Below are 71,536 nucleotides of genomic sequence, written 5' to 3'. Positions count from 1 at the left end.
AATGTAATAAAGAGGTGAAATAAAAAGAAGAAAATTCCAAAACCAATGAGTATGTGTTGCCTACTCAATTTGGGCAATTTGGAAATTATTGTCTATAAATGTACAATCCCCTACATAGAGTTTGGAGTATATCCGCATTATTTACAAAGAATCATTTCATGATTTGGACTTGGTCTGGTGGGTCGGTCCATTGATGATTGAAAGAAAACAAATCAAGAAAATAAAGCCAAAATGAGGATGATTTTAATTTAGAAGTTAAAATAAAGTAAAGATATATTAAATAGATGATGTGGTTGCTCCGGATTTTTAGAAGGTGTTATATTTATATTTATATTTTTTTAAATAAATCAGAATTTCATTCATACATAGGAATTCAATCCAATACATCTTTAACTCCTTTGTGTACAACATGGATTTATTATCGTAAATGACAACACGAAACTTACAAAAGTAATCACAACATGAAGGCAAAGGAGTATGATATTGTTGTCACAAAATAAAAAGATCCACAAATGAGCGGACCCTAAAGGTTGTGAACTTTATTATATTTAATTATATGTAATCAGGATGAACCAAGTAGAGACGAATTACGGTTTCATCAAGAACACCATATCTCAGAGAAGAATTTATGAATGTCACTAGAGACATTGACATTTGATTTCGAAGACGAAGGTTGACTGATTCCATAACTTTACTTGTTGGTCATGTATAATCTTCCTTCCTCTATCATCAACATACGGAAACCCAGATCGATGAGGAAGAGAAGGTGTTATATTGTCATTAAGAAATGGAGATTCCTGATTTATTGAACATAGGCATATTTAAGATAGAATGAGAATAAATAGGTTCTCAGTCCCCATATGATGGCTTCAATACATATAGTCCTTAGCAGGGGCGGTCCGAGCCCAAAACAGCCAAAGCGGCCACTTTGGGCCCCATTGTAACGGAGGGCCTCACATTTTGGTTTTTTTATATCAATTTTAAATAATAATCTATATAATAAAATAGGTGGATGGGTGCTGACTGGAACATACCCAGAGATAAATCGGACCGTCCCTTCCACATCAGCACTATCATCCACCTTTGGATTCAGCCACGTCAGAAGTTGAGAAATTTTAAAACCACGTCTAGAAAGACAAATCCCTTTCTCATGGAAATACGCATCTCTTTCTAGACAGACACATTTCTTTCCTCTATTAAAACCATGGCTTCTCTAAGTTGAGAAATTTTTTGCTTCTTTTGTCAGATTATTCAATGCACGCTGCTAAGGTGAGTATTTGTTTTCATTTGTGTTCTGTATAAGTCATCTTCACATCTGTTTTTTTGAAATCTTCCATGTGAAATGAAATCATGCTGGATTAAATGTTTGGTTTTACTGTTCTTGGTCAGTTTTGATTGTGTTTAAGGTTAATATTTTCTTCTTAAAATCAAAATCTTTCTTTCATCTTTGGTTGATCTTATTGTTGTTGGTCAGACTAGAGTTCAAATGCTGACGAAGTGTTTGTTAAAATGTCTCAGAGAGGAATATTGTATAAGTCGTCTTCACATCATATGGTATTATTCTTTTTAACACTATCTATAAGGAACTAATATCATGTGTCTTGAGCACCGTCTTGTAGTAGATCGAGTTTGGTTCATTATATCTTACACAGTTAATAAAATGATATTATTGGCTCACTATCATTGTGACACTCGTCTACACATCATGTGGTATTATTCTTTTTAACACTATCTATAATGAACCAATATCATGTGTTTTGAGCATTGTCTTGTATATATATATATAGGGCACGAGACATTGTATCAATCAAATTTGACGACTTTCCGTATTTATTATTGTTATATTGTTTATTTTCTTTTGTTTATTTTTTCCTTAAATTTATTATTTTATTGAAATAGAAAGATTTTAATTTCTTTTTTTAACTCTTGAAATTTATTTTGTTTTTTTTTTAAATTAGTTTATTTTATTTCTAAGAAGGATACTGTTATTATTTTTTAAATAGGTAACTTTATTTCTACGAAAGACTATATTTTAAATTTTAAGAAGTATCCTTTATTAAAAAAGGGTGTTTGTCCCAGTCAACGTTTTCCCTTCTGTTTTATAATATATATATATATATATATATATATATATATATATATATCAGTGTTATGTTCTTTAACTACTTTGTATATACATCTTAGAAAGTTATGTTTCAATCTATGCTTTGACATATACCTTATTTATATTTATATTTGTTTATTTCAACATATCATTTGAATTAATTGCTTTAAGAATTAGACAATAACTATGTATAGACATGACTCGAGCAAAAAAGATTGAAACTTTTGTAAGAAAAATAAAAATAGCTTACATGCCATCCCGCTTCTATAGTGTCCATGTTTGTTCCTCATTCACTTGTGAGCCATAGCTGGCTAAGTGAAAAGTGACTATAATTGTAATCATATGTTTATATTTAAAACTTTGTAGTTGTAGTTCAAAAGGTTTCGAAATTCGATTAACCAATAAGAGGGAAAGGACAAAAGTGATGAAAGGGAAGCATATAGCTATATCTATATTTATAAATGTATATATATATATATATATATATAAATATTTATATATATATATATATTTATAAATATATATATATATATATATATATATATATATTTATATAAGTGTTATGTTTTTTAACTACTTTGTATATGCATCATCGATAGTTATGTTTCAATCTATGCTTTGACAAATACCCTATTTTATTATAAACTGTTATATCTTAACTTGAATGATAACTCAATAGTTAAGGTGTTAGATTTTGTTGAAGAAGTCAAAAGTTCAATCAGCAAATAAGCCTTTTAAGAATTTCTTTTTAACCATGTGCTAAATAGGATCCAATTTTTAACGCCTTCAGGGGCCTCTCAAATGTTTGGGTCAACCCTGATCCTTAGGGCCCAAAATGTCTTTGAGATGATAATTATTAAGTTTATTCATGATGTAATAGGTTCATGATGTGTCCACGTCATGTAATGATGTAATGTCTCTTGAATCCATATAAAGAAATATCTTAAATCAAATGATTGTTACAGTGCTTATTCTATTTATAAATCTTGACCCGAGTTAGTATCATGTATTTATGCTTTGTAATGATTACTATTATAACTCTTGAAATTAATGTGAAGAAAAGCTAGTGCGGATGGATTATGTACTTTTAAATGATAAAGCTGTTTGGGATTTAGATCATATCCCTCCTCCCACTGTAAAGCTGGTGTTAAATGAAGTTAACGATCAAACTGTCTTTTCTCTTTTATACCCTCTGTATGCTCTCGGGCTGTGCGATTTTCTCTTGTGGTGGCGCCACCTCTCTTCTCCTCCCTCATTGACGGTTATCTAGCAGTTACTAGCGGTTCTATGCGGTTTCTTCTCTAGGGTTGCATCTGTTTACCCTCCTTTTCCCTTCTTCTTCTTTATATGCTCTTTTAGGGGTCTTAATCCTTTGAGATACAGTCTCTTTTCATCCTTCATTCTCTCTATTCTTTGTTCAATCTCTCCTTATCTTTATCATGTCTGATCACTAAGCCGAATTTCGTTGCCGATTTGCTGCCTTAACAGTGGAAGATACAAACATCCCTCCTGTTGCTATCACTAACTCCATGGTGTTCGATGAAATTCCTAAGAATGGCCTTTTGAAATTCTTCAGCACTAGGAAATTGGACATCAGTCAGGCTATGCTTCGTATATCCAGAGTTCTTCATGGACCCAACAAGTTTACTTTAACTGAAGTGTCCGATAATATCTTTCTTATTCATTTTATTACCTCCTCTGAATTAAGTTTAGCAATTGAAAGTTCTCCTTGGGTTATAGCGGAGGAGCTTGTTGTTATCTTACTATGTAACCCTTGTCTCTCGCCAAGCGATCATTCGTTCGACTTTGCTTGGTTTTGGATCCAATTCCATAGTATTCCTATAGGCCATCTGAATGCCACCACAATGAACAAATTAGCCAGATTATTAGGCAAGTATGAACCGGCTACTCAAGAAGAGATGCCCTAAAATGGAGTGTGTACGGTAGGTTTCGAGTCGAACTCAATTTGACTAAACCCCTCACTCAACGGGTTAACCTTAACATCTCGGACTACATACTCATATCAGTTGAACTGAGAATTGAAAAGTTACCAAGGTTCTGTTCTTCCTGTGGCCGGATAGGCCACTCTATCAAGTTTTGTCCGGCAATTCTCCATTTTGGAGATCTCCTAAAGATGAACATCACTCAGGAACAACAATTATTGGTTCAGAAAGCTATGGAACCACGATATAATGAAGCCTTCCGGGTTCCATTAAATGCGAGGGGATTAGCCAGAGAACACGACTCGTTCTCCCCATTTGACAACCCCCTTACTCGAGGAATTCTCGAATCGGGCCCATCTCATTCTAGTGTTGCTACTTCTCTTCCTTCTATATCTGAAAATTTTGGTGCTTTACTAACTTTGCTTACACATGCAAAACAATCTGGAACAGTGGATCCACCGAACCAGTCAGACAAGGAGAAGACAACTCTTTGGACCAGTCATCTACCCCACCATCTTCTACAGCAATAAGATAATAATGGATGACGGTCGACGTCGTACTTCCAAAAGGCCGGCGAGATACATATTTGAAGATAATACCACTGAAAGGGTCACGACAACCCCAATGTCGATGGAGCAGTGAATTGCCTAGGATGAAATTGTCGCGGACTCAGGAACGGCCCGACAATATCGACTCTAAAAGCGTTCCTTCACTCCACTCATCCGGCTTTAGTGTTTCTTTCTTAAACTCACCTTTCCTTTCTTAATTGTATTCCTTCTTTAGTTAATTTTGGTTTACCTAATTACCTTAGAGTTCCCTCTATTGGTCGTAGTGGTGGCCTTTTACTGTACTGGTATAATAATATTAACATCAATTCTCATTATACTTCTAGCAACTTAATTCATATTACTATTACTACTGATTCTTATCCTGATCCATGGGATCTTTTATGTATATATGGTCCCCCAGGCTTACTGACAGAAATCAATTCTGGACTGATCTGTCGGACCGTATTCAGACCATTAGCAATCCTATTTGTTGTTTCGGTGATTTCAACACCATTAGTTCTCCTTCCGAGAAATGGGGAGGGAACAATCGTATGCCTTTTATGTCCAGATTTAACAATTTCATGAATAATACTGGCTTACTGGACCTAGGTTTTTATGGTCCTGGTTTTACTTGGACCAACAACAGATCTATTCATCATCTCACTAGAGAGCGTTTGGATAGAGCTATTTGCAATGCTGACTGGCTCTTAAATTTTCCTAATGCGGGCCTCTTCCACTTACCTCGTTATAACAGCGACTATGCCCCCGTCTTGCTTAGACTTCATTCTCAGACCAACATTATATGGTCTATTGCCAAATATGAAATCTATTGGTCTTCCCACCCGAGTTTTCATGATACCTTTAAACGGAACTGGGAATCTTCTACTGGATCCTTCCACTCCAAGGCCACTCAGATTAAATCGGCCCTTCATGGGTGGAGCAAACATACGTTTGGTATTACCCAAAATAGACTCAAAATCCTTAAAAATAGACTGTTACATATTCAGACTTTCTTCCTAATACTAATACTATTGAAGTGGAATCCGACTTTCAGGAACAAATATTATATCTCGAGAAAACCCAACACACAAAGGTGGAGCAACATTCCAAACCGAGGTGGGCCAAAAATGGAGATCACAACACCAAAGCATTCCATCTCTCTATGACTCAACGTCGTCATAAAAATCGAATCTTGAAATTAATTAATCAATTTGGGGAACAAATATCAACAGAAGAGCATATCTCTAAAGAAATTGAGGCTCATTTTCAGAACTTATATCAGGCTGAATCACTCGGTCCTTTTTCTGCTGATTTGTTAAATGCACACCGAGCAGTTTCACCGGAAGATCTAGTTTCCATCTCAAGACAACCGTCAGAAGAGGAAATCAAACAGGTAGCTATGAGTATGGGACCATCTAAAAGCCCAGGACCAGATAGCATACCATGCCACTTCTAACAACACAATTGGGACGTGGTGGGAGCAGAATTGGTAAGATTTATCCAAACGGTCTTTGCTACCGGTACTTTTGATCCCTCTCTCAACCACAATATACTGGCCTTAATCCCCAAGATTCGGTCGCCGAGTAGAGCCACAGATTTCCGGCCTATTGCCCTGTACTGTGTATAAGTTCATCACTAAAATCCTAACCAATCGTATTAGACCCCACTTACAAAATTGCATAAGCTGGACCCAAAATGCATTCGTTCCAGACCGCTAAATTTTAGATAACAACATTATTGCTCAAGAACTCTTGCACTCTATGCACATTTCTAGAGCCAAGAAAGGGGGGTTTGCTCTTAAAATGGATATGGCTAAGGCTTTTGACCGGGTCGATTGGTCATTCCTTGAGACTATACTCTTGGCGACTGGTATCCAAGGCCCGATTTTAGGCCTTATCATGCACTGTGTCACTTCTGTCAATTTTAATATCCACATCAATGGCGGGCTCCATGGTAATATTTCGCCTACCAGAGGACTAAGGCAAGGGTGCCCCCTATCACCCTACGTTTTATCCTCATGGCTCAATCACTGTCTCTACTAATATCTTTACATGAGTCTCAAGGTTCTTTTACAGGTTACAAAGTCAATAATAATTGCCCTCGCATCTCTCATCTCCTTTTCGCTGATGATCTCATTCCTTTTGGTAATGCTACTACTGAAAACCTCCAAGGCATCATTTCCATCATCAACTGCTACTCCAGCTTCTCGGGTCAGGCTATTAACCTGGATAAATCCTCCTTGTACTTTGGACCTGGAGTCCCTAATGCCATGATGGATGCTTACACTCGTGAATTGACTGCGCCACTCATGATGGACCACACCAAATATTTGGGAGCTTTGATCCTTAAACCTGGTAATAGAATTCAAAGCTATGATTGGTTAATCGAAAAATTCAACAAAATGCTAGCTGGTTGGAAGAATAAACTGGTCTCACAAGCAGGGAGAACCACCCTAATTAAATCAGTCCTTAATTCCTATTGTACCTACCCCTTTAGCCTAAAAAAAAAATCCCAAAAACAGTGATTCATAAACTGGAACAGTTTGAAAGATCATTTTGGTGGGGACATAATGTTAATGAAAGGAAGATTCACTTTATCAACTGGGACCTCATTACCAGTTCTAAACAAGATGGAGGTCTAGGAGTACGGTCACTTGAACTAGTCAATGACTCTTTAGTTGCTCATTACCCCTAATTCAATGTGGGTCAAAATTCTAAAGGGCAAATACTTTCAATTGGATGACTTCTGGCCTAGCAACTCAACCAGACCAAAAACTCCATGGCAATCAATTGTCAAGATCAGAGAATCAATGCATAGCAACTTAATTTGGCTTGTTGGTGATGGATCGAGTATAAAGATTCAACAGGACCCATGGGTCCCCAATCGTCCAAATATTATGCCAACTTTCCACAACCCACTTCCAGCAAACATTTATTGGGTCTCTGACCTAATAGATCAACAATCAAACCAGTGGATAGTATCTATACTTCATCAATACTTTGACAATGATACGGCCAATGCTATTAAAAGTATACAATTACCAAACAACAGATGCATGGATAGATTAATATGGATGCCATCCCCTCAGGTAAGTTTACCTCTAAATCCTATTATGCTTCTTTCAGATATATACCTCTTTTACATGATTCAATCACAGACTTTCCTTGGACTAAATTGTTGTCTAAATCTGATATGGTTCCTAAAATCCAAATGTTTATATGGAGACTACTCCATAATGGACTTGCCGTGTTAGGTAACCTAGGCATCAGACTTAACACTTTAAATCAGACATGTTTTCTTTGTCATAATGAAATAGAAACCATAAATCATCTTTTTGGTTCCTGTCCAAAATTTATTATGCTTATCGACCTATTGGATCTCAACCTCAGAAACATCATAACCAGTGATCCTATAGACACCCTTAAAAACATTCTTAGACAAGGAGATAGAAAGCAAAAAGAATGGATCCATTATACTTATCTGTTATGGTTTTGGTGGAAAGCTAGAAACAATCTCTACTTCAATGATATTCAACCAAACTTGTATCAAATCCACCAATCAACTCTTCGTGAACTCAGGTATGCTTTTCTCCCTGCCTTTCCGCAACTTCGACTTCTATTTCAGATCGACATACAGAAATATGGATCCCTCCTAGTCCAGGAACCATCAAGATCAATGTAGATGGAGGATTTACAAATGATAGAGGATCGGCGACAGCTGTAGCTAGATCATCAACAGGGGAAGTACTCTCTTCTTCAAGGAAAGATTTCGCTCCTATCTCAGCTCTCCACAGTGAAATTCAGGCAGCTATTTTAGGGCTAGATTTAGGGGATCAACTCGGCGTAAGGAATTATATATTGGAGAGTGATTCCTCATTGACCGTTGGATATCTAAACAACGATCTGGATAACATCCCGTGGCGCCTTCTCAGACAGATAGAGGAAACACGTGGAAGAATAAGGGACAAGGAGGTGATGGTTACCTACATCTCCAGAGACGCCAACCAACTAGCTCATACTCTGGCTTCGTCACCTTGATTCTTTTTTTGTTTTAGTCCCTCAGTGGTTAACAATTTTCTTTCCAGTCCTTTATTGTATTCTTGTATTGTTTGGTTATCTTTATTATTGGGTTTCCCTAAAAAAAAATGAAGTTAAGTTTCTTTGTCAAAAAGAAAAAGAAAGTTCAAACTATGTTTCTACAGTAGCGTATACTCGTTTATCAACAACGTAAAATGTGAATCCTATCTCTATTCTTGACATATATGTTACTAACTGAATTAAAAAAATTCACGAAGGTCGTGGCAGTTGGTCGTCGATAGGTCGGTTGTTGGCGACCACTTTTCAGATGTCGAAGAAGATAAAATATATAAGTGAGAATACATGGTTGGAAGAAGGAAAATTACAGAAACAAAAATGTTAACCGTTTAATGTAACTGATGGTTCTGAAAAAAAACAATTTTGAATTTTCAAAAAGCAAGAGACTAAAAATAATGCTCGTTAAAAAAATTAACCCAAATAGAAAGTAACCTATGTTTTTTTTAGTTGAAAGAGTAACCTATCCCACTTTTCTACCATAGCGCGCAGTGGCAGATCTGGACGAAGAAGCAAAACCCTGGCTAGAGTCTGGATTGGCTCTAATTTCTCTGGACCTAAACGCTATGACTAAAGGTGGATAGCCCGGATGGTAAAGGCTGCTCCAGCAACACGTGAGGGTAAGGGTCGATTCCCTCGTAAAGTATTGTTTTTTCAGAATTTTTCAACTGGCCTTTCGAAAGGATAATTTCTTTTTTGCCCTTAATTTGTAAATAACTCATGATTTTAGTCTTAATTCGTAACCAACTGACGTTTTGGCACTCAATTTTGTTCAGACTTTTTTTTGCCCCCATTTACTTTTTGCGCTCATTTAGTTGTATTTAATTGTTTTGTTATCCTTACATATATTTTTTGTCTTTCACTTCATCTTTCTCCCTCATATACTTTATCTTTTTCTTCTTCTTCGTCTTTCCCCACTTCCCTCTTTTCCGGTTTCTCTCCCCCTCGTAGTTTTTTCCCACTTCTTTCATTTTCTCAGTCGTTGCGGCGAAAGAGAGTGTCCCGTTTATTTGAACATTTCCTCTTTGTATATAGATAGCTTAAAATGTTTATCATATATTGTTTCAAATATGGTTAGACAAAAGAGTTTGTCTTATTTTTTTTTCACCTGAAATGTAATTCAAACTTTTTTTTTTTACTTCTCAAATCCTAGACATGTCTTTTAGTAGAAACAAAAAATTATCATAAAACGATTATATAAACGTACGAAGCAATTGTAATTGAATAAAAAAATGTATTTATCTTTTGCAGCCTTGCAGGCACTCATACCTTCTACATACAAATTAATATGTCAATTTTATTTAAGTCAGTCATGCCTAGAATAAAATCCTAACTCCGCCCTTGCTAGCATGTACTCAATTATTAACAATGTAAAATGTGAACCTAGTCTCTATTCTTGACACATATGTTACTAAGGGACTAAAATATGTTCTAGTATGATATATATTATTGCGGACAATTAATATGTAATTCTCTACCACTATCACATTAGTATGAATGAATAATATGATGATCATAACATTATAAAAGGAAGGGTACAATTATTTGTGACAAAAACATGGATCCAATTGTCATTTGGATAGTTACTTTTTTCCCATCATAAATTACATATAATGGGAATGGGAGGTAAAAGCCTCTGTCATTGTAGCCGACAAAACATAATTAAATAGATATTCGTTTTTTTCTCCCACAGAAAGTCCAAACATTTGACATCAACTTCAACCTATATTGGCAATGTAAGCAAATATTCGGATTCTTATTCATCAAATTTGTTCTCTCATATCCATTATAAATTGGTTGAAATTTTTGTTACCTAAAATGCCTTTCTCTATGAGCAATATAATTTTCTCTCTCTGTTTTTTAGTTACTTTATTCTTTTCATTTTTCTACTCCACAAAAGAAAAAAGGATGGGAAGAAATAATTATGCTCCAAAAAATTGGTTGAAAGACAAAGTAGAGAATGGAATGTTACTCAATTCCAATTTCAAGTATCAAGTTATTAATAGTATACTAAATGGTATAATGAATTTGGAGAAATGTATTTGTTCGCTCCTAATAAGAGAAAGTACAGGGGAAGCTCACTTATATTGTGGAAGAAAGCAACAGATGATAACTAGGGACGGCTTTGGCCTGTGAGATTTCGGAGGCCCAAAGTGAAGTTTAAGAATATGAGGCACATATGTTCGTAATAAAAAAAAAAGGCCAGCGCTTTGGGGAAAGCTAAATAGTTTCCGGGGTTTGAAATTTTAAAGGGAATATGCAAAATTTTGAAAAATTTCCGGGAAAACATAATGGGGAATATGGTTTAAAATAAAAAACTCTCCCCCTCACCTCCCTCCACCTCATCTTCTCTCTCTCTTCTCCGATTAGGTCGCCGGCCGGAAAATTTTCCGGCCGGCAACCATGAAAAAAAAAAAAAAAAATTCGCTCACTCTCTCTCTCTAGAAACTCCGGCGAAGGGGTTTCCCTTCGCCGGAGTTCCAAGTCTGTTCTTCAACAGATCCGATCTGTTCTTCAACAGACCAATTCTGGTTTGTTCTTCAACAGGCCAGATCTGGTCTGTTGAAGAACAGACCAGTTCCGATCTGTTCTTCAACAGACCGGAACTCCGGCGAAGGGAAACCCCTTCGCCGGAGTTTCTAGAGAGAGAGAGAGTGAGTGAAATTTTTATTTTTTTTCCATGGTCGCCGGCCGGAAAATTTTCCAGCCGGCGACCTAATCGGAGAAGAGAGAGAGAAGATGAGGTGGAGAGAGAGCGAGTTGAGGTGGAGAAGCTATTTTGCTTTCCCCCTAAATAAAATTGTCAAACAAAATTGACAAATTTTTTACCAAGTCTTCACACCCCGGAAACTATTTAGCTTTTCCCAAAGCGCTGGCCAAAAAAAATTGTCGTGTATTCGAATTGTTACGTTTCCCTTACACTTGATGTCGAATTTAAACATGAAACTTTTATTAATAACTATGCATTTTGACTCATACGATTTGACTGAGTTACTCAAAAATGACTCGGGTTCGAGAAGCCTAGGCGGTCTTCAGTCGATCATCCGATTAGGTGGGTCAATGAGATACTCAATCAAAGAACTAAGAAGCCATGATTCTCCCCAAAAGAAGTAATAGAGCAAAAAAATTCAACTTTCTTCTTTATTTTTGATCGTGTGAAGGTCTTAGCTTTAGTTGAGGTCTGACAACGGTCGTGGTGTTGTAGTAATGGTGGTGGTGATGATTGTTGTCGCCGAGGTGTAGTAACGTTGTTGTGGTTGTAATAGCGGAGGTATAGTGTTAGTGTAGGTGGAATTTTACTGATCGTGGTGGTGGAGGTTTAGTAATCGTGATCGGGGTGCCAGTAGAAGTGTGGTGGTAGTGAAGGTTCGATGGTGGTTTAGCAGAGACTAGACAAAGATAAAAAATGTTTTAGTTTTATACCAACTGCATAAAATTTTGCACCAACTGTATAAAATTTCCTCAGAGTTTTTCTCCACCATTTTTATGATTGTAGGTTTTACAATCGGACATCTGAAACATTCGTTGTCTTCTATCGAGTACTCTAATTTAGTTTTATAAAACAGATAAAAAAAAATTACATTCATGATTATTTTACTAATTAACTAACTTACAATAAAAATATTTATCCTCAGTTTACTTTTCCGTCCCTGTAGATCATTCTATTTATCTTTTAAAAGAAAAAATATTAATTATTTATCTACCTAGATTGTTTATCTATTTAGTATGGACTACGAGATGAGTTTTGGTAAACCAAAATTTTAAATGGCGGCAATAAAATATGTTATTTTTTCTAATCACCGTAAACATTAACTATATCCTAACTGACACTGATGATGCATAAAATGTTCTGGTGTTGACTAACATCTGAAGAGTCAAGATCATACCTAAAGTCAACAAAGTCAGACTGACTTAAGGCAGCAGGACCGCTGAGCTCCTGATGGTCCACTGAATATTCCCCTAACTGGGAGGTCGGGCAGAAGAAACCAACCCTGGGAGACGCTCTTGGCATAGACAGATCAGTCCTGGAGTGTTCAAAAGAGTGAGGGGGGTCCACACAGGTTCGGCCAGTGTCTTACGCCCAGAACTGGGAAGGCAGTAGCGCCAAGCTCTATCAACAAGATCTCAGTCGGCCACATATCTCGAAGTGTTTAAGCCAGTTTGGGCTCCACGTATCTGAAGGAGGAAACTTCTCCTTTAGAGTCTATCACACCGGCAAGATATCTACGAAAAATCCTTAAACTTAGGAACTTCCACTTATCAAAGATCCGGGATAGACTCTGAGAGAACCCCTAGATACTCAAGGAAGGAAACTTTTTCTTCGGATTAACGACAACCGCCTCACCACCGCCACTAATCACAGTCGGCCTAACATCGCCTATAAAAGGCCCCCCACATCGTCCTTCACAGGACACGATCTCCTTACCCAAAAAGATCACAAGAAACTCAGAGTTCTCATAACTCGCCCCCCAAAAGGATCAATCAATATTCATTCTTTTACTGCAAAGAGCAGGTTTTCCCCCCTCGGGAATAGACAAACAGGAGCAAAGAGCTGGAGCAAGGAGCAGTAGCAAGTAGCAGAAGCAAGAAGCGAGGAACAGGAGCCAGAAGCTGAAACAAAGAGAAGCAGAGCAGGAAGCAGAGCTGAAAGAAGGAACACAGAGCTAATCAATCCCCACCATAACGGAGGATTCATACATAATGGAGGTTGTCATGCATCAACTCCCTATTTCATGCTGATCTAACGAAAAGCTATTTTTTGACATCAGCATTTGGCGCTAGAAGGAGGGCATCTCTCTAGCAAAATCATCAATTCGGTAACCCGAACCTTATTTAACAATCTTTTCAGACTAACTACTTCCCTGAGTCCCTCAGACAGGCATGTCAGCAGAAGACTACCCGTCCGGCGAAATTCGGGAAACGTCCCTCAATCGCATGATATTCACAGCGGCCCTCAAGCGGCTCGAGGCTGAGAGAAGGCAGCAAGAAGAGATAATCACACAGCTACACAGGAACCTTAGCGCAGCGGAAACCGCGTTAAGAAAGCCGGTGCCCGAAACACTCGAATCTCTGCTCTCGGAAAACCTTGCGGAGACCAACGACCCAGTCGTCCCCCTAACCGTAGGCCTGTGATCGTACTCTGGGTCGGGAGACCCGCGGAAATTCCTTGAAAATTATGCCGCGATAATGAGTTTTTGCACGACCAATGTGGACGATTGGTGCTCGACCTTCGCCACCTTGCTGCGAGGACCCGCCCGGGATTGGTACCGATCGTTAACACCGGAGTCTACGAGGTCCTTCGCAGAACTCGCTCACAGATTCCTCAAAACTTTTGGTAAAGAACTGATCGACAGACGAGCCGCTCACTCCAACCGAGATAACCAGACCAACAATCAGGCACTTCGAGAGATGACTTTCACCATAAACATGATTAGGCGCCTAGCAGAGCTGGCAGAAGAATTCAAAGCATATCAGAAACTTTAATAAAGGAGCTCACGTGGAAAGAAACGGAGCGGGAGTTCGAAAGCAGGGAAGACATCAATGTCATAGCTGGTGGACCAACCCACGAAAGACACAGGGATAACAAGAGGCGCCGGAAAAAATAGCGAAATCATGTCCATACACAACGAAACGACGCCCTCCGTGGTTTTCACCGATGAGGATCTGAGAGGGGTAATCACACCCCACACGGACCCCCTAATGATAACGACGTTAGTGGCTAACTGGAGTATAGGGCGCATCTTAATCGACACTGGCAGCTCCACCGAAGTGATAAGCAGAACATGTCTCCAAAAACTTCAGGATCAAGTGAAGGCTGACGGCTGACGGGATGATCACCTTACCCATATTCATCGAAGAAGGGACGGCTAGCAGAGCCATGATGCTAAGTTTCGTAATCATCGACAAGCTACATGCATACAACATGATCTTGGGAAAAAAAATTCTTGAGAGAATCAGGAGCTATAATATCGATGAACCATCTGATGATAAGATTCTCAATCCCGGGAACAAGTCGCGTGGGCACGGTGAAAGGAGACCAGGCAACGGCCAGAGAGTGTTACGCAGTCTCGACTCGACACTGCAGAAGAAGGGCAACAGTTTCAGCCCCCACGGGTGAAAGAGAGGTCGCCAATCGCGAACGCGCGACAGACATGCAAGAGTAAAGCTGCGCAGGTCACCATCTCATCTCTCCCTTGGTTTTTTATCCTAAATAGATTTCTGCGAATAAAGACGTTAGGCAGGAGAAGTAGCGCTACCAGCTACATATTTTATTAATAAACAAAATATTTTAGCAAAAAGGCGACGCTATAAAAAGAGGAGTCCTAGTGAAACTCACTTTGCTTCGCAAAACATACAGCCTAGTAGCTAAGGCGACGACCAGGAGCTCCAAGGAGGAGTCCTAGCCAAACTCACTCTGCTTCGGCAAAACAGGTAGCTAAGGCGATGACCAGAAGCCTTAAGGAGCAGTCCTAGTTAAACTGAAACTTTCTCGAGTAAAACTGACCCTTCACCAAGGTCCTAAGGAGGAGTCCTAGTTAAACTGACCGTGCTCAAGCCGGCAAATTAGGCAACTCTGGTAGCTACGGCGACGACCAGAAACCTTGTAAGGAGAAGTCCTAGTTAAACTCACTTTACTCGAGTGAAACGCGATCCCCACTGAGGATCCTAAAGATAAGTCCGAGTTAACCTACTGCCCTGGCCAAGGTGATCGGGGGTATAAGGAGAAGGCTGTGCGAAACTAGTCATGCTTAAGCAGATAAAACAGCCCTGGTAGCGAAAGCAACGACCAGGGGTGCGGGAGGAGTCCCGGCGAAAATTAGTTGCGCTCAAGCCAACGAAACCAGCCTTGGTAGCGAGAGCTACGATTAGGGGTCCAAGGAGAAGTGCTAGTTAAACAAGTTGCGCTCAAGTCAACGAAAACCAACCCTGGTAGCGAAAGCCACGACTAGGGGTCCAAGGAGAAGTCCTAGTTAAACTAGTTGCGCTCAAGTCAACGAAACCAACCTTGGTAGCGAAAGCCACGACCAGGGGTTCAAGGAGAAGTCCTAGCTAAACTAGTTGTGCTAAAGCCAACGAAAAACAACCCTGGGAGCAGCAGCCATGATCAGGGGCAAAACCCAGACCAAGAAAGCATTCAAAGCTATACAGTTACACTAATTCGGGTTTCATTTTGCAGAAAGAATTAGTAAGCCTAGGTCATGCTAGAATAGATCTAAGTTATACTTTTTGCAGGGGCAATCATTTGGAGCATGCGTAGTAAGATTAGGGAAAACTGCATTAGTAAGCGTAAAAATAATTAAATTGACTGTTTGTTTTGGTATATGCGTACACACACACACACACACACACACACATATATATATATATAAACAGGAAACATCATTCATGAACAACTATGGCACATCAGAAGAAGATGAAGGAGCAGCAGGGGGACCGCCACCGACCACCGAGGCTTTGATAATCACGGCAAGTAACCGACCACCCCCATGACGGCGAACCAAAAACCCGACAGTCGAAAAAAAGCAGGTTCAGAGGCACTTGTTACGCAGATTAATGAATAAACCAAGGGATAGAGAGGATGGACTACGACTAACGCAGAAAGATTATCATCATCCAAAAGGTTTTGGGGATGAAGGATCTCAATGAAGCCTTAATCGGCCACCTCCATGCTCAAGTTTTTAACAGAGGAATCATTGTCATTCAGAACCATGTAGAAAGAAACGCTCATGTCGCCACCGGGAAGAGTTCCATTAACCATTAGGAGACTCATGGCGAGAATTGCAAGATACTCATACTGAACTTTAAGGCATATTTATAGCACAAAAGGCAATTATGAAAGGGGCACGGCCACCAAAGAGTCACGACGGACATAAGTGAATGTAAGACCAACAGATTGATGCGCGAAAAGGAAATATCAAGAGAAACAACAAAATTAATTCCATTAATTCTCAAGACAGGTCTATTACAGAAGAAATTGCAAAAACAAAATAAAACCCTCAGACAGAAGTCGAGGGCAAGGAAAAACCAAAGCATGTGAACAACCAAGAGAGTAATCAAGCAATTAGGTGGAAGAAAAACTAAGAAAGAAGCCACAATCAGGGTGTGTCATCCAAGTGCGGATGAATTTAAAAGGATTGCGACCGAGATTGGACTTAGTATTGGTAGTGAGGAGGATGGGGTTGTGGTCAGAGCCAAGGCTAGGCAGGTGGGTCGGGTGAGAAGCAGGAATATCCGTGAGCCATTGATGGTTGGTCAAGGCTCTATCTAATCTCTCTTGAATAAGGGATAGACCAGGTGAAAGGGGGCCCAGTGTAACCAATATCATGGAGACCCATCTCGTTAATAACTTGATTAATATTCATAGCGTGGACTGGTTGGGCCTCTCTAGCTCCCACTTTTTCCGTGAGGTGTAGAATAGTGTTTAGGTCTCCTATAACCACCCACGAAGTGTTGTTGTCAGGGGTGTGGTTAGTAAGTTCTTTCGGAGGCTTCATTTTATTGGTTTTATATGGGCAGCCGTAGAAACCCGTGATCATAAGTTGATGCTGGTTTTTAGGCTGGGTGCCTCTAGCATGAATCATGTTGTGGTTCGCATAAATAATGTCAAGGAAGCATGCTTGGGTCCAGAACATCGCCATCCCACCAGCATTGTTAATGGGCTCAACCGAGAACTGATCATAAATGCGGTGGAGGTTGAGTAGTTTCTGTAGATTGGTATTCATGCACTTAGTTTCAGATAGAAAAATTATGTCAGATTTATGTTCTTTAAGAAAGTTCCACAAGTGCTTTTGATTGGCGTGATTGACACATCCTCTGACATTTCATGCAAGGATGGAAATGTCGTTAGGAGTTGAGTGATCTATGGACATAAGAGGCAGGGGAGAACAACCAAAAACAAGCAATTAAATCACACCACAGGAAAAAACAGAGCAGAGCAAAGAAGAGAAGATTAAACCAGTAAATTAAACTACTACTAGCATTATAACTACCATATTACAAAAGAGACACTATGACTAAACTTCTGACAGATAGGTACAGTTTACCATAAGACACAAAAGAAGATGTCTGGATGCTTTAATATCTTATACCAAAAAAGTCAAGACAATCTACATCTCGATCCTCAAAATCAGATAATCTGGCTCTGAGGAACAATTACACCTATGGTTATTGTACCTGTCCAGAGGATGATACTAAACACACAAAACAAAGACCCACAAGAAACTAATAGAAAATCAGAAACCGAAAATAGAAAGACAGAACTAGATGACCACTAGTTAGGATGACTTCTCAGACGGTGGTGAAGCTTCTTCTTCACCCCCCTTGATATAATGTTAAGGCTTTGAGAAAGAACCATTGCTTCCTCCAGGAATCTCATTGCCTCATTGTTGTCTATCAGCATTGCATTGGGTTGATTTGTACTATACATGTGCTCAGAGGAGCTGGTTGACAGAAGTCTGGGGCTCTCCCTCCCTCTCTTCCCATTCTAAGGGAAAATAAGGTAAGGAGGTGTAGGATGATTGACTGGAGAGGGGGAGGGTCTATAAGTTGAGGTACTTCTGGTTCTACTAGTAGTGGGATGATGAGGACCACTTTAGCAGATTTAAAATTAACCCAGTAGAGGATGGAAAAACTACCACATAACTTTTATCGAAGACCACTTTAGGTATTTGTCACTTACACTTGCTTCATAATAAACATAAAACATTAGAAGTATATAAAACTTACAATCTCGAAGTAGAAAAACAACTTAATAATCCAATAAAAATACTTAGGATCGGATATAAGGGAGAATATGCAAGAGACGTATTTTTAGAATTTTGTCTAAATAATAAAGTAACACATCAAAACACTCCTCCATACTCACCTGGATCTAATGGATTGAGTGGGAAAAAAAGAAACAAAACACTAGAGGAAATGATGAAATCTAATGAAAAAGTTGACTTGAGATGAAATTCACCCAACATGTACCCTGATCTGGTCAGAAGCTCAAAGTAGAGAGATCAACCGAAAAGAGTTCGGTCTCCCCGAGCTCAGAACAACGTGATGAGAACAATGTGGTGTGAAAGGCCATAAAACACCAGCGATCCACTCTCAACACAAGAACCGTTATATGTGAGAGGATTTGTCAATGTCATAAGATACGCGGTGTCTTATCACCATATCATCTCAGCCATGCAGAACCACATATTATCAAGATTTATTTAAGCATGTCTGGTTTGCTTTAAAAGGAGATCCAAGGTCTAATTCTAAACTCAGACTTTAAATTCATTCCTGCAAATTGGAAAAACACCTCACTGACTTTGAAAGAAAAAAAAATTATACGTCCTATACACCACTCTCCCTCTCACCTATACTTAACTCTTAATAACACTCTTGTTAGACTTCCATCATCAATTCCTCTAATACAGTAGATGTATTTTTTTTCCTATAAGATTAGAACATTTAACAACTGAAATGACATTATTTAAAATCCTTTATATTTAATGGAGGAATTATTTTCATTTTGGCCCCCTACTTTGTGATCAGCTTCTTTTTTAGCCCCCTATTTTTCATAATTTCAAATTCGGCTCCCAATTTTCAAGTAAATGTCATAATTACACTTCTTAATTTTAAAATAAAAATATTACAAAGAGATTTTTCCACCTCACCTATTTTCAAATAAATGTCATAACTAGCCGGAAAATTTTCTCTTTTTAAAATTTTTTTTTTTGATATTTTTATTTTGAAGTTAGGAAGGGTAGTTACGGTATTTACTTGAAAATAGGGGGGTCAAATTTGAATTTATGAAAAATGAAGGGTAAAAAAAAAAGCTGGTCACAAAATAGGGGGCCAAAAAAGAAATAACTCTTTACGGAATGACAATCATTTTTTAAAAGAAAATCTCAAGCCCCATCCCTATTGTTTAAATTTATTAACAATCATTTAATCCGCACGTATGTTATAACCGTTAAAATGGTCTCTTTTTTCCACACAACCGTTCTTGGATTTAATCTTTCTAATCTGAATAATGTAATTATTTCGACAGAAAATCAAATTCAGAAATTTAGTTTTTTACTTGGAGGATCTCTAATGCAAAATTAAAAAGAATTTATATTTGTCTTACTTGTCAAGTTCCAATTGAGATACTCATTCCTAGGTGGCGAAAATAGAGATCATCAATTCCTTTGTGTCTCCAAAGAAAAATTCTAAACTTGTTTTATTCACTTACGTGACATAGTTATTTTTGTAAAGAAATAATTAGTTATTTTATACATTTATAAGACTTGTTTTTTATTGATTGAAATTCAAATATTGATGAGTTGAACAATTAGAGGTATCTCAAGAGGACACTTAAGAAAATTGAGTGTCCTCTTGAGATATCTCTATTCCACCATCGACACGTCATCTTTGAGATCCTAGTTGAGGCTTGTATTTGAGAGGATCTTTATGAAAAAATTCTAGAATCTTATATGGCACTTAGAGTTTGTAAGATGGAGTGTTGCATCGGATATGCTCTTAACACGCTATAACAACCATAGTTCAACATCGCTCTTTGTGTATTTACTAACCAGCTTGCTTAATAGTTTTCGAGTTAAAGCTCTAGGTCAGGAAATAGGATTTTTCAAAAAGAAAAATGTTGGAAAAGAAGATCTTAAAAAAAAGGTTAAAAACAAGGCATAATGGTGGTGGGGAACATTTCCATTCATGGTCTGCCTCAAGGTGGACACATACATAACAAAGCTTCAAATTCTCATTATTTGCTAATAAAATAATCCAAAAGATACAAAAGTGTTAAGTATGTGGTCATCCAATTCAAAACCAATTGGCAATGAGTGGAGAGGACCTAGACCTTATATTCTTGATTGATAGACACTCCTTCTCCTATGTGGGACTATTCTCACAAAAAACAGTACCACAAACTCAAATGAAAATTTACCGTCTACGAATAGAGTGAGAAAGTCTATCAAAAGAGAATAAAAAAAAGTTAACACAAAGATAAAAACATTTATTTAGATCATGGATAAACTTTGAATTTTAACATGGGAAATTTTAAATGCACTCACCATTTTTGTTATATACACTCACATCTAAGATAATTTTTGTTGAAGTCGAAGGAGATGTGGGTGTGGCAGGTAAAAATGGTAAGTGTATGTAAAATTTCTCTTTTAACATTTTCCATCGCTATTCCAAAAAAAAGTATCTCATTTCTCATTCCGAGGAGTTCATTAATATGGATCTCGTTGATCACTACACATTTTATTTATATTTTGATCGACTATCAGTACCGTTTGTAATCATAATTAAGAATACCGCAAATGTAGTTAAAATACCCTCAAACTTGGGATTCAAGGAAGAAAACACAAAAGAAAGATGTTGTTTAATTTTGAATACTAATGACAATCAGATGATCAGTGGTCCAATCATTATTTTGATGTGTTTTTGTGTTCACATTATTTATTGTATGTTTGAGTTAGTACCCCAAGTATTTTGGTTTTCTTAAAGTTCTCTCACGGGTTAATGAAGCACAATCCGTTATTGGTATAGTTTCTTTTGGATATTGTCTACGATAGTCATTACAAAAGTACGATGACCTAAAATTTATCTAACTACTTAATTTATATCAAAATTTAATAGTTCTGAATTTGTACTTTCGTGGGATCGAACCTGAGACTTTCATATTACGGAATAGGTGCACTACTTGGGCTACCAGTTATTGACAATTATTAGTGTACTCAATTTTGAGAATATATATAGAAAAACGTTTTTTCATGTAGTTTTCATTTTGGATTATATTAAGGTGATATCCATATTTATGCATCTAATTATATATGCTCAATTTAAATTATAATACTAAGAATTGTTCATAGGATGTGATAATATGCAAGTTGAAATACAGTGGCTTATATAATTGGACACGCAAAATAATGAATGACAAACTAAAAATATATACACATGAGTAGAAAGATGAATATAAAAAATTGGGGATGAAAAATATTTTATGCATGCTAAATATTTTTTTGTTTTAGAGTGTTTCCACATAACTAATACCAAGATGTACGTGACGGTAGTTTAAACAGTAATGAAATCACATAATCGCCTCAGTTTTCATATAAAAATATATTGAAGAACAACATTTTTGCATAATTCACCGACTCATTGGTTGTCTCACTTAAAGAGTCAAGAACGAGATTTTGGAAAGAATGTAATAATCATGCATACATTTTTGCAAAGTGCATACCTTAAGAAAAATTATGAATAAGATCAGTTATAGAACACAAAAATTACAATTCCATGGCCTCTCTCTCATCTTTGATGTATTAATCTTCAATGAAGTTTAAGTTTTAGTAATAATAATACTAATAATCTATATAAAAAACAGAAAGAGAAACGATGTCTGGGACAAACATCATTTTTTAATAAAGGATATTGTCTAGAAGCCATTATCAGAATTTAAAATATAGTGACTTATAGTCCTTCGTAGAAATAAAGTTACCTATTTAAAAACAATTATCGTTTCCTTCTTAGAAATAAAATAATTAATTTAAGAAATAGAGAAACAAAATAAATTTCAAGGGTTGAAAAATGAAATTGAAATCTCTCTCTCTCTCTCTCTCTCTCTCTCTCTCTCTCTCTCTCTCTCTCTCTCTCTCTCTCTCTCTCTCTCTCTCTCAATAACATAATAACTAATTTAAGAGAAAAGAAAGAAAAAAGTAATAATTAATAAAAAATCTCTCTCTCTCTCTCTCAATAAAATATAACAATAAATTTCGTAACATTTGATTGATACAAGTGTCCGTGTCCTAGGGCACGGGATATACCCTAGTAAGAGCATCTCGAATGCAACACTCAAATGGAAAAACTTAGAGTGCCACCTAGGACTTTTTGAGTTTTTTGTAAAAAATTCTCTCCAATGCAACACTCAATTTGGATCTCAAAATGACGTGGCATCATTCAATATTGAGATATCTCAAGAAGAAACTCAATATTTGAGATTTCTTTTGAGGATCTCAATTGGCCACTCAACATTAAAAGCAAATCTAACCATCTAAAAAATGACACCTATGTTATTTTTGGGTTTTTAGAGTGTTGCATTGGAGATGTCTTTTGAATTGAGGATCTCAACATTGACATCTTAGAAATATGAGAGGATAAAGCCATTAATAGGGAGAAAAAAATGTATAAAAGGGGGGCACATCTAGAATCATTTATCAACAAGGGGGTACAAGAGAAAAAAGTTATTATATTAGTTAGTAATAGATAAAGTATATAATATTATGGTGGGGTTTTCAAGTCAACCTATAATTCCCCACTTGATAGTATTTATTTTCTTTCTCCTACTCATTCACTCCTTCTTTGATTAATGATCATAGTCACCCACTTCTAAACTCTTAAATTCAATTTCTTCTTTCTTTCCTCCTAAGTACTTTATCTCTCTAAAGTTCTAGAGTGAAAGTTTCTTATGATCTTCAATAAATCAAAGATTTGTAACAAAATGGGTCTTAATCCTCATGAAGATATTTGTGATACAGGTTTATGTCTTGGATTAAGTAAAGTATATGAAAGGAAAGCTGATACTCAAGATGTATTGTTGAATTCTAATGATGAGCACAAAAACCCTAGCTTTGGATTGACAACTACAACATCAACAACAAGTCTTGAGCCAGTATCACTAACATTAGGGTTTTCAGATGTTGATATGAATATTAACAAGGATAGACCACTTTCTTGTTCTCCTAATAGTGGTTTGTCTAATTCTTTTTCTAATACTACTAGGTCAACCAAGAGAGAGAAAGAATTGGTAATAGGGTTTCATGAAGATATGGAAGTAGAGAAGGTTTCTTCTAGGGTTATTAGTGATGAAGATGATGAAGGTAGTGCAAGAAAGAAACTTAGACTTACAAAAGAACAATCTGCCCTTTTGGAGGAAAGTTTTAAAGAACATAGTACCCTTAATCCTGTAAGTCTCTCTCACTCGAAAAATGTTAGGAAACAAGAAAAATAGACAGACTCTAGACAGAAATCTTATGTGGGTCATTGTAATTCGTGCTTCTAATGATTATAATCTCTCAAATCACGAATCACGACAAACCATATAAGATTTTTGATCTGCCTAATTTTCTTGTTCCCAGGCATCACTCCTCTCTCTCTCTCTCTCTCTCTCTTGTCATCCTAATGAAGTGAACTTTCCTGAATGATCAGAAACAAAAACAAGCTCTGGCAAAACAACTCAATTTAAGGGCTAGGCAAGTTGAAGTTTGGTTTCAAAATAGGAGAGCAAGGTAAATTAACTTATAATTACGTAGTAATAAATTAATTATTTGGAGTATTATTATCTTATTTAATTAATGCTCTAACCATTTAATTACAATTTGTAATGATAATTAAAGGATTTCTTTTTTCAATTAATTGACAGGACAAAGCTGAAGCAAACAGAGGTGGATTGTGAGTTTTTGAAGAAATGTTGTGAAACTTTAACAGAAGAAAATAGGAGGCTATATAAGGAACTCCAAGAATTGAAGGGTTTGAAACTAGCATCAGCACCACCACCACCAATGTATATGCAACTTCCGGCTACCACCCTCACTATGTGTCCATCTTGTGAGAGGATTGGTGGTGCAGGAGGTGGCACTAGTGGTGGTGATAATTCTTCTAAAAATTCATTAACAATGGCAGCTAAAAGTTACATTTATAATCCCTTCAACCGCTCATCTACAACTTATTAATTGTCAGATAAATACGTAGATAAATAGATAGATAAATATTTACCCATAATGACCCGTTTTTTTAATCGGGGCTTGGGAGTTCTATATTTATAAACTATGTTTTTAATTTTCTCTCTATATATAACTTTGTTTAACTCTCTTATTAGATTTTTAAATTAATGATAATATAGTTAATTTGATAATATAGTTAATCATTTTACGTTCTCACTTAATATAAAATACTAAGTTAGGGTTGTGCATCTCTCTCCTTCTCTTACTCTTCTCTCTCCCATGATAAATGACCTATGAAGGTCATGGGTTTTAAGGGTTGTTTTAATGGCTCTAATACCTATTTGTTTCATTACAGTTTGTATGCTCTAAATAAATTACATAGTTGATAGACTTATGTGTGAGTTTAGGAGTGATGTAGTATTTATTATCATTGATAGTAAATATTTAGTGGTTGTGAGTTGGTAATTTATCGGCATCCTCTTTTATGCGTAAATGATGTGCTGTAATCAACAATAAAATTATACCGATAACAATAATAAGTATGAGAAGAAAAGTTATATCTTCTCTAATTAGAAGTTAAAAAATCAAAGGATATTCATCTTTATTGATAAGTTTAAGTAGATGTACTAATTTTGGTTGTTAGCTAACAAAAAAAATAAAAAATAATGGGAATGACAATTATTAGATTAGGATAGATTAGTTGGATATCATAAGGTATAATTGTATAAGTTTGAGAGAGAAAGAGATGAGTGTGTGGGGTCAAGTTTAAGTGAAAAAGGTTAAGAAGGTGGTAATGATATATGTAGATAAGTAAGCGTGTGGGGCAAGAAATGAATTGCAAGGATCTTCCTTTTATGAGATAAACAGGTGGGGTCATCCCCATACATGTCTTTACCACCTATGTCTCATTTAGCTTCCCTACCTTCTCTCTTTGTTCTTTTAATCAGACATTTTTTCCATCCCTTAATTTCTCATCCCTCCAATTTTAGTGACAAGTCTTTAATGTAATTCTCTTCTTTCAACCACCATTATAGGTAAAAGATAAAGAGAAAATAGAAGAGCATATTACCACCAAAGCAACAAAAGAAAAGTAAACAATATCATTATGACATTATATGGCAAAAGAAAACACTTAGGAGAGCTAATCTTAGGACTAATCTTGGACCTGTCTCCTTAAAAAGTAATGTTAGGAACAAGAAAAATTAGGCAGATTCCGAATAAAAGATTATGTGGCGGTTGCAGTCATTCGTGGTTCAGTAGATCAAAACTATCGGACGAAGCATGAATCACAACAAACCACGTAAGATTTTATCCAGAATCTGACTAATTTTTCTTATTCCCAAACATTTTTCCTTCCAAAATTCCATAGACAGTTGTAAATTTGCTATAGGCAACTCTGAAATCTTCATTTCGACCGAGCTAGACTTGTTATGCGAAGCAGGCACAAACCTAAATTAGGCGGCCCATGGCCACGTGAAAGGTGTTGGGCTAACTTCGGCCCAAAGTCAATGTAGGGATTGAGGGTGCCTAGCTACATCATGGATGCCTATAAAATGTCTGGCCAGTCCAATGAAACAAAGGGAAATTTATGGGAAATCTTATGTCCACTTGCGGCTTTTGTTATATGCACTCGCATCTCCTTTGACATGAACAAATAATACTATGTTTGTGCATATAATAAAAATGGTAGCAGTTTAAAATTTCTCAAATCTTTTACACAAGTTTTTTCTATTCATATACAGGGATATTTAACACATCACCCAAACCCATAATTTATTAGTCATACATCTTTCTCATTGTTCGTCGGCAATATATCCGTATTTCAGACTTGGTTGGAAAGTCGCTCTCCCTCTCTCTGCCTCCCTCTTTCTCTCAAAACCAAAAGATATTTACTATGGAGTAATTTCTTTCGGGAAGATGGTATCTAAAAACCAAAAGAGTTACGTAGACTATGGTATTTGAAAACCAAAAAGAATTTAGATTTATTATTGTAGGGTTACAACTATGGAGTAATTTCTTTTCTTTTGGGCTTGTAGTAAAAGTATTTTTGTTCCGGTAAAATAAAAAATTATCAAAAGTATGTTTGACAAAATAGCTACTTATAAACACTATTAGGAATTTTTTACTGTATTTTTTTCCAACTTGCCTTGTATAGGGCCCCATTTTTTGGTTCCGCTTGGGGCCTCCCAAATACTTGGGCCGGCCCTGGTTAAAATTTATGGTTGAGATTTTTCCTTTGGTGAAGGATATACAACAAATATGTTAGGAATGTTAACTCGGTTAGCAAGATAGACACCTATTTCCTAAAAAAAATCACTTGGAAAGCAAAAAGATCATCGAAATTGGTATTTTCAGGATTATCCAATTAATTTCTAGAGTCGCATGGAGGCAACAAGTATGGTATTACTTGTCTTTTACGATTTCAAAAAAACTAAGGATATACTTGATGAAAGAAAAACTGAATAGTTTCGAAATTTTAAGGAATGTAAAGCTGACGTTGAAAAATTTTCTAGATTGCAAAATTGAACTTTCTATTGGAAAATATTGCAAAGAATATGGCATTGACCTTGAATTGAGCGTACGACACAAACCACAACAAATAGTGTGAGTGAAAGGAAATATTGGGATGCATACTTAAGAAAAAAATATTTGCAGCATGACTTATCGGTTGAAGTTTCTTCTGTAGTTTATTTGATTAATAGATCTCCTACGAAGAGTCTACAAAATTACACACCCCATGAAGCCTGGTATGCTGTGAAGCTGGATGTTGGTCATGCAGTGAGGAAAAAGTTTGATAGTCAGAAAAACATCTTTTAGGCTGTAGTGTAAGGAGCAAAACCTATAAATGATATAATCTGAAAACCGTACTAAAACTCTTACGAGGCGATCAAATGAAGATTCACCTTAAAGCACCACAACATAAATAATGAAATACAGGAGTTTGTAAATGAAAAATTATCCATGTGAAGTATTGTAAGATGAACGATCAGTTGGTAGACGTGTTCACAGAGTCTTTAAGCGTAGAAGAATCATGAAGAACTATTGCAACTTTGGGATCAGAAGCAAATGTACGACTTGGAACAAAATAACTTTTATATTTTTATTAGGCACTGAATTAGAATATTAAGTTATTATTATTATTATTATTATTATTATTATTATTATGGTATTTGACAAATCAAAAACCATATGAATTCAGATAGAATTGATCGAGATATATATTGGGGATCTATAAATATCTAGAATCTTTAATTCATTTTAGAAAAGAAGTGAAAAATAAAGTTTACTGTAAAGTAATTTTAGTCATCACCTTTTCCCGTTCTCTTTTATTTCTAACATGGAGTTTCTCCTGAAACCTAGTTAGCGAAACAAGGATAAAAATAGGGAAGGAACAAGAAAGAGACCCACTTGTGCAGCTCCTCTATTTGAGGCACCCGAGCAATCGGCTTGATATTCCGCTCTTTAGGCTAGTTAAAACCGAGTCTAAGACTCCTCTTGATCATCCTTTGACGGTAAAGATGAAAAACTCCTTTAGACTAGATAGGTAGCTGAGAATTATTCTAAAGTTAGAGTCCTTTTATAGAGACCTATTCGAAATCTAATGAAAATTTTCGGCAGTTTCTATTATAACGAGGTCTATTTATAGAGACTTCTTAAGTTAGAGTCCTATTCGAAATAGGATTCCTAAAAAGAGAAGAAAACATTAATAAATCTTTATCAGAACTGTAATCTGATTAGAAGGGAGGAATCCTACTCACATAAAGGTTCGACTAAGTATCCCATTTCTAATGAGAACCCATTACCTTTGGGTCGGCCTTAGGCTCGGGACATGCGGCCAACCATCGTTTTGGCTCCGGTGCCTGGCCCAGTTGTGCCTCCTTGGGTCTGGCTCCCAGCTAGCCTGTTTAGACATCTCCTTGGCCTGGATCCAATCCTTGCCCATGTCCCATTTTCTCTAGTCGTTTTTCCTGATCGAGTCGAAACTCTTCTATGTAACCCGTGGTAGGATCCAATTGTCTTTAGTCGCGAGTCATCGTAGTTGGGTTTTAGCCAAACATTGCGATCCCTAAAACGATCGGACTTGAAGAAGATTTTCATCATTTGTCCTATGCGACAAATTGAGCGCATTGTCATCTTAACCAGAGGACAACTCCTTCACTTGATGGGGGTCGTTGTGGTTGCCCACAAAGGTGGGGGTCCTTGGTTGCCCACAATAAGTAAGAGTGCATTTAAAATTTCAGATGAAGCAAACTGCATGGGCCATAAGCCAACACTTTCAGAAGGGGTTCTATAGGCACTCATGCATTTTTTGTAGACAGGTCTCCTGCAAATCCTTTTCTTCTAGCCATTTTTTTTTTTGCTTTTAGGGGGAAGAATTGAATAGAAGAAAGAGGTAATAACTAGAAAGGTCAAAATAATATTGAAAATGAGTAGAAAAACACAAAACATTTGAAAATTATTATTCAGGTCAAAAAGTATAAAAAGACTAAATTGTCCTTTTTTGTCTTTTTGTGTAACTAAAATATTTTATTTTCTATAAACTTTAAATCAATATAACTTTTGTTTGGGATGTCGGATTTCAATAAAATTTATATATTTAGAAATGATTTTTCATTAGCTTTCTAACAAGATCCACTTTCAACACTTTTTTTTTCAAAAAAAAACGCAGAAAAAAACGGTGTTTTTTCACTTACGTTTTTCTGCAAACACGTGTTTGCACAATCTATTCTGCAAACAACTGTTTGCAGAAATCTGTTATGCAAACAAACGTTTGCAAACAAGTTCTGCAAACATGTGTTTGCATTTGCGATTTTGCAAACTGCGTTTGCATGTGCGACAATGCAAATTGAGTTTGCATTTGCGACATTACAAACTCAGTTTGCACACGTTTACATCTTCACAAAATTTTCATTGTATTCATTAAATAAATAGTTTATATTTACAATAAATAGATACTCAAGAATTGATCATATATGAAATATAAAGGCCAGTGTTTTGGGGAAATAAACAAAGTTTCCGGGGCAATAAATTTTGGGTGGAAACAAATTTTTTTTTGTTTCCTCCAAACATCACCCTTTTAATTTTTTATTCTTTCTTCTTCTCCTCTACCTCAACAAGAACTCTAACAACTTCAATTGAATTCGGGCGGCTTCCACCGTTAACGCCGGCGAATCTAATTCCGGCCAACTCTCACCCTCTCTATCTTCATCCCTTTCTCCTTATTTCTCATCTTGTAAAACAAAAACTCACATTTCCTCTGTTTCTCTCTCTAACTTTCTCCCTCTAACTCTCTCACTCTCTCTCTAACTCCCAATCTTTCTCTTCTTCTGATGGGATCCAAGTTTTTTCTTGTCCCCATTTACTACATCCTCAGGATTAGCAGAACCTGTGAAGAACAACGACCTTTTCAATCTTCTCTAAGCTAAAAACTTGACCAAATCAAAACTTCTCTGTTCCAATTTTATCTTACAAATTGAAACCCTTTTTTGAATTCTCAGTACAAGTTTGGGTTTTGATTATTTCTATCATTCTCTCTGTCTCTCTTTTCTTGCCTAAGTTTGGGTAGTTAGGGTTTTTGCTTAAAAGGGTTTAGAGAAGTTATGGTGTATCAAGCTGCAAGTAAAACAGGCTTCATAATCATGGTTAAATTTGTAGCTTTCTTTCAACCATTAGAAGATTGTCAGGTTTGTCTAACAGAAAAAAAAAAGCCCTATTTCTTGTTTAAGTTCTTCATTAATTCTCTAATAATCTTGTTTATTATGGTTTAATGATAAAGGAGAGAAGAGAGAGAGAGACTAAGAGGAAGAGAGGCAGAAGAGAGAGAGGGAGAGAGAAAGGAGAGAGATAGAAGATGGTGAAGTGGTCGGTCGTCGCCGGTAACATCCGGCCGGCAACTTTTAAAGTGTGTTTGGTTTGCTTTTTTTGGTTTTTGCACCGTCTTCCCCGGAAACTTTTCTGCTTTCCCCAAAACGGTGGCCAATATAAAAAGCTTTAAAAATCACAAACAACCTCACATAGAAAGAGTCCAAGTGTAAATGCATATATGGTATGTCAATCAATAACTCTCACATTCTTGAGTGTCCCTATATTTACAAAGAAATCTATCATTTCTCTCACCTTATCTGAACTTTAGAGATCAAAAGTGGAGCCCTACAAATTTTCACCCCACCAAACAATTTCTGTCTCATCTCTTTCAAGCAAAATCCCAAAACTCAATTAGTTGTAAAGTGCAAACTGTGTTTGCATAATGTAAATGGCAAAATGTGTTTGTAAAATATAGAATGCAAATATAATTTGCAAGCTTTGCATACAAACCAACTAAAGAACTTCCAACAACAAATCCAAACTCAGATTTGATCAAATGAGTATGATTTTTTTTTTCCTTCATTTACATTTACTAATCCACCAAATGCTTCATTTACATTTTCCTTCATTTTGAGCAAACTCAGAGATAACTGATGTCCAAGATACTTCATGTCGTCAAACAATTCAAGACAAATACGAACTAGAAGATAGTGGAATTAGTTCAGAACTGTAGAATGCCTATTTCATATTCAATTTTCCATGATAGATTTAAAGAACCTAGTACTAAAGCTCATATAAATAGACAACTATAACTTTAACAAAAGAAGATATATCTATCTACCTTTCTGATATGTGTATATAATTTCTAATTCCATTTATACATAAAAGTAGCACGAATAGGAAGATTCACATCGGGCCAAAAACTAAATGTTTGAAAATGAATATGAAAATACGCAGTTATATTCAAAGAAATGGTGAGGTAGGTTCAAGTGTTCGGACTACAAAAACTTGAATGCACCTCTACTTACAATCTTCTAGAACGCTTTTGTATCAAATATTCAAACATTCTTATCTAAGAATACAGAAAATTATATATATATATATATATATATATATATATATATATATATTATTCATAAGGTTAAACAAACAATTCGTAAATTCAAACAAACCAACTAAAGAACATACCAACAAGAGCATAGCTTATAAATCCAACTCAAATCCTTTGTGAATCAAATCCTTGGATTTCTTTTCCTCTTTCCAAATTCGAAAGTCTGGGACATCCAGAGAAAACAGTCGTAAAACGTTACTAAATCAGGCTCGAACCCACCATCATCTCGTCAAACAATTCCATACTTTCTCAGACTTCCCACTCTGATAATAACAAGATATAACATTGTTCCAAGAAGTTGCATTTCTTTCGGTCATTTCATCGAACAGTTTGGTTGCCGAATCAAATTGATTACATTTTGCATACAAACCCACTAAACTTCCAACAACAACAACAAATCCAAACTCACATTTAATCAAATGGGTATGAATTTTTTTCCTTCATTTACATTTACTAATCCACCAAATGCTTCATTTACATTTTCTTTCATTTTGAGGCTTCGAGCAAACCCAGAGATAGTTGAAGTCCAAATAGTTGATCATGATCTCTAACTCTGTAAAAGTCATTCCTTGCATCAACCATTAGATCTCATTTAGCATCTAAATCAACAAGTGCACTATTTAAAAAGGTATTTGATTTATTCTACCATGAATTTGTAAACCCAAACACAAATCCAACAGTTTTGAACATGAAATTAGAACAATATAGATATTCTCTTAATACTTTGTCTTCTTTCTCACTCTAAAACTGAGTAAAATCCACACACAACAGATGCACATAAGAGATTCGACAACTTATTTACTTTAAAACTCAGAACACAAAAAAAATTAAATCGAAACCCTAACAAAGAGAAAGTAGAATTTTAGAGAGAGAGAGAGAGAGAGCAAACGAATGAACATATTAGGGATACAAGTGACGAGAAACAATGGCTTCGCCTAGGGTGATCGCATCTTCCTCGACTTCGTCGAATTTGGATCAGGCAGATTAATCCTCTACTTGTTATAATCACAACTTCATCATGAAGAAGAAGGTGTTGATTTCGAAGATGTTAATCGATGAAGAAGAAGAACCGAGATGAAGAAGATTCGTGAGGCAAGGAACAAAAAAACCCTAAACACATACAGTATCTGGTTTTTAAGAGAGTGAAAGATTGTGAATTAAATAAGAAAGGGTATTTAGGGAAAGAAAAAAATAAAAAATGACCTGATTGATAATTAATCATATTATTTTGAACTCTCTGTCTCATTCCTTATAATATTTTAGCACATTTTGATAAATAGGAAAATATCTAGGTCTTTTTGGTTATTATGATATTATTTTGAACCCAAAGAACCATTTTCCCTAGAAGAAATTAACAAATTCAGTATATAGTTTTCTTCTAAAAAAAAAGGTTGACAAATATATTGTCATAAGTTCTATTGATCCAACCTAACTACACCAAAGATACACCCGTATGACACCCCATCGAACTTCATTAAAATATTTTCAATCGTAATCAAATACACCAAAGACATCCTTCCTTCATAAGTATATATATATTCAATTACAGTTTTCAGATAATATCGTCACACAAAATAACTTTGACCGACAAAATTCACAAATCAAATACTTAAATCTTCACATAAATACACACATTTCATCATCTTATTCCCAAGAACAAATACACAATTTTCAGATTCTTTCTTCATGCATAAATGCATGACTAGTTTCCCCCATGCATGCATGAAAATTCAACATAGATATACACGTAATATCTTATGTACAAAAGTATATTTATACACGATTTAAACACTCGCGGGGAGTTACTGGGTATCGAGATTTATCGATGCAATAATCGTATATTAAGTGATTAGATTGAACCCACTTATATTTGCTCATTTGAGCTGCACTTAGTTGTTGATAAGTAGGAGATTCCCACCAATTCTTAGGGTTTGAAGCACAATAAGCTGGTCCAGGAACTGGGCAACCTTCAATGTCAAAATCTTTATAGTAAGCATAAAAAGGAGCTTTACTCCAATTTATTTTGTCAAGTCCACCTCTGGTTGCCCAATCATCAGCTTCCCATAATGTTGAGTAAACTCCCATTGGTTGGAACTTGGGAAATGGAACACCATTGGCTTCATTGTTCTTGTAAACCCTAATTGGAACCTCATCCACGGAAAATCTGCCCAATCACAAAAAAGTTAGGGTTTCAACCCAAAAAATGAAATTTGACCTCGGGTTTTTATTCAGGTCCTAAGCAGCGAAAGCGACTGTTTTGGACTCCATCAATACTGAGGTCCATTACCTAATAAATCTTAAATAGACCAGTAATAGAATTTAACCAAGTCGAACTAAATTAAACTGAATTAGTTCTGAATTTGATCAGATTGACATCAATGGGTTGGCCAATCAATCTGCTTGATTTTAAGCCAATCTGCTTGAATTTAAGCCTTTAAGTAGCACAAAATGGTCGGCAATCGGTCAATGCTCACACTGACTAGAAGTTTTCTTATCACCGTCATATGACCATCCTAAAACTTCCATTCTAACACATTAGATTAGAATTGAAAAAAATTAAAACTTACACAACAATATGATGATTCCAAAAAATGGTGTAAGTATGAAAATCAGCAGCCGGATCAAACCAGAGATTGACCCTTTCTTCTCTATCACCCTTGCCATGGGCATATACATTTGTTTGAACAGTATAAGGTTGTCCAGTCTTGTTTCCCAAGAATTCGAAATCTAACTCATCTCGAACTGTATCGGTGTCAGAATTCATCTGTTGCATACACAACCATCAGTAAATATTACAAAAATTAGCACAACAAATAAACACTCATATCGATTTTTACAGTAAAGAACATTTTTGCGTACGTAATAAGATCATATACATAAGTAAAAGAAAATCAAGAAAATAACATTACTCACGTAAAAGGCTGTCACTGTGCCAGCAGAGTCACCAGGGACAAGCTTGATTTTCATGCTTACACGGCCGAATAAGTATTTTTGCTTCGAAGCAAATCCACATCCTACATAAAATAGGTATTTTTGTTAAAAAAAAAAAACTGCTCTACGGATTTCCCTAATTTTTAAATATGTCATTACATAGCATCACCCATCACTAAAAACCTTGTATCTTATAGTATAATAGATATGAAAATATAAATAGAGGACATGTTATACCAGAAGATTGATCAAGGATAAGTTGGATAGCAGTTCCTCCTTGAAGTTGTTTGACATGAGATTCCGACCAAGTTACCCGGAAATCTTGAAGAAAAGTTGTCGGACGGGCCAATAGCGGTACCGGAGAAAGAGATATTAAAGACAAACATAATAGAACACAAAAGCTAGTTGCTCTCAATGAAGTATCCATGTTTAAATTGTATAAATAAAGCTTGAATGAATATTAGGATGTTAGAAGTTGCTTATTTATATGTAAATTAAGAGAAAGTACGAGAGAAAGGGAATAGAGAGGCTATCTTTCACACAAAATTCTAGACGTAGACGTTTTACCTACATGGCACATTATGGACTGCCCGATTGGAGAATGTTAAGATAATCGTAGCTATTTATGACCTTAGGATTTGAAAAATGATGGCATGTAACGAGCGTGATATCTTTTGACATATAAGTGTGTGGATTTATTTAACATTCAGTATTCTTAAGCATTCATGGAAAGAACCATGACAGCTTTCTTTGAGATTAGACGAATTAATACATTGATAATCAATTCAAAAGGTGTTAGGCCCCATGAATGTACCATTTCGAAACCAACTATTTATTGGACCGAATTTATTACCTATTATTCAATAAGCATTTGATAGAGTTAGAATAGAAATATTTTACATATTTCATATTACTAACTCTTAAATAGTTGAGGTATGATAGGACTAGAACTAACAAATATAGTTGGGTTTTTTATGTTGAGGTATATAATATGTACTTTTTTTACATTAAAGGAGTTGAGTGAAAAAGTAAGTGTAGTTTTATAAAGTAATTGAAGGACTTTTTCGATGAGAAAACAACATAGTTATATTATTATATAGGTTGAATGTCTCCATATATAGTACGAGCCGAAACATAATTAGTAAAATTCTCTATGGTATAACTGACGGAATTGTTAATTAGGAGATCAAAAACTCTTACTCAAAATGTTTCTGACTAAAAGAGAATTTTATATACTGGTCAGATTTTTTTTTTTTGAAAGGTAAAATTTATATAAAAAGAAATAGAGCAATATTTGCTGATTAAAGTAGATATCCGAAATGGGATTTAGAATCGAATTCAATATTTGCTTTCCATGACCTTTTTCTAGACAACTTAGCTACACTATCCTCGTGATTATTACATTTTCGACTAATGTAGTAAAAGTATATAGAAGAAACGCAAATTTGAAATCTCTTTATAGTCTTCCCTACAACTTTAGATATTGGTCAAATGTCCAAGGCTATTGAGAACTAGGCTATCCTTGGGCTAAGAGGCAATGGTCCATTGAAAGAAATATATATTTTGTCTTACAAGAAAAAAGAGAGGCCCATTTTCTTGTGTAAATTGATAGATGATAGTTATTGTTGATTTGATTGATTACTCTAATAAATACAGAATATTATCAACAATATTCCATTGTTATCCTCCAATATCTAAATTAATAGCACCTTACAAATCTCTATCTCACAAAGAAAACCCTTGCCTAGTCTTCTCTTAGTTTTTTATGTTTACATTCGGATTGCTAATTTAAACCACAAATTTTTTGTACGATCAAAAATGTATGAGACGCCTTTCAGTTTATCATTGTCAAAGAATAAAGACTTAAAAGAATTAAATCTTAATTTTAGGACACATAATTGACAAGTGAATAATAGAAAGCAAATTACCACCTTTAGATCAATTAACTTATTTTCATGTAGACAAAATTCGAAGTTTAGTCTTTGAATATAATATAACAAATTACCACAACTAGGTTTCACATCCAATATCTCTATGATCATTTAATATAAGTTTTTAATGATCGTAGATAGATTTAATAATTGATTAAGTTAGCTCACAAAATCTAATAGAAATGAAAATGGTTGGCATAAAGTTGGAAATGCACCAAGAAGTGGTAGTAAAAGTAGGTCAAATGGAGGTCTCTTGTTAGACCTAATCAAATTCATACCTTTTAGACAAAACGTTGCTCTCAAAATGAAGAGCAGCCAGGGAGATACACGAGAAGTAGAAACAGAAAGAGACTGTTAGCACCATTACCTAAATGAGAGGGTCCCTTTTGTATCAAATAGCAGCCCAACATATAGTTATAGCTCATTTCTAGAGTTGTTCATCTATCCATACGATTTTATTTGGATGATAGAGATGGTCATGGTTATCTTCCACGTACCGACACAGAATAATATGCAAGAATCAAATTCGATAGGCTAACAAATAAGAGCATCTCCCATGCAAAACCCAATCTTAAAAATAAGTGTCATGTAAGATTTTAGAGGTTTTTTTTGTTAAACTCTCCCCTGTGTAAAACTCGATTTAGAAGATGATGTGGCGGTGGTAAACTAGAGATATCTGAAGAAGACAAAAGAGCTTCTAGAGTGTCGTCTTGAGATATCTTTAATTGTCTAACTCATCATTCGTATGGAGTGCAAATACCATACTAAAAGTTAATTTATTCTATGGGAATGTTACGCCTAATGCATCCACGTAAAGAAACTAGAAGAAAAATTATTGGTAATGATTTGAATTTTGCATTATGCAGTACACTCGAAACTATAGCATATGTGTTTCATCAGTGTCAATTGTGGATGGTAGAAATCACACAATTAAAAGTTCGATAGGTGGCCACCAACAACTTAGCCTTTAGACCTCCAAATAGACGAAGTTATAAATGGACCTGTATACAGACAAAACACAAGTTGAACCGTGAAGTCTTGGGACGCCGGTATGGGGTCCAAGGGACGTCCAACGGTTAAGTCAACAAACTATAAAGATAGAGAAAAAGACTAAACAGAATCTTGAGGGTATCATCGTTGTATCGTTGGAGGGTGGCTCAATTCGCCGTGTGTCCAAGCTTCAACTCTACGGGGTAGTTTGTCAGGATAGTCTTCTGGAGCAGGTTGAGAGATCGACTCGGTCGGATATTCAAACAGGCGGAGAAGCCGAATCGATCACAGGCGTTGGAGCTCGAAGGTAGAATATCGTCGTCTAGAATAATCGATTAAGAGATAGTACGTGCGAAAAAGGAGATTAGGTCAGTAGAGTGCTCGAGAAGATATTCGAGCTGTTAAGTTCTAGCTGACATTTAATGTTGATTATCGTCTGAGTCCCCTTTTATTTACGCGAGTCTTAGATCTGAAATATTTCGGGTCATCGTCGAAGATGACCCCGAACCCAAAGGGAGATCATTCGAACCGTTGATCTATTGCCTAGAGTAATTTGACTATGCAATTGCTCCACCTCGACTTTAGACTCTTCGCAATCTGAGATGACCTAAAGGTATTTGAGGTGACGTGGGGTCTTCGAGTGACCTAGTCAAGAGGTATGTGACGAGATCTTTGGTTGACCCAATAACCCCCTGGCTAGGTTGAGGGCGACTAAGGGGTGTTTGGAGTATTATCACTTTTGACGGATAAGTGTTTGTCTAGATGGTCGTGTACAGGGCTTCGAAACCTTTGAGCTTTTAGTGGGTTAGAATCCTCGTTGAAGAGTGTCCAACCAATAGACGAGTGGGTTGGATCCAAATGATATTTGTGCGAAGTAGGTTGGACCTAGGTGGAGTGGGCTGGATCCAAATGATATTTGTGCAAAGTAGGTTGGACCTAGGTGGAGTGGGCCTAGTACGTCGGCACTACATCCATTTGCTTACCTCAATATCAGCTTTGATTCATTGATTGATCACTAACACAATGTTTACTTTCATGGAATATAGCCAGATGAAAAACATACTACAGATTAGACATCACTATTTTTCACAAACTACAGCTCATATGGAATGTGTTGCATAGATGCTTTTAAACAACAGCTGTACATGATTACATCAATCATTGTTAGAACTCTTTTACATCAAAAATCATATAACTACATAAGGCATGGGATATTGAAACAAGATCCCTTCTCTCTCTTGGGAGAAAGAGAGGAGCCCTTTTGTCAGAAATCTCTGATTTTCAGTCGAAACTAGATCTTGTATCGTCAAGAAACATGACGAGCAAGACTTTTAAGGTCTGGTTTCAAACCAGACGAAAAGATGTAGTTTGTCTGCAAAGCATACATTACCAACGAAGGGGAGGAATCATCTGGAAACCAGACATTACCGTCGAAGGTGCTCCTCTCCTTCGTCGGAGACAGACGGGAGAGTGTAAAGAGGAAAAGAAGAAGAGAGAACCTTTTTAGTTGAGATCGTCAGTCGGAATCGTTCGACGATCTTTTGTTGGAAAAGGAGGGAGATCGGCATTGTCTTCAAGACCACATTATTCTTTCTAACCATTTGTGGAATTGTCTTTCGCGAGATTGTCTTTAACAACTTTAGAGATTGCCTGCAAAACCTCTCTTAAGTTAAATAATTCCTTGAAAATGTGTAAGACCCTTATCCATTAGGACGAGGGCCTACATGAAAGTAATGCGAAAGCAGATTTTGAAGGATTTAGAAAGTTAGTGTCTAATTCATTCCTTATATATACGTGCAATCATCAAATCCAATTAACTCTCTCATCCCCCATTAATATGGGGTTTACCGTGAGGTATGAGCTCGAGCTCAATGAATCACCACCCTTACCTAAAATCTTTTATTCATTCCATTCTAAATCGCCAAATACAATTTGTTTTAGTTTACTTCCAAATTAACATTACACATTAGTTCAATTTTTCTTTTTATTTTAAATTTCAAGTTCAAAGGTCAATCATCACTTCAACTGTTCACCATAAAAACCAACAATACCCTCATCCAATCGCATATGCGCATATCGACCGTGAAAACAAATCTATTGCAATGTAGTAAGCGCGAAAAAATTTGAGTCTGATCAGTCTGAGAGTGAAATAAATATATGAATTGATTGAATTTTGTAAGGCCAAGTAAGTTATGTAATTATGTCACATTGATGTATATAAATGCAACCGGGTCACTAATATGCCCAATAGGCCAAATAGTGGGACACTGGGACTAGGGCATTATACATCAAATTATCATCCCAAGTTGTGAAGTTGATCTCCAATTAATGGAGGTAACCCTAGTTAACCAACTCTGTTGTCGGTAGTCTGGCCATTTATGAGAATGAAAGTTTTATCAGCATCATTAACAATTTAATTGCCTTTGTACTTTGTGTCATAGGACACACATAGTAAGTCTTAAATTCTTTTTCTTTTTGAAGTATGTAATTATGATTAACACCTTTAAAGTCGTAATCTTTTTCTTATCTTCTATTTTTCTTGCTGTGTTTCTTCGATTATTTCTGCAAACCTTTGCTAATACCGTATACACGTTCTAGGAACGGCATGATTGGGCATCCTGCATATATGAAGCTGGTGGGTTAAGAGCCCATGTAAGACGTGTGAAATTTCATTGAGGCAGGTTCCATAGTGAAACCTGTCAAAATAAATATGGGAGTGCCCCTAAACTGATTGTGTAAACTAAATGGAGATCTAAACCAAGTTGGAATGCTAATGGCCGCCAGCCTTTCATTCAGTGGTTGGACACTCCCTCTTAAGCTTACGAGGTATTGGGGTCGATCTCGATGTGAGCAGTCTATCATCAAGATTTATCACATGTAATTTAAGCAATAAATAAAGTAGTGGTCAGAAAGAAATCAAACTACTAAAACTTACATGAGACCATTGTGAGAATAATCTCACATGAGACAGTCTAGCAACCAATAATATAATGTCCACACCCTCTCTACTCATTGCCAATTGGTTTTGAGTTGGATGATCACAAACTTAACATGGTATCATCTAGACCCACACGTGATTTAAAAGTCACACGTGTTTCACGTCACCCGAAAAGAAAAAGCACGTGCTAGACTCAAAGAACGTCACACGTGAGGGGACGTGTGAGAATAGTTCCACATGAGAGAAGGGGTGTCTAGCAACCAAGAATATAATGTCTATGTCGTAAAGAACCTTCCTTTGATCGTAGATGGGAGCATAAGATAAACACCCATGGCACTTGTTATTATACTATGAGGATGGAACTTTCTTAGTTCTATTCCTTATTCATGATTTGGTATCTTACAATAGCCTAGTAATAATCAATGAATAAATTTATATAAACTTCATGTACAAACCCACCAATAGATCGTATCTTGTCGTTAACGAAAATTAGGTAACTTTCGGTCCAACAAGATGTTATTTACATACGCCTTTCAAACACAATTTTGACATCACGAACAATTGTAAATGACAAATAAGACACCCCATATCACAAATAAAACAATGAGCGAAGTATAACTTACAAATCGATGCTAATGACTAGTGGTGATTCACCCTTGTCAACAACGAACGTTTTTGAGATTTTCTTTGGGTGCGTAATAATATCAACAACATATGTACCATGGAAGCCTCTAAATTTAAACTCACCTTGGTCATCAAAACGTCCATGAGCGTGAGATAACCATTCCTTCTTAAGTTCAATATACCTTTTACCGGCTTCATTAACATTTCCTTCTGCATCAACTAAGTGAGCATTATCTCGACTCATAAACAATTCCCAAAATCCCCATAACATTATTCCTTCTACTGCAGGATGTGCGAAACCTTCTCGAAGCATAACCTCCAAATCATCAGCTCTAACGTATTCATTTGCCGAAGAGACATCTAATTCAGTGAACCAAATTGGAAGACCAAGAGTTCCTAGTCTATCAAATGAAGAACTTACTATGGGTCCAACAGGACTATCTATATGCCCTTGAATTCCAACCCCACCCACAGGTGCACCTTGCTCCTGTAAATCAAGAACATGCTGAATGTACTTTTCAGGACAAGATCTAGTATCATCACCATCTTCGACATGATAGTCATTCACGAAAAGGGTAGCAGACGGGTCGAGTTGATTTGCAGTTTTGAACATGTAAGGTCTTATTTCTTTTCCCAACTTATCTTGGTAGAATGATCCATGAAGCATCTCGTTATTTACATCGTAGTGCTTGAACTTACCTTTATACCGTGTCAGAAGACTTGTTAGACGGTTTTGAACGGCATTCATCAAGTCGGTTTTGCTCAAAGATTGGACCCAGGATTGGACAGTGTCTTGGACTTCCCAAAAGATGCAATGTCCTCTAACGTCGATATTGTGTTTCTGACACAAATCCAATAGTTCATCTGCATCTCTATAGTTCAGGTTTCCTTGTTGTGGTTCAGTCCAATACCATTTCAACTCATTGCCAAATACAGCCCAGTTAAAATTCTTTACAAAGAAAGCGACGAAGTCTTCATTGTCTATGTTTGTTCTAGTGATACAAGACCCAAACGGGAAACTATTCTGTGTTTGTCTGACTTTCACAGACGTTCCCGGCAAATTAGGAGTATTTGATCCAGTGAATTTCAGAACGACATCACGTTTACGTATCTGAATCATCAAGATGAGAAAAGGTTTTAGAAGTTATAATATTAGTCAAACGATCAAGTTTTTCGAATTCAGTAAATTGGAGAATACCTTATCAGTTTCCCTCTTTAAATGTTTAAATCTTGCTTTCCTGTCGACGGGGAAAATCTGAACTCCTGCTATCATTAAGTCAACTCCTGGTGAAGGACCTTGAATATAAACCATAACTTTGGAAAGTTCCTTCTCAATTCTAAAAGAACCTCCAATTTCATGCCATCTATGGTCCCCAACTTCAACTTGACCACCATTAACCCACTGATTATCAACACTAAGAGCAATATTTACGTTCTGAGGACTAGTTACCCCAGAACTAATCCGAACCCAAGCGGATACTTGATATGTCAAATAAGGTTTCAGTTTATCGGAAAGCATCTGAGCTGGTCCCATCCAAGTTTGTGTTCGATTAGTGACAAGAATATAACGACCACTTAGAGGTTCATGAGGTCCAAGCGAATCTCTTGCCATTGGAGGAAGTATATGAGGTGAGCCAGTACCGACGGTCAACGTACATTGACCCAACGGAAACCACCCATTGAGACCATCATTAAGATTGCTATTCTCAATTGCATTTACACCAAAAAGAACATTCTGCAGTACATAGATAGAAAGTTTTACTCACATAAGTGGAAAAAGAATAGCATGACAAAGATTGAATGAATATTTCATCTCTTAAACATCATATGAAGGTTATACAACATTAATAAGACGACTGTTTCAACCTTCAAAAGCAAAAGCATGTAGCCGAGGCAAGAATCAGATGGCAAACATCGAACATATGTATATATATATATACTATTTCTTCCTCTCTTAACAAAGATTGACTAACCTCAGTTGGTGGTGGAGGTGAAGGAGGGAGTCTTGCTGCATGCTTGACTATAAAACTATTGACAAGAATGTCAGTGCCCGGAGGTGGACCTTCTAAGTAAATGACTACCTTTGAAGGTGAACCATTCAAGAGAAACTTCCCTTGAAGCTGTACCCAGTCCTTATCAGATGCCTGCAAACTTCAGAGCAAATCGATTTCCAATTCAGTAATTTGAGGGGAAAATATTTCCAATGTCAAAAAATAAAGTATGTAATATATAAATCAGAAATGTGAACTAACTTGGCAATGCCGATATATTGTTCGCGTTGATTTGGTGTTTGGACATATAATGTTGCTCGTACGCTAGCAGTAGTAACATTGTTGCCGAAAATTCGAACTAGTGCGTTTAATTCGTATGCAAGTTTTCGTTGTACTCGTCCAGTGATGTCCTGTTGAATCCCATTCCAATTTTGGGTTCTCTCTGTAGCAGAAGCGAAATATTTCCCCGCCAATGGAACGATTTTTCCATCACCCATTGAGTCGTGTACGAGAACTTTGCAGCCTCTTCCAGACCAATTATTAAGGCCATCATCAAACTGAGGGTTTAGTATAATATTCTCATCTCCATCATAGATTTTATCAGTTATAGCTCTTTCCTATAAAAACCAAAAAAGCATTTTAGTTTTTAGTTTGCTCATTCAGTGGTTCAATTAGGTTCCCATAATCTCCCATTTAAAACACTAAAAAGCTGAAAAATGAATTAACCCATTGATTGAATTTTCGAAGTACAAACACCATCTTCCTAATTTCCAACTAACCCATGTTTAAGCTTCTAAAAGAGAATCATCATTTCCATTAACTTTTCACAAACAGGAATAGCGAGTCTCACAGAAGTTGTTCCAACACAGGAAGTAGATAAATATAGGTGGTGGGTTTTTTCCGTGTTGTCTGAATCTGACTAGTCTGACTCAAATGAACCTAAAATCAGCCCAATCGGCACTCAGACAAGTCACGGAACTGAACATTCATAAAATCAGTATTGAGTCAACTCAGACCTCGAGTCAGATTTCAGATCTGACTTAGAAAAAAACTTACAAACACTACCTTAGAAAGAATAAATTGAGAGATAAAGAGAAACCCACATCAGTCTTACTATTACTTGCATTGCTGGGTTGTGGGTTCTCCATAGTTCTCTGCCTTCCTGGTATAATCCAAGATTCAAGAACATTCAAAATCAATACAAAAACTCGAAATGGCTACAAAGAGAAAGAGAAAGGTGGATTTAGTAAGAACCCCATTACCTGAAATTGTTCCTTCTTGATTTGGGGTTGATGAAAATAGTTGGAAGAATGAGTTGTGATGAATTTGTTTGAAACTCTCCCATTTTTATAGTGATGTTGTAAAATTTCAAGTGAACTCCAAGAAAGAGCAATGTCTAAGCAATCAAAATCAAACCAGGAATTTTCGCTTTTGGTTTTGTGTTAACACAAATCTAAGTGATCTATAAAAAAGAAATTCTTATAATTAAAGGGTTGATGACTTTATCTTGCAGAATTAGGAACCTCTCCCTGTACTTGTAATGGAAGTTTTAGGTTCTAGTTTTTTTTTTTTTTTTTTTTTTTTTTTTTTGTAGTTCTCCTGTCTCTCAAAAGTAGGGGGAAATCAAAATGAGTCGTTACACCTAGGTAACACAATTTCTTATTCAAGTGGGAGTCCAAAGAGGCGGGTCATTTAGACTTGTTGTATCGTAGTTTTGTCTTGCCCCCCTCCCCGTGTATGTGGACATCTGGTTGAATGAATGCTTTTGAGTCCATTTGATTCAGACAGTCAGTATTGCAACTTAGGATCTTTAGTTGCCTCAAAAAGTCCAATACATATACAGTCCAATTACTAATTCTCCATGAATTCGGATTTCTGAACATTCTAAACAAGAGGGAATTTTTGGTACTATGGAATCGAAATTTCATCACTAATCAAGAGTTTATTACTTGATATCTCCTAAATAGATTTGTATAAAACAAGTCAGAATGAGACAATTAAGAAGATATTAAGTATTTAACTCTATTATATCCCTTCTAACCAAAACTTTTAATTTGCTACTGCTTAACTTGTAAAAAGATATCTAGTCTCCTCTATACTTTATTAGAAGTGTTTTGCATTATTGGAACATAATATGTCTAACTGATATTGGGGTAAGTAAAATGTCTTGCATTTTGGTCTAGTGGAGCTAAGATTCTAAAGAAAATTGGATTGGTTTTATTAGATCTGCAAGTCACTATGACAATGTTAGATAACTCCAATTAAAGCTAAGAACACATGGAGTTGAATGTAAAGCTGAGATGATAAAAAAAAGATGGGTTAATTCCATTTTGGCACCCTAAAGATGACTGGTTTACCAAAATGGGCCCGTAAAAATGACCAGCTTTCATTTTGGCCTCATTCTATAAATTCATCAGTTAACTTTAACGGTTCGCTGTTTCTTTACATATGTAATAATGTTATGACTTATTATAAAATGTTGACGATATATATAATTGTCTTGACTTGTTACAAAATGTTGATAACCTATATAATTATGTTGTTAACAACATATATAGTGCATTAACAAAAATATTATTTGTCCGTTAATGAGTTTGTCAAATAAAAAAGATAATATGTATAACATTTTACTTTTTGCAAAAGACAAACTAAAAAATGCATTAGTCTCAATGTTTATGTCGGAAGCAAAATAAAGAATGCGGATACCATTTCTTTCTTCACAAGATAAATCGAAAAATTCTTTAGCCAAAATGTTAGTGTCAGACTGTGTTTGTCAAACGCGATAGACAAAATGCAAAACATTTTTGCAAACCAATTTTTTCATAAATGTATAAATTTGTTCAGAAATATACAAAATTGTTGAGAGCAAACTAAGATTTGTTCAGAATGTTTTATAAATGTTTTTTTACGTTGATTTTGGGATAAAGTTGTATTTTTACAAAATAGATTCTTTTTCAAATTGGACCTGATTTCCAATTATTCCCAAATTTTGGGCCTTAGAACTACCGGCCCGTCTAAAATTGTTATTCACCCACGTTAACAGTATATGCAGCAAACCACAAAGCTTAGTTGTGATTGGATATAAGGGACCCACCAAAGAAAAGCAAAATCGTACCCTCAGAAAGAGTCAGTATTTCTGCCTTTGACATTTGGTGGCAAATACGAAATGACCTAATCACTACTTCTTCTACTACTACTGCTACTCCACTCCTATCTTCGTCGATTCCTAAATCATCAAAATCTGTCGATTAAACAAACGAAACTCATATCAACAGATCCAAATCGCCACCATCAATGGCGTTTTCTTCTTCTTCATCTACTTTCTCTCCTCATAGTTATTATTCCTGTAATTTCTCAAAACGAGCTGTTTCGGCGAACAATAGCACCAACTATGACGCATTCTCCCGACGCCGTTCTTGTTTTCTTCGCTCGCCTTTGAACTTTCATCTTCCTTCGATTTCCAGGTGAAATTTGGTTTTGGAATTTTATTTCTTTGTGGAATTTGCTTTTCTTATTTGATAATGTTAGGACTTACCGCAATGGATTTGTTATTTGTTAATACGGATTTATTGAATTCTTGTCTAGTTAGAAACTTAGAATTGAATCATGCCAACTTGTTTCTGATTAGTACTTGTGTAGTTTCACAATTAAATTGCCCTCAGGAGTTTAATTTACATTTCTTTCGAATTCGTAGTACTTAGTAGGTGTTTATGAAGTTTACCTTTTCCATTTCAGAGTGGGTCGTGTTTGTAATCGAGGGAGGATTCATACACTCAATGGCACTGTCTGTGCTTCTTTAGCAGGTCCTTTCCATATCATTTTTGTGTCGTGAATTTGTTTCGTTTCACTTTATTGTGTAGATTTATTCGTTTACTCCCCACGATTAATACGTACCCTTTCACTTTTTAAAGATGTTTCAGTAAACGAATCCGTAGGAATTGTTCATCTTCCGAAAGGGGACATGTGGTCAATTCATAAATTTGGCGGGACATGTGTGGGAACCTCCGATAGAATTCAGAATGTTGCAGATATAATTGTGAATGATGATACAGAAAGAAAGTTGGTGGTTGTTTCTGCAATGTCAAAGGTGACAGACATGATGTATAATCTCATTCACAAAGCACAGGCGAGAGATGATACCTATGTGGCTGCATTAGGTGATGTTCTTGAAAAACATCGACTAACAGCAGAAGATCTACTTGATGGGGATGATCTTGCTAGTTTTTTATCCCGGTTGCAGGAGGACATCAGTAACCTTAAAGCATTGCTTCGTGCAATTTACATAGGTTTTGTAGCATTTCTCTTTATGTTTCTATCTCTCTCATCATCATTTAAGTTACACAATATTGCTTAACCTGTCACATTCTGCTTTGATAGTATTGAGTTATTTCTATCACATACTTAACGATGGGAAATAACAACCGATATGCCTTATTTTTTCCTGCTAGGCTTTATTTTACTGTTTTCTTCATTATGTATGATTCAGCATTATAAAGTTCTCGATTCTTTTTGTTCCATATGGAATGATGTTGCTAAACTAGATGCTAGGTCAATACAGTCTCTAAAAGATGACACGGTCACGCTGTTGCATGTGCTCAAATAAAATGAGTTTCCGAGGCCTCTTCCCTATCAAAAACCCCCAAAAATTAAAATACTAGAATTAGTTTCAGAGCCTATATACTGTCAATTTTACTTCCTTTCTTGAGACCCACACTTCTTTTTTTGCTAAACCCCAAATTGAACAATTCCTATCATTCATCTTAATTCATAAATTTTGTATTCTGGTCAGTTGTGTTGGTAAACTGATATATTTACCTAATGTTCTATCTGCATCACATCCACTGACTAGAAAAGCTGAGTTGCTTATTAAGAGAACTCCAAATTAATTTGGCTCAGGCTCCCATGCATGTGATTATAGAGTTCATATGAAGTATGAACCATCGGAAATAGTTCCCTGCATAAAAGCCTCTCATGGGGAACATAAGAATTCTTACAAGTCTTAGTGAAACCTCAGAGTTGAGTTGCTTTGAACTGATCATGTTGTGTGAAAGTATGCGCTGTGATAAAATAAATCAGTAAAATATCATTAGGTCTCTTTAATTTACTGCTTCATCGTTACCTTTTCTCGGCTTCGGCATTGACCATGAAAATGCTGAAATTAACATAAATCTACACTGTTATAATTCACGACAATTTAGTTGAACCAGGTTTCTATCATTAACTTATTCTTTCGTGATTTCTCAAGACTTGTCTGTTTTCTAGTTTTCCTGTTTACTGTTGCAGTGATTTTCTCTAACAGTGTTACTGTTGTCCCTTAAACTGACTTGAGTGCTTTATGTATTGTAGCTGGACATGCAACAGAATCTTTTTCAGATTTTGTAGTAGGTCATGGAGAGTTGTGGTCTGCTCAGATCTTATCAGCCGTTGTAAGGAAGGTACCAATTTACCCTTCTGACTGATTTCGAAAGCATCTGCAGTATTTAGCTGTGTAAAGTGTATGAAACACTTCTGAAATTTTGTGCAGCTCGGAGTAGATTGCAATTGGATGGATACAAGAGAAGTCATTATTGTAAATCCTACCAGTGCAAATCAAGTTGATCCTGATCTTTTGGAATCTGAAAAAAGGCTTGAGGAATGGTTCTCGAAGAATCCATCTAAGACCATAATCGCTACTGGATTTATAGCTAGTACTCCTCAAAAAATACCCACGACTTTGAAAAGAGATGGAAGTGATTTCTCTGCTGCTATAATGGGTGCCCTGTTCAGGGCACGCCAAGTTACAATTTGGACAGATGTGGATGGAGTGTATAGTGCAGATCCACGAAAAGGTTTAGACTGTCCTTTATCATTTTAGCTATCAAGTGAATATTTTACTGAATTATTATTTTCTAGATAATAAAGAATTACTTAATGTCATGAGCTTCTTAACTTCATTGGCTTCATAGCAAGCTGAGGATCTTTTTCGCAGTACTGCCTGGAGAGATTATGAAGTGATGACAATTTTTTGATATTGTACGACTCTAGTTAACATGCTAAAAGCATTTTTTTTCCCTGCAGTTAGTGAGGCCGTAATACTCAATAAGTTGTCTTATCAAGAAGCCTGGGAAATGGTGAACTTTCCGACCGATCTAGTTTGGTGAAATTGCCATAACCTATTTAAATAAAAAAAAAACTTGACTGTTAACTTTTTATTTTCATGCAGTCATATTTTGGGGCAAATGTTTTACATCCCCGCACCATTATCCCAGTTATGCGTTACAATATTCCCATTGTAATTAGAAACATCTTCAATCTATCTGCTCCTGGCACGAAGATTTGTCGACCTTCTGCTGAGGAAAATGCGGAGGGCCAGAGGCTGGAGTCTCTTGTCAAAGGGTTTGCAACAATTGACAATTTGGCCCTTGTGAATGTTGAAGGGTGCGTACATTTTCCTGTAATTTACATGCATGCATTAACAAAATTGAAATTTCAGGTACTCAGGATGTGTAGTTCTAATTTTCCATTTTGCGATTATGTAGCACGGGAATGGCTGGTGTTCCTGGTACAGCTAGCGCAATTTTTGGCGCCGTTAAAGATGTCGGGGCTAATGTTATAATGATATCCCAGGTATATGCTTTTTCTAAATATAATTTCATATGTTGCTGAATTACGTGCTTTGAACATTGTCAATACTTGGATGTGAAATGAAGGCTAGTAGTGAGCATTCTGTGTGCTTCGCGGTGCCTGATAAAGAAGTAGCAGCTGTTGCTGAGGCGTTGGAGTCTAGATTTCGTCAAGCACTTGATGCTGGACGACTTTCTAAGGTGCTTTACTTCAATCAGCTAAACAGTACGCACATTAAAATGCATTTTTACAAAGTAACAGCAATTCATGTCTGTATTTACAAATACTGAGAAGTTTGCTAGTGTTATTAGGCACATTCTCCATGTAATTATATTTCTCTTAACATGAGTCTTAAATTGTGGCTGTTTGTACTTCACTATAACAGATAAGTAAGAGATAATCAAACAGTTTCACTTAGTGATATTGCTGATATAGAATACGACTCAGTAACTATTGGCTTGTGACTGATTAAACACTGCTTTATGCTTGCTAACTTTCAGAGGCAATGATTTGGAAGTTAATACATTTATTTCTTTTTAGCTTCTTTACAATGCAATTTACTTCGGATACATGACATTATGTGATGTTTGTATAGGTAAATTGTGCTGTTTGCTGTTGTTATTTCTCATTGATTAGTTTAGATGTCAACAGGTTGAGGTAATTCCAAACTGTAGTATTTTAGCTGCTGTTGGTCAGAAAATGGCTAGTACTCCTGGAGTTAGTGCTTCTCTTTTCAATGCCCTGGCAAAGGTATTTGGTCTTAATCTCTTATGTTAGCAATAAAATGTTTAGTTTAGTCTTGATGTAGATCAGCTAGAAGATATTTAGTCTCAACTGGAGATCATGTACGTTTAAACTATTCTCTTATGCTGACATTATAATTTTCTATGTTTCTGGTAAGAATTCATACTTAATTATAGCTGTGAACACACTTTTAGCAGCCTGCAGAAAGACAGGGTATCACAAATTTAAGGCCTAATAATTGTCAACATTCATTCATGATCATTTCCATTTTAGCTAGCTAATGAAGTTAAATATGGCGCTGCTTATTATCTTGCAGGCCAATATAAATGTCCGAGCAATAGCTCAAGGTTGCTCTGAGTACAATATTACTGTTGTGCTGAAGCGGGAGGACTCTATAAAAGCATTAAAAGCTGTTCATTCTAGATTTTATCTATCGAAAACTACCATCTCTATGGGCATTGTTGGACCTGGATTGATTGGTGGTACATTACTTGATCAGCTCAGGGATCAGGTGCGTTGTCGAATGGGGTTTTTCATTTTTGTCCTTTGTTTACTCTCCGATAGTCTTACATGCCAATTAAACCATAGTGTAAACTTGAGATCTAAGTTTTTATCTTACATGACAATGCTTTCAGGCTGCAGTGTTGAAGGAGGAATTTAACATTGATCTGCGAGTTATGGGTATCACTGGTACAAAGACGATGGTTTTGAGTGATCTGTAAGTCAATTTGAATTTTGCAGTATTTAGATCCTTTTCAATTCCAGTTATTGGGATCAATAGCTTAAAAGCTAGATTAGTTGGCGAAAGCAAGATGGTTGAAGTAAATGCACATATCGCTGTCTGGTGGATTCACCGCCTCAATAGAAACTGTAACGAATCCAAACAGTACACTACCCAGATAAAATGGTCACTTATTTGAAGAAAACATAAAGTTGAATATGACCTCTAGAATGTGCTTAAATGTTCTAATAGTTATCATTCAGATATCACAATTCACAAACATTAGAAGAAAAATAATCATGGTGTTCAGTGGTGACCTAGTGTAGCTGCTTCTCATTTTGAGCTACTTAGAGTTTCCTGTATCTTGATATATGTAAGCTTCTTGTCTTAGTAAATTATTCTGAATCACAAAACTATAACATGAAAACATGGTAAGTTTTCTTTAATCTTATATTTTTTTGCAGACAAATGCTTATTATAGTTTATTGTTAAACTGAAAAGCTTATTATAGTTTATCCATGTTACGTGAATGCTGCAACATCATAGGCAGTTTGCTTAATGGTTGAACCCGAACAGTTCGGAGTTTAAACAGGCGTATAATCGTTAACTGTATTCTAAAGAGTTTACCCTGGAATGAAATTTAATATCCCTGTAATTGTTGTTTAGGGGAATTGACTTGTCAAGATGGAGAGAAGTTCAGAAAGAGAAAGGAGAAGTAGCTAACTTAGAGAAATTTGCTCAACATGTTCATGGCAACACTTTCATCCCAAACACAGTTCTGGTTGATTGTACTGCAGATGAGAAAATTGCAAGCCATTACTATGATTGGTTGCGTAGAGGAATTCATGTCATTACTCCAAACAAAAAAGCGAACTCCGGACCACTAGAGCAGGTTAGTCAGAGAACCTTCAACTTTTTATATTTTACACTATTTAATTTTGAGTTCACAAAAAATAAGATCCATCATTTTGTGTTCAGAAGCACGTAAGAAGTTTTGTTTTGCGTTGTCAAAATTCCTCGTATTTTTTTTTGTACTTTAAAACAGTTGGAAAGCTTCTTATGAGATCATAATAGTTTAATAGTTTATCATTATTATTTTATAAAAGAACTGTAGATTTTCTTTCTTATTTTTGGTTTTGCTTTAACTTTGCTCATGCGACTTTATTAACATCGTCCTTCTTCACTTCCAGTATTTGAAATTGAGAGCGTTGCAGCGGCAATCTTATACTCACTATTTCTACGAAGCTACTGTTGGGGCTGGTCTCCCTATTGTCAGCACCTTACGTGGATTACTAGAAACTGGTGACAAGATTCTGCGAATTGAAGGCATATTCAGGTTAACTACTTTCCACCCTCTCCAAAGAGTTTTATTATCTTACTACTCAAGTTCTTGTTTACTAATATGTCCTTCCCTCTGTTTTGTGCTATTTCAGTGGAACTTTGAGTTACATTTTCAACAACTTTATAGGAGAACGAGCTTTTAGTGAAGTTGTCACAGAAGCCAAAAATGCTGGTTATACAGAACCAGATCCCAGAGATGATCTATCTGGAACTGATGTTGCTAGAAAGGTTCCTCCGTTTCTGTCCTTTTTCTCTCTCACAAACACACCCTCAATTTATTAGGTTCAAGTAGTTGACTTAAAATTCTAATATCTTAGTTAACTGACGGGAAATCTCAGTTTCTCTATACATATTTGGAATCATATAATCCCCATGAATACTTGCTTGTCAGAAACTGCACAATTCAAAATGGAAATGCTCAGTTCCGCTTAACCAAAGTTGGAAACCTCTTGATAATCACACATCACTCTTATATCAATGAAATTTAGGGTTTCACTCTCTTGTGTATGCAACGAATGATCACAATGTTCTTACTTCAGCTACCCTATTGCAGGTCATAATTCTTGCTAGAGAATCTGGTCTAAGATTTGAGCTCTCTGATATCCGAGTTGACAGCCTCGTGCCTGAACCATTAAAAGTAAGAAACAATTTTAGTTCATTATTACACGCCAAATAACTCAAAGATTCATTATGATATTTGTAATGAACTCTGGCAGACAAGTGCGTCAGCTGAGGAGTTCTTGAATCTTCTCCCACAATTTGATCAAGATATTGCAAAGAAACGACAGGATGCAGAAGCTTCGGGCGAAGTAAGTATCTAAGACTAAACCGTAGTTAAATTCGAATCACGACACCCACCTTCTCAGAGAGCAATGTTGTCTGCCAGTGGGATGCCATTTCCAAAAAAAAGACAACGATTTTAGAAACAAACTTTATTATACTCGGGTTTTTTAACCTCAAGTAGCAGACTTAGTCACTCGTATACACAACTTTTTGAGCTTCTAAACTATGGATTACTCTGAAAATCTCATGATTTGATGTGTAATTTGAAGGTTCTGAGATACGTTGGGGTCGTAGATGCAGTACAGAACAAGGGTTTTGTGGAGTTACGAAGATACAAGAAAGACCACCCATTTGCACAATTATCTGGTTCTGATAACATTATAGCTTTCACAACTACTAGGTACAAGGAAGAACAGCCATTAATCGTTCGTGGACCTGGTGCTGGAGCTGAAGTCACAGCTGGTGGTATATTCTGTGACATTTTACGCCTCGCCTCATATCTTGGTGCACCCTCATAAAAAACCACACCTCTCTCTCTCTCTCTCTCTCTCTCTCTAAACAGTAGAAACCAGTGAAGCTTATGATGAGTTTCTACTCTTCACTCTTCAACTTACAACTTACAAATTTTGTAACTTATACCCGAAGGAATCGATAACAGGAAGTAGGGTTGTCGCTGGCACATCTAGAGTAGTAGAAATAGCTTATCTTTGTTTGTTGTGATTTGAACTGTGCTATGAATCAAGGCAAATAAAAATTCAAAATTGTCATGGTGTTCCAGTTTCCTTGGAATATATAAATTGAAACAAGGCAAACAACCTTTGAAGTGTATAGTAGGTAGATGGTATAAAAATACATTAAAAACAAAAATCACATAATAGAATAAGCACAAAAGAATATCCGAACAAAGAAAAGCTTTTATTGTGTGAACATATGTGTGAGCTGCCTAGCAAGTGACTAGGCGTTTTTGTGTGAATGGAAGCAAAACGCGGTACCTGTTGGGCTTGGGTCGTTTCACTTTCAGGTATTGTCTATATACCATCATGAGCATGCCGAAGTTTATTTTTCAGTTTCACTAGAAGTGGAGCTCGAAATGTCATCCCTCAAACATGGGTAACATCATTTCCTTAGAACTCCTCATGAAACTAACTCATCCAAATTTCCTTAGAACTCCTCATGTTAATTTCATTCCCTGGCAAATTGCGAATTGCTACTCACAAGAACATCATTTGACATGAAATTTTCTTGACAAATTTTTTAACTTTTCATTATTTTCTTGACAAAAAAGAAGTCTATATTGGTATATTTCTTACATTTAGAAACTTTAAAGATGAATATTAGATGTAGATGTAGAGCCTAAACAATTGCTTAGAAACAATATTATCTTAAATTAAGAATAGTTGAAATGGTGGAGGAAACTTATGGTAGTTCTTTGAGGGGCCATGGGAGAATAGTCCAAAATATCTTGCCTATGTTCTTGACGAGTCTCTTGCAGTACTTGTCCTCCTTACAGCAAGAACAAAGAACCCTAATCTCTATTGTTTAACAATTTAATATTCTTAAGAACATAAATCATGTTCATAAGTGAAAAAACAATTGAAGTGAAAAATAGGTGAACACTTTGTAATTCTTAGAGGTCTGCATTATTAATCTCATTAAAACATATAGAACAAGTTGTCTCTTGGCCATCAATAATCCATACATTTTTTTAGTATTTGTTCAACTTCAATGTGAATCTTTGATTACTTTGAGTTCAAACTATTCCTGGTATTTTGAGTTCAAACTATTCCTAGTATCTTTGATTACTTGAATGAATATAATGAAAGCAATATAATGAAAGCAATAAGTAGCTTTAATGATCACTTTTTCTTTCTATTGATTAATGATTAATAATTCTGAATTTTGAGTTCAAACTATTCCTAGTATTAGAACTTGTGAAATTTTGAAGAGAGTTGTTTGTGGAAAGTGGAGAGAGGGTCAGTTCCCCCATATATATATATATGATCTAGAGAAACTAGAAATAGAAACTTCGGATTTCAATTCACGCACGTTCCTAAAGGTGGAACGTGCTAATTCAGAGTTTGGATTTCAATTCACGTACGTTAAGGAGAGTGAACGAGACCCACATTTCTCATTTGTTGTTACGTAGGTGGTTTTTTTTTTGAGAAATCGACTATGATCTAGTTACAAGACATTGATACATCATTAAGATGTAATAAGTACAATAACCGTCTGAGTTAAACTAATAATATAAAGAGGCCTAAAGTCCGACAAGATGAAAGAGGCCTAAAGCCCGACAAACTTACTGCATTATTTATACCTTCAATAACTCAAATTCAATAACCATTGATTGCACCTCTCGTGGAAAACGAACCTAGGATCTCTAGGATTTTGGAGTTTATATCAATACTATTAACCACTTGGGCAATCAAGTGTTGACTGTCTGCATAGATGGGTTTATGTGGGTCAATTGTAGGGAAGGTTTCCGTTTCTCTAACTAACGCGGGTTAATAAAAAAATTGTAACTTATACCCGAAAGAATCGATAATAGGAACTAGGGTTGTCGCTGGCACATCTAGAGTAGTAGAAATAGCTTATCTTTATTTGTTGTGATTTGAACTGTGCTACGAACCACGGCAAATAACATTCGGAATTGTCATGGTTTTCCAGTTTCCTTGGAATATATAAATTGAAACAAGGCAAACAACCTTTGAAGTGTATAGTATTTTTCTTTAGGTCATGAAATATGAATAATGAAAGCAATAAGTAGCTAGATGGTACAAAAAAACATTAAAAACAAAAATCACATAGTAGAACAAGCACATAAGAATACCAGAACAAAGAAAAGCTTTCATTCATCCAACATAATCCAAATATTGCAAGAACAAAGAAACCTAATCTCCATTGTTTAACAATTTAGTAATATTCTTAAGAGCATAAATCATGTCTGCATAGAGGACAAGTTAATTGTTGTTTTGCCCACTCGAATAAACAATTGGAGTGAAAAATATGCGAACACTTTGTAATTATTCCATCCTCTCCATTAATCTTATTAAAACATATAGAACAAGTAGTCTCTTGGCCATCAATAATCGGTACCTGTTTTAGTAATAGTTGAAATTCAATCTTGAATAGACATTCCTTAGATAAGTAATTCAATCTTGCTTTTTCCATCTCAAGCCAGCTTATCTGAAGCAAAATTTTTCTTAATTCTTCTCTTCCACTTCCTGAATCTTGATTATTTGAATCAATATGATTATTCATCTCGAGTCTTTCTTTCTGTTGATTAAAGATTCTGAATTTTGAGTTCAAACGACTCCTACTTAGTATTTCTTTTCTCTAATCAAGAGAAAGAAATATATATATATATATATATACACACGATTAGGAGAAACGGGAAACTCCAATCTTGGGAGTTTCCTAACACTGGAAGGACTTACTGCTAATTAAGAGTGGATTTCAATTGAAACAGGAAACTAGACCCAAGTTTCTAATTTTTATTGTTAAGTAGATGGGTTAATGTGCAGGGGCGGCCCTGACTTTTCGGTGGCCCGAAGCGAGGTCTGAAAATGTGGCCCTTTCTATCAAATTGTAAAACGTATAAATGTATTTACATGGAAACAATAATTACCGCAAAATATTTTCATCATATTTATATAACAAAATAATTTTTTTTGATAATTACAATCACTGAATTTTTTTTTTCTTAAATTTTTCGATGCAAAGTCGCTAATAATCGTCGAATAATCTCAATAGATAATATAGCTAACTCGTTTAACATTTCTTCTGACATAGTAGGTCGAATATAAGACTTAATCAACTTCAACTTAGAAAAAAAAAATTTCTGCAGAGGCAACAATAACTGGTAGAGAATCCTCTCAGATATATCTTCTCAGGTTAGAGAGAGATATGAGAGATGACAACAACTTCCAGAACAAAGAGAAGCCAGAGAAACTCCCCCTCCCGACTTATGAAGAGGGACCTACCATCCCCAAACCTGCAACACTGCTACATAGCTCATGTTTGCCTTTGGGTAATGGTTTTGTCATCATATCTGAACCATTGTCTTCAGTATGGATTTTCTCGATCTTCAACACCTTTTCTTCAAGAACATCTTGGATCCACTGGTATCTCACATTTATATGCTTGGACTTGGAATGGAAACTAGAATTCTTACTAAGGTGGATGGCAATCTGACTGTCGCAATGAATAACATAATTATCTTGTTTCATACCAAGTTCTTCTAACAGTCTCTTCATCCATAACATCTCCTTGCAACATTCTGTAATGGCAATATATTCTGCCTCTGTAGTAGATAAAGCTAAACACTTTTGTAATTTAGATTGCCATGACACTGCTCCCCCTGAAAATGTAAATAAGTAGCCTGATGTGGACCTTTTAGAGTCTACATCTCCTGCCATGTCTGCATCTGTGTAACCGACTAATACTGGCTTATCATTACCAAAACATATACGAGCTTTAGACGTACCTCTAAGATACTTCAGAATCCACTTCACTGCTAACCAATGCTCTTTGCCTGGATTAGCAAGAAATCTGCTTACTACTCCAACTGCAAATGCAATGTCCGGTCTTGTACACACCATTGCATACATCAAGCTTCCTACAGCTGAAGCATAAGGAATTTTCTCCAATTCTTCTTTCTCACTTCTAGTTGATGGACACTGATCACGAGTCAACTTGAAGTGACTGGCTAATGGACAACTCACTGGTTTTGTCTTGTCCATATTGAACCTTTCTAGAACCTTCTCAATGTATCTTTCTTGTGATAGCCAAAGCTTTCCAGCTTTCCTATCACGAGAGATATGCATGCCAAGAATTTGTTTTGCTGGACCCAAGTCTTTCATATCGAAATACTTGTTTAGTTCCTTCTTTAACCTGCTAATTTTATTAGCATCCTGACCAACAATCAACATATCATCAACATAAAGTAGAAGTATAATCAAATCTCCATCAGGAAATTTATGAACGAAAACACAATGATCTGAAGCCGTCCTGTGATACCCTTGATCCTTCATGAATGATTCAAACTTTTTGTACCACTGTCTTGGTGCTTGTTTCAGCCCATATAAACTCTTCTCTAACTTACAAACCAAGTGTTCCTTACCTTTAACTTCAAACCCTGTTGGTTGTTCCATATACACATCTTCCTCCAAGTCACCATGAAGGAAAGCGGTCTTGACATCTAGTTGTTCAATTTCTAGGTTCATACTTGCAGCCAATCCCAATACTAACCGTATAGAGGACATCTTCACCACCGGAGAGAAAATCTCATCAAAATCAATACCCTTCTTCTGCCCAAATCCTTTCACCACTAGGCGTGCCTTATACCGTGGTTGTGAATTTCTTTCTTCGGTTTTGATTTTGAAAACCCACTTATTTTTAAGAATTTTCTTATTCTTAGGTTTTTCAACCAACTTAAAAGTGTTGTTCTTATGCAATGATTCAATCTCATCTTGCATAGCTTTCAACCACTCCTTCTTGTGTTCATCATCTATGGCTTCTTCATAACACTGTGGTTCTCCACTATCTGTAACCATCACATACTCGTGTGGAGGATACTTGGTAGATGGTGCTCTATCTCTAGTCGATCTTCTCAATTCAGCTGGTGGTTCATGTTGAACTTCCATTTCCTGCTTAACATCATCACCCATAGGAACATCTTCATGAGCTTCATCTTCTTGATTTTGTTCTTCACCTGCATTATCATGCATAACCTTAGAAGAGATATGTGGATCTAGATCAATGAGATCATTACTATGATTCTCATGCTTCTCAACTTTCCCAAAGTCCTCAATAGTTTGATTTTCAAGAAAGACCACATCTCTACTTCTAATAATCTTCTTATCGACTGGATCCCATAACCTGTATCCGAACTTCTCATCTGCATACCCTAAAAAGATGCATTGCTTGGCTTTATCATCAAGCTTTGCTCTTTGATCTTTAGGTATATGCACAAAAGCCCTGCAACCAAACACCCTTAAGTGTTCATAACTGACTTCTTTCCCAGCCCACACTCTCTCAGCTACATCTCCATCTAATGGTGCTGAAGGTGATAAATTGATCAGATAACATGCAGTACGCATTGCTTCACCCCAGAAACTTTTAGGCAACTTAGCTTCTGAGAGCATACATCTGATCCTCTCCACAATAGTGCGATTCATGCGTTCTGCTACACCATTTTGTTGTGGAGTTTTGGGAACTGTCTGTTCATGTCGAATAACATGGGTTTTGCAATACTCTTCAAACGACCCGATGTATTCTCCTCCATTGTCAGTGCGAATGCACTTCAATGATTTTCCTGTCTCCCGTTCTACCATGTTGTGGAAATTCTTGAAAACTGCAAGTACCTGATCTTTGGTCTTTATGGCATATGCCCAAACTTTCCTGGAAGCATCATCTATAAAAGTAACAAAATACAAAGCACCACCAAGTGTTTTGACCTTTAAAGGTCCACAAACGTCAGAATAAACAAGCTCCAAAACACTGGATTTTCTTTCAGATGCATTCCTTTGAAAGGATACTCTATGTTGCTTTCCTACTAAACAATGAGAACAAGTGTTTAAATTTATACCTTTTACGTTCGGTAAGTCTTGTCGTTTAGCAAGGATTTGAAGTCCTTTCTCGCTCATGTGCCCGAGTCTTCTATGCCAAAGATCAGTGGAAGAATCTTTTTCAACTGCATTCAATTCTCCTTTACACAGTTTTACTTGAGTTCTGTATATAGTACAACACTTCTTCCCTCTTGCTATCACCATTGACCCTTTTGTGAGCTTCCCCTTTCCATCACCAAAGTGACTGTGGTACCCTTCATCATCTAATACTCCGGTAGAGATTAGGTTATATCGAAGATCTGGTATATGCCTCACATTCTTAAGAATCAATGTACTCCCTGTGCTCGTCTCAATTTTCACTTCTCCAATTCCTACGAATTTTGAGAAACCTAAGTTTCCCATCCTGACTTTGCCAAGGTCACCAGTTCTGTAAGAGTTAAAGAAATCCTTACATGGAATAGCATGATACGAAGCACCTGAGTCAACCAACCATGTCGTTTCTGGTTCTGACTCAACCATACTTAAGCAAGTCTCTTCACAACCTGAGAGTAAGATAATGTCATCACCTGAGGCAACTGCCGCAACATTATCTTGTTTTTCATCATCCTTTTTATTTTCCTTCTTTGTTTTCTTGCAATCACTCTTGTAATGACCCATTTTTCCACAACCAAAACATCTAACTTCTTTCTTTGGTTTTGATCTCCCCCTTGACTTATCACGGTTATGAGGTTTTCTACTTTTACCTCTCCCCCGTCTTTCTGTAACAAGTGCCTCTGAATGAGACTCGTCTGACGATGATTTCCTTCTTGTTTCTTCATTCAACAAACTACCTGTTACGTGATTCATACGCATTATGCCATTAGAAGTAGAATTGCTAAGAGACACCACCAATGTCTCCCAACTATCTGGTAAAGAATTTAGAAGAAGTAAGGCCTGCAACTCATCATCCAAAACTAACTTCATTGCAGAAAGCTGGTTTACTAGACTTTTCATCTCATTCAAGTGTTGAGCAATTGAGGTTCCTTCTTTATATTGTAATTTTCCTAGCTTTCTGAACAAGTAAGCCTTTTTGGCAGCTGTCTTCTGATCATACAATTCTTCTAATTTCCTCCATAGACTATAAGCGGAAGTCTCCGTCGATACATGATGAAAAATACTGGGTTCTACCCATTGTCGAATAAATCCAACAACCTTACGATCTAATACCTTCCAGTCTTCTTCATCTATCTTCATCGGTTTTGTACCGTGATTTTCAATGGGTGCAGCTAGGTCTTTGCAGTATAACAAATCTTCCATTTTTGCTTTCCACATCAAGTAGTTTTCTCCATCTAAACTAATCATTCGATTAGTATTCACTTCCATATTTCTGAACAATAAATCCAACCTTAGCTCTGGTACCACTTGATAGGAAAAATAACCTAATTAACTTGTTCAGGAATATGAAGATAAACGATGCGAAAGTAAAAGTAGAGACACCAAGATTATTTAACGTGGCAAAAAACCCCTCCAAACTAGAAGGTAAAAAACCACGGGACCTAGTCCAGAAATCTTCCACTATAATTAAATAATGGATTACACAATTCTTCAAGATGTGTAGAAACACTCTTGGACAACTCTTCACCAAACCTATGGTGGATAAACTGAACAAAGAAACAAAGAAATAAAATCTCTTACTCCTTAGGATTTGAACAAATCCTAGATTACTAAAGGTTGATGAAGATAACCACAAACTAAATTGCTTCACAAGATTAATAATCTTCTTTTCTTCAAACCAATATTCTGCTCTTTCAATCTCTCTTGAAAGAACCACTTCAGAAATCTCTCTTTCTCTGACTTCTCTTTGTTCTGGAAGTTGTTGTGTATAATCTCTTCCCTTTCATTCCCTATTTATAATAATAAATAAGGAGGTTTACCAATAGAAATAGGAATTCCTTTTTAGGCTTGAAAAAATAGAAGTTTCTATTTTTTTCCCAAACAAGGAATAAGGGAAATCCTATTCCAACTAGGAGTCCTTTAATTATAAGGAGGGACCCCAACATGTCATACGACTCATTATGCTTGAAAAGGTTTCAAGGCGAACACATGACTATCTCAAATCACCATCATCTTGTGAGTTTGACTTTTTTTAACTCAAACAGAAAACTAAATATTTCTTTGTATTTCTAGTTTGCTCGAATCTTCTCGTAAATGAAGAAAGAGTCTGATCTAGTATGCATATGTAATAATTAACTCTAAATGCTTCTTCAAGTGACATTGATGGATCTTCACACGTATTCTCGTCAAACTGTTTCTTTCTTCGAAGAATATGTTTTTTCTGAAATGTTGTTTCAACTCCCATTTTAATGGCAATCTCTTTAGCTTCAACCATGCCTTCTTCAAATCTCAATTCTCTACAATCTTCAAGATAACGAATGAGTCCATTCAATTTCTCTAATGCAATATCAATATCTACATCTTCAGTTTGAAGTGTTTTGCTAATAGAGTTTACCTCACAATATATTATGCCAAATAACCATGCTCAAAAGGAATTCAAAATTTTTAAAGTGTTGTTTTAATATATTTTCGGCACCATAAACTGTTTTTGAATCATCACTTGTCTCCACCAATTCTTCCAAAGCTTCTCGTAATTGTGGAGCTTGAAACCTAATGTCTTGGTGGCCCTTTTTACTTCACATTTTTTAAATGGATAAAACTTCTCATAATCATCACTTGTCTCCACTAGATTTTGAATCAACACTATCTACTCTACTTTCTCATAAATCAAACAAACTGTTGGCTCCCATCGTTCATTTAAAGATCATCAAATTTGGTGGCCCTTTTTACGTAATATTTTTTAAATGGGGCCTTATAATTTTCTTAGAGAATTGGACTTCTTATATATTTCTTACAGAAATTAATATTATATATTTCTTACAGAAATTAATATAATATATTTCTTACAGAAATTAATATCTCGGTGGCCCCTAAAAGTCGGTGGCCCGAAGCGACGTTTTGTTCGCTTTGGCTCAGGGCCACCTCTATGTGGGTCAATTGTAGAGAAGGAAGATTTCAGTTTCTCCAATTAACGTCGGTTAACAAAAATTTGTGAATGTTGTTTCTTGGGAATTCTAGTCTTGCAAGGATTAGAATGTAAAGAGAGTCCGATTTGGCGTGTAATGAGTACTTATAAAGATGTAACAGTTGGTTTTTTTTTTTTTTTTGTTGAACAGATGTAACAGTTGGTTGTTGCGGTAAAATCATCCCCATTGTCTGAAATACTAATCTCTTGATACTTTTGTGCACGTGAATTTAATGTGAACGTGGTACAGAACTAAAGATTTATAGCACCTAATTTTGGTTAATTTAGAGTAGAAATAATTGTCGTTCTTATTTGGTGTTTTAAGTTGAATTGACGTCCTGGAAATTGTCTCTCCATGAAGTACCTCTTTGTTTAACTGTGTATTGAATGAATGGTAATAGATGAAATTAAAAGTGGGTCTAGACTAAAGTCTAAAGCAGATAACAGATGACCTGATGGCTGATAATTTGGTAAAGTTGGGATTCATGGGTCGAAGTTGAGTTTAATCGAAGTGTCGTCTCCCACTAACCAAATGACATTATTTCTCATTGCAGTTTTAGTAGTTAAGATTGATTTCCAAAAAGGAGAAGAGGATGATGGATGATCTGTTGTCCAGAAATCATAATTTTTTTTTTTTTTTTATGTATTTTGACCTTAGAAGCCTCACCCAAGTAGCATTGGAAATAGTTAGGAGTCTCCATGTCATTTTAGCCACTAAAGCCTCATTAACAAAGTGGAGATTTCTAATGCCTAAACCTCCATGTTTCGGTGAGCACAAAATGTCCCAATTTATGAAGTTTATTTTTGTTAGGCAAATGACCCCACCAAAAATTTCTTTCGGCTCTTTCCAATTGATTTAACACATGTTTAGCCAAGATCTGGTAACTAAAGGGTTAAGTACAAAAAGAGGCCAATACAGATTTTATAAGCACCGTTCTACCACCTTGAGAGATGAAATGTTGTTTTCAACCAGACAATGATTTATTAGATTTGTCGACTAACTAATTATGACTCTGAATTCTATTTCTTGGTTTGTGTATTAATGCACTTAGGTATTTGGCTTGGTCCGTCATAATCGGAGCATTCAGCTGGGCAACATAAAGAGTTTTCATCGTCTCCATAACTCCATGACTGAAATAAAGTGAAGATTTGTCAAAATTTACCTTTTGGCCCAAGAATTCAGCGTATTGATTCATCATCTGTAAAACCATATCAAGATTATGTATAGTCGCTTTACCAAAGATTATAGCGTCATCATCAAAAAACAAGTGTGTTATGCTTGGTCTGGACGAATTAATCTTATACTCTATAAACTGATTTTGATTTTCGTAATGAGAAATCAAGAGAAAGAGAGAGACTGTGAGGTTAGAATAAATAGGCAAGGGGATAAAGGACAACCTTGTCTTAGGCCTCTAGAGGCCTTAAAATCCCCTACTAATTTATCATTAAGCTGAATCTTGAAACTAGTGGTAGTGACACACGACAAAATCAATTTCAGTAAAAGGTCAGTAATACCAATGGCCCTAAGCACCTTTTCCAGGAATTCCCAGCTAACGTTGTCGTAGGCTTTCGCCATGTCCATTTTAAGGGCGAAAGCTCCTTTCTTCGCTTTGGACAAATGCATCGAATGTAAGAATTCCTAAGTTATGATTATATCGTCCATAATTTGTCTACTAGGGACAAGCGCATTTTGAGTCCACATTATGGCATTCTCGAGACAAGGTACAATCCTGTTTGCAATCAATTTCGTGATGAATTTGTAGATTAAGTTGTAAAGGGAAATCAGTCTATAATCCGAGGCCATACTCGGGGTTCTACTTTAGGAATTAAAGCGATAATAGTGAGGTTGAGAGAAGGATCGATTGAACGTATTTGAAATACAGACAATATGTAAGAAATCAACTCCTCCCCGATTGTAACCCAATGTTGTTGAAAAAAGAAATAAGGTAACCCGTCTGGTCTCGAGCTTTTGATCGGTCCCATCTCCATCATTACAACTTTAATTTCCTCCGCTGATGGAACCCTTGAGATGTATCCTAGTTGATCGACTGATATTACCTTGTACGCATTAAGTATCTCAATCGGGGCTTGACTTACATTGTCTGCTTGAAACAAATTCTGAAAATATTCAATTAGTTCAGTTGTAATGTCTGCCTCATTAGTTATAATTTGTCCAGATGTCGAAGTTGATTGGTGTATCTTGTTTTCCTGTTTCCTTGTCGACATTGCTAGATGGAAAGCTTTTGTATTTCTATCGCCATTTGACTCAGTTTGAACGAGCTCGTTGTTCTGCCTTCGTGCGTTGCATTTCCTCTAAATGTAAAATTTGTTCTTGGATACTGCTTTAATCGACAGAGAGTCGGCAGAAGGGGTCCGATAACGAATGGATATCCGAAAGTCTTTTCCTTAGAATTTTTAATCTGTTTTTAAAGAAACCAAAAACCCTTTTGCTCCAGCTATGAATCGATTTCTTTTACTGTTTGTAGATTGTCAAGAAACTAACCAACACTGTTTTCCCACTCCGTTTGAAATGTTGCCTGATAATCCTCATGTTTTGACCAAAACATTTCGTACTTGGCAATTGTATTAAGTAATCTACCTCGAACATTCAGTTTTTGGAGCAGCAGAGCATGATCACTATTGTAACGGGGAAGATGAAATACCCCAGCCTCAGGAAATTGTAACAGCCAATTAGCATTACAGAGCCCTCTGTCCAATCTCTCTCTAGTTAAATGATGAATCAACTTGCAATTAGTCCAAGTATGACTAGGACCATTGTAGCCCAAGTCCAACATATTTGCGTGGCGAATGAAATTCTGAAAATTAGTAAAATATGGGATATTAGAAGAAACTCTTAACTTTTCACATATGGCATTTACATCTCGAATGCAACAAAAGGGATTAGTTAACGTATTAATTTTCGTTAATAGACTAGTCCAGAATGGTAGTCGATTCTGGAATTTAGGAGGTCCGTAAATGCATAACACGTCCCATGGATTTGGATCAGTCAAACTAACAATGGTAATATGAATTAAATTACTAGAGTGAGAATTATCAGAGATAGTAAGGTCGGACGACCAATGTGAAAGCGAACCTCCACTACGGCTCAAAGAAGGTACATGGTAATAATTACTTCGATTAAATTTATTAAAACAAGGCAAAGTACTATATGTAGTTAATCTAGTTTTGGAGAGAAAAACCAAAGACGGTCTAGTCGCTCCTAGGAACTGAGATAAAGTTTCCTTTGTCGGAGAACGCCCTAGACCCCGACAATTCCATGCAAAAGTATTCATGGCTCCTACGGCATTTGGGTTGCCGATACCCTTCCATCTTCATCATCAAGTGCAATGGTTCTTGTTGTGCGTTTATAGTGCCTTTTTGGTCTGTGCACTTGGACAACAGATGATGTTCCACCCTTCGTTAGATTTGTAGAGGTAATGTGTTTGTGGGTGTGGTCCATTGTCAAATTCTCATCAGTCTGCATCGATTGGGGTCCTGTATTAACTGCCTCCACCCCTTGTGGCGTCAGACAACATGTCACCAAAGTTAATATAAATCGAGTAAGAAGGAAGAGATTGAGCCCCCTCTCCCAAGTGATTAGCAGTAACTGAGTCGAAAGGATTAGGTATAAGAGAGTGATCCTGACTGAATGATCCCAATTCCCTTCCTAAAGTCTTAGTAGTAAAAGGGACTTTAAACCAGTCCTTATATTTAGGTTCCATTGCCGTCATAACCAAACTCTTTTGTTCTTCAGATAAATTATGTTTCAAGTGATCACCGACAACCAATATTGTTAGGCAGAATTTTATCGTATGGCCCTTGAGTCCACATGAACAGCAAAATTGTGGAAGCTTATCAATTCTGATTTCAATAGATATCAATTTTGTGTTTGATAAATTCAAATTTACCCTTTGACCAAACGGTTTTGTTAGAAGATATTCAATTCTGACTCTCCCAAACAAACTTCATTTCGATGCATCTTCTGATGTTGTCTGCTTGAAATTACCAATTGAACCAACCAATCGGTTGACAGTGGTGCTATTAAGGTGTTCCAAAGGGATACCATGAAGTTGAGTCCAGAACCATGTCGTTTCAAACTTGTGATCCCGGTAAAAGAGTTGAACTACATGGTTGGAACACAATAAGTTCTTGTTGGATTACCCAATGAGGGCTTTCCAGAGCCAACTCCATTTCTGTTGCAGCCATAAATTTCAAAAGAAAGACATTGTCTTTCAATTCAGTAAGTAGAAACTTATTAGGCCCATGGATTACTCTAGACAAATGCATCATGGCTTGTCCAACATCTATCTTCCGAGAGCATCGAAACCAAGCCACTCCATTCTTAGTTATCTCCCTTGCCTATGGTGTGAGATCCTTTCATTCAACAGTAATCGGAGGTTGTTCCTCCGTAATTAGTACCGCGAATTGTTGTAGAAAATGTGTGTCTGTTGTATCCAGGAAAGAAAACTAAAATCTAGATCGAAAAAAAAAGTGCACAAAGAGAGATCGTATCTCGCTGATTAAATCCTCTCAAACTAGTGAAAAAACTGAAAACCAAAGTAGGAGCAAATCCGGTGAAGGAAATCGCCCAACTGCCCGAATAACCACCTAAAAACTAATGAAAACCGTAAAAACAACCATTCGCCCCTCCAACAGTGGTGGTCCTCCGGTGAAGGAAATCGCCCAACTGCCCGAATAACCACCTAAAAGCTAATGAAAACCGTAAAAACAACCATTCACCCCTCCAACAGTGGTGGTCCTCTGAAATAACTGGAATCGCTCCGCTGCAGAGCTATTTGGCGAGAGTTTTGTTGTATGGATATTTTTTAAATAAACCAGAGATTCTTAAGCTAGCTCTCTTTTATGGATGTGGCTCCTCCGTAATCAAACCATCACAAGTTTACTTGTACAAAATTTGAACATACTATTTTTTCTACATGTTAGTAGGAAATAAAAAAGAGTTAATTCCTATATGGCCCCCTACTTTGTGACCAGCTTCCTTTATGGCCCCCAAATTTCTGTAAATTCAAATATGGCCCCCTATTTTCATAGAAATGTCATAACTACCCTTCCCATTAATATATTTTCAAAATAAAATAAAAAACAAAAACCTAAATTCCACCTCACTTCCCTCTCCACCACTCATCTCTCTCTCCAAGTCAGCACTCTCATGAAGGTCGCCGGCCGGAAAATTTTCCGGCGGGCGACCTTCAAACTTAAAAAAAAAAACATTTTTTTTTCACTCACCTCTCTCTCTCTCTCCAATCAGCACTCTCATGAAGGTCGCCGGCCGGAAAATTTTCTGGCCGGCGAACTTCATACTTAAAAAAAAAAAAAAAATTTTTTTCACTCACCTCTCTCTCTCTCTCTCCAATCAGCACTCTCATGAAGGTCGCCGGCCGGAAAATTTTCCGGCCGGCAAACTTCATACTTAAAAAAAAAAAAAAAAAATTTTTTTTCACTCACCTCTCTCTCTCTCTCCAATCAGCACTCTCATGAAGGTCGCCGGCCGGAAAATTTTATTTTCCGGCCGGCGACCTTCATACTTAAAAAAAAAAAAAAAAAACTTTTTTCACTCATCTCTATCTCTCTCTAAAAATTCCGGCGAAGGGGGTTTCCCTTCGCCGGAATCTGGTATGTTGAAGAACAGACCAGATCGGCCTGTTCTTCAACAGACCTGGTCTGTTCTTCAACAAATCTGGTCTGTTGCCCCCTTCGCCGGAATTTTTAGAGAGAGAGAGATGAGGGGAAAAAAAAATTTTCTTTTTTTTTTTTTTTAAGTATGAAGGTCTCCGGCCGGAAAAAAATTTCCGGCCGGCGACCTTCATAAGAGTGCTGATTGGAGAGAGAGAGAGAGGTGAGTGAAAAAAAAAAAAAATTTTTAAGTTTGAAGGTCGCCGGCCGGAAAATTTTCCGGCCGGCGACCTTCATGAGAGTGCTGACTTGGAGAGAGAGAGAGAGGTGAGTTGGAGAGAGATGAGTGGTGGAGAGGGAAGTGAGGTGGAATTTAGGTTTTTGTTTTTAATTTTATTTTGAAAATATATTAATGGGAAGGGTAGTTATGACATTTCCATGAAAATAGGGGGCCATATTTGAATTTACAGAAATTTGGGGGCCATAAAGGAAGCTGGTCACAAAGTAGGGGGCCATATAGGAATTAACTCAATAAAAAATTGGTTGGATAACTAAAAGATTTTTAACTTTATTTTAGTTGAAATTTGATTATATTTTTAAAATTTAATCTTTTTTTGCATATGTATTTAAAATTAAGTACTTAAGTTCAACATATAAAATGTATTTTTTTTTCACCTCGAACTTCTGTTCTTCTTGTCTACAGTCCGAGGCAATTCCCTTAAATCTGTATCACCACCACACTTTTACACAACCACCACTTGTGCTCCAGCACTACATACTTCCGCTATCACCACTACAAGAATCACCACACTTCCCCCGTCACAACTCACCGGTCACCACCACTAGTATCACCACATTTCTACCATCACCACACCTTCGACCATCATACTTCCACTACAACACCACTTTCGTCACCGCCACTGGCACCACATGTCCACCGACCTAGTTATCATCAACACATTACCACCGCCAATTTTTTGACCAAATTAAATTAAAAATAAGTACTTTAATGTGAAAAATAATAATAATAATAAGTACTTAGTTACTGATCAAAGTACAATTTTCAATTCTTTAAAAGTAAAATTAGTTCTAGTTATGTTGCGAAAAGACACCTTATCTAATAAAGGCCGCCTATTTCCACAGATAAAAAAGGCCGCGGTTTTGGGGAATAAAGAAAATTCTCCGTGGAATAAAGACTTTTCTTAAAATTGGTCAAATAAGATTGACTTTTATGTTTGTTTTTATTGCGAAGGGGCTTCTAATTTTGGGAGTTCAAAATAAAATAAATTTTAGAAGGCTCCTCCATCTCATCACCTCTCTCTACCACCTCATCATCTTCTCCGGCGAAGGTCGCGGACCGGCCAATTTTCCGACCGGCGACCTTCAAACATAAAAAAAATAAAAAATTCTTTTTTCCTCTCCTCTTTCTCTCTCTAACATTTTTTTTTTCAAAATCCCTCCTCTCTCTAGATCTGGTGAACCAGATTTGGTTCACCAGATCTAGATGGTATGTGAACAGACCTTTTAAGGTCTGTTCACAGACCACTAAAGGGTCTGCAATCAGACCATTGAAGGTATGTTCACAGACCATCTAGACAGATCTAGAGAGAGAGAGAGAAGATGGATTTTGAAAAAAAAATATTTAGAGATAGAAAGAGGAGAGAGGAAAAAGAAAATTTTTTCTTTTTTTTTTTATGTTTGAAGGTCGCCGACCGGAAAATTGGTCGGCCGACGACCTTCGCCGGAGAAGACGATGAGGTGGCGAGAGGGTTAGGTGGCAGAGAGAGGTGATGAGATGGAGGAGAACTTTCAAAAAAATGTATTCTGTATTCCCCATAAAAATTTATTCCCCGGAGAACATTAAAAAAAATCTGGATTCCCTCGAGAATCTATTCCCCGGAGAATTTTCTTTATTCCTCAAAGCCGCGGCCATTAAAAAGTATGTGTACAAAAAAAAAAAAAAAAAAAAGAGTTAATATATTTGGCCCCCTACTTTGTGACCAGCTTCCTTTATGGCCCCTTATTTTTTGTAAATTCAAATATGACCCCCTATTTTTATGAAAATGTCCTAACTACCCTTCCTTTAAATATTTTTTCAAAATAAAATTAAAAAAAACATAAATTCCACCTCACTCCCTCTCCACCACTTATTTCTCTCCACGTCACCTCTCTCTCCAACTTACTTCTCTCTTTCTCTTCAACTCGCCTCTCACTCTCTCCAACTCACCACTCTCGGCAAGAGACTAAAAAAAAAAATTCTCTCATCTCTCTCTCTCTCTAAAAACTCCGACGAAGGGGGTTCCTTCGCCGGAGTTCTAGTCTGTTGAATTTACAGAAAATAGGGGGTCATAAAGGAAGCTAGTCACAAAGTAGGGGCCATATAGGAATTAACTCAAAAAAGAATTGTACCAATTTTTCAGGAAAAGACAGATTTTTCTTCTTCGTCATCTCCTTCCATCTCCGACCACCGTTTTTCTCTCCCTCTCTCTCTCTAAGAAACTTTGATTTCCTCTTATTCTCAATCTTCATTGTCCCTCCAAGGGAGAGAGAATGAGAGAGAGATTAAAGAAAGCCGGTAATGGTGGTCGAAAGAGAGTGAAAGACCTGGAAATAAAGAGTAGAGGTTGTCGATGACATGGGAGAGAGAATGAGAGAGAGATTAAAGAGAGCCGGTAGTGGTGGTCGAAAGAGAGCGAAAGACCTGGAAAAAAGTAGAGGTTGTCGATGACAAGTGATAGAGAATGAGATAGAGATTAAAGAGAACTGGTAGTGGTGGTCGAAAGAGAGCGAACGACCTGGAAAAAAAAGTAGAGGTTCTCGACGATCTTTACTGTTGGGGAGAAGAAATGGTGGCAAGAGCTCGGAGATAAAAGATGGAACAAAACCAAAACAATTTGACCAAAAATTTTCCGACTAAAATTTTGTACCTTAAAAAGTTTTCTTGTTTTTCTAAAGTGTAGCCTAAGAGCATCTCTAATGCAACACTCAAACTCTAAAACTTATTGTGTCACATAATTTTTTTTGAATATTTCTTTATAAATCATCTCCAATGCAAACTTAACTTGAATATCTGAAATGAGGTGGTTGTAGTTATTTAATAGAGTTTATCTTAGTGTTACATTGGAGAATGCTTTTTAATAGAGTATCTAAATGGACATATATTAAATAAACCATTTAGAGATCCACGTTTCATACTTGACATATAGGATTTTTAAAGTTTTCTGTAGCGGCGGAAGATGCTCTTAAGAAAAACTATTACTTAATAATTTTATTAACTATTAAATTTATCAATTAATAACTACTTTCAACAAAATAACTGTAATATTTTGTAAATTAAGTACTCGTTTCTAACGGGTTAGCGTGTCGTGGCGGGTTAGGAAA

The 71,536-nt window shown here is 36.3% G+C and overlaps 5 protein-coding genes across 7 annotated transcripts; 3 read left to right on the top strand and 2 right to left on the bottom strand.

Moving 5' to 3' along the window:
• The first annotated feature begins 6,397 nt into the window (after nt 1-6,397).
• LOC147532437 (uncharacterized) lies at nt 6,398-8,632 on the top strand. The gene is made up of 4 exons (XM_086649951.1): nt 6,398-6,548; nt 6,671-7,023; nt 7,315-7,683; nt 8,174-8,632. The coding sequence occupies exons 1-4, from the start codon at nt 6,398-6,400 to the stop codon at nt 8,630-8,632; spliced, it is 1,332 nt and encodes a 443-aa protein (XP_086506077.1).
• Nucleotides 8,633-23,010: 14,378 nt separating this feature from the next.
• LOC147532436 (homeobox-leucine zipper protein HAT22-like) lies at nt 23,011-24,569 on the top strand. The gene is made up of 3 exons (XM_086647865.1): nt 23,011-23,624; nt 23,867-23,946; nt 24,081-24,569. The coding sequence occupies exons 1-3, from the start codon at nt 23,127-23,129 to the stop codon at nt 24,388-24,390; spliced, it is 888 nt and encodes a 295-aa protein (XP_086503991.1). The 5' UTR covers nt 23,011-23,126; the 3' UTR covers nt 24,391-24,569.
• Nucleotides 24,570-32,890: 8,321 nt separating this feature from the next.
• Nucleotides 32,891-34,820, bottom strand: LOC147532435 (putative xyloglucan endotransglucosylase/hydrolase protein 6). Its single transcript, XM_086647517.1, has 4 exons — nt 34,466-34,820; nt 34,211-34,311; nt 33,865-34,061; nt 32,891-33,461 (listed from the first exon to the last, which is right to left on the bottom strand). Exons 1-4 carry the CDS (start codon nt 34,653-34,655, stop codon nt 33,071-33,073), a joined length of 879 nt encoding a protein of 292 aa, XP_086503643.1. The 5' UTR covers nt 34,656-34,820; the 3' UTR covers nt 32,891-33,070.
• A 5,677-nt stretch (nt 34,821-40,497) lies between these two features.
• On the bottom strand, nt 40,498-44,327 carry LOC147532434 (endo-1,4-beta-xylanase 1-like). 2 transcript variants are annotated; one of them, XM_086647515.1, is made up of 6 exons: nt 43,965-44,327; nt 43,806-43,864; nt 42,964-43,319; nt 42,685-42,862; nt 41,910-42,446; nt 40,498-41,822 (listed from the first exon to the last, which is right to left on the bottom strand). In XM_086647515.1, the coding sequence occupies exons 2-6, from the start codon at nt 43,848-43,850 to the stop codon at nt 40,707-40,709; spliced, it is 2,232 nt and encodes a 743-aa protein (XP_086503641.1). In that variant the 5' UTR covers nt 43,851-43,864; nt 43,965-44,327; the 3' UTR covers nt 40,498-40,706. The 2 variants fall into 2 exon arrangements, with proteins under 2 accessions (XP_086503641.1, XP_086503642.1); XM_086647516.1 differs by having other exon boundaries at nt 43,806-43,867; nt 43,965-43,999.
• Nucleotides 44,328-45,725: 1,398 nt separating this feature from the next.
• On the top strand, nt 45,726-53,706 carry LOC147532433 (bifunctional aspartokinase/homoserine dehydrogenase, chloroplastic-like). 2 transcript variants are annotated; one of them, XM_086646780.1, is made up of 18 exons: nt 45,726-46,166; nt 46,438-46,505; nt 46,623-46,988; nt 48,049-48,137; nt 48,227-48,530; nt 48,760-48,812; nt 48,905-49,119; nt 49,221-49,308; nt 49,392-49,505; nt 49,957-50,055; nt 50,366-50,560; nt 50,685-50,767; nt 51,437-51,662; nt 51,961-52,106; nt 52,204-52,339; nt 52,665-52,748; nt 52,828-52,920; nt 53,164-53,706. In XM_086646780.1, exons 1-18 carry the CDS (start codon nt 45,997-45,999, stop codon nt 53,410-53,412), a joined length of 2,778 nt encoding a protein of 925 aa, XP_086502906.1. In that variant the 5' UTR covers nt 45,726-45,996; the 3' UTR covers nt 53,413-53,706. The 2 variants fall into 2 exon arrangements, with proteins under 2 accessions (XP_086502906.1, XP_086502905.1); XM_086646779.1 differs by having other exon boundaries at nt 46,614-46,988.
• The last annotated feature ends 17,830 nt before the right edge of the window (nt 53,707-71,536 follow it).

The sequence above is a fragment of the Eschscholzia californica genome, unplaced genomic scaffold, assembly GCF_041429995.1.
Source record: "Eschscholzia californica isolate CP2 unplaced genomic scaffold, dmEscCali1.0.p SCAF_6, whole genome shotgun sequence".
Taxonomy (NCBI): Eukaryota; Viridiplantae; Streptophyta; class Magnoliopsida; order Ranunculales; family Papaveraceae; genus Eschscholzia; species Eschscholzia californica.
This window is presented reverse-complemented; position numbering and strand designations above follow the sequence as displayed.

Bases quoted from the DNA above. Each gene is read 5' to 3' on its own strand.
- LOC147532437 (XM_086649951.1), top strand. From the start codon at position 6,398: ATGGATATGGCTAAGGCTTTTGACCGGGTCGATTGGTCATTCCTTGAG. The intron at 6,549-6,670 runs GTAATATTTCGC...GTTCTTTTACAG, and splicing joins CATCAATGGCGGGCTCCATG to GTTACAAAGTCAATAATAAT. The intron at 7,024-7,314 runs GTCTCACAAGCA...AAAATTCTAAAG, and splicing joins CTGGTTGGAAGAATAAACTG to GGCAAATACTTTCAATTGGA.
- LOC147532436 (XM_086647865.1), top strand. From the start codon at position 23,127: ATGATCTTCAATAAATCAAAGATTTGTAACAAAATGGGTCTTAATCCT. The intron at 23,625-23,866 runs GTAAGTCTCTCT...CTGAATGATCAG, and splicing joins AACATAGTACCCTTAATCCT to AAACAAAAACAAGCTCTGGC. The intron at 23,947-24,080 runs GTAAATTAACTT...ATTAATTGACAG, and splicing joins TTTCAAAATAGGAGAGCAAG to GACAAAGCTGAAGCAAACAG.
- LOC147532435 (XM_086647517.1), bottom strand. From the start codon at position 34,655: ATGGATACTTCATTGAGAGCAACTAGCTTTTGTGTTCTATTATGTTTG. The intron at 34,062-34,210 runs GTGAGTAATGTT...TGTATGCAACAG, and splicing joins GCACAGTGACAGCCTTTTAC to ATGAATTCTGACACCGATAC. The intron at 33,462-33,864 runs GTAAGTTTTAAT...GTGATTGGGCAG, and splicing joins TGGAATCATCATATTGTTGT to ATTTTCCGTGGATGAGGTTC.
- LOC147532434 (XM_086647515.1), bottom strand. From the start codon at position 43,850: ATGGAGAACCCACAACCCAGCAATGCAAGTAATAGTAAGACTGAT. The intron at 43,320-43,805 runs GTGGGTTTCTCT...TGGTTTTTATAG, and splicing joins CAAGTAATAGTAAGACTGAT to GAAAGAGCTATAACTGATAA. The intron at 42,863-42,963 runs GTTAGTTCACAT...TTTGCTCTGAAG, and splicing joins CAATATATCGGCATTGCCAA to TTTGCAGGCATCTGATAAGG.
- LOC147532433 (XM_086646779.1), top strand. From the start codon at position 45,997: ATGGCGTTTTCTTCTTCTTCATCTACTTTCTCTCCTCATAGTTATTAT. The intron at 49,309-49,391 runs GTATATGCTTTT...TGTGAAATGAAG, and splicing joins ATGTTATAATGATATCCCAG to GCTAGTAGTGAGCATTCTGT. The intron at 49,506-49,956 runs GTGCTTTACTTC...AGATGTCAACAG, and splicing joins ATGCTGGACGACTTTCTAAG to GTTGAGGTAATTCCAAACTG.